Source organism: Colius striatus, chromosome Z (assembly GCF_028858725.1).
Source record: "Colius striatus isolate bColStr4 chromosome Z, bColStr4.1.hap1, whole genome shotgun sequence".
NCBI classification, from domain to species: Eukaryota; Metazoa; Chordata; class Aves; order Coliiformes; family Coliidae; genus Colius; species Colius striatus.
This window is the reverse complement of record NC_084790.1, coordinates 15308234-15380322: the sequence shown is the minus strand read 5'-3', so window position 1 is coordinate 15380322 and position 72089 is coordinate 15308234.

Sequence of the window (72089 nt, the reverse complement as noted above, 5' to 3'; positions counted from 1 at the left end):
ACTGTCTCTCAAATAAGTAAGTATTTACTCAGGTTCACTGACTTTATGAGAAACAGTGATCTGCATGAAAGTTAAAACAGGGTGCAGAAAACAACTGGGAAATACTGTGAGACAAATTGCTTGGCATCCTTGAGCAGCAGGAAAGATATGCAGATATCCTAAGACTCTAAAGTCTCAAAAGTGTCACCATTAAAAGCCTTTTAAATTAGGATTCCTTAGGGGCATTGCAATCTGCCAATCATTTTCCCAGCTGTTCCACCTTCCTGTTTATTGTTGACAAGATACAATAATACAACATCTGGTTTCTGATGGAATGGGCTACTGAGTAACTTCCATGATGGGAGAGTCATTATAGGCTTCCTACATTGAGACATGACATCAGTCTAAAGTCTAACCCTTGGGAAAAATCCCCACAGAACTTCCCTGCACTGTGACAAGTCCTCTGTCGTGGGCCTAGACTGTCCAGCATAAGTGGCCTTCGTCTAGAAGAGCTGATGACCTCAGCTTGATCTGTACTCTGCTGTCACCAGCAGCCAGAGCTGTCTTTCTGTGCTCTGAGCACTGAGGGAGCTACTTTGCTGGAGGCTATGGACATAAAATATGAGCAGCGTTTTTCTCCTTGGGCTTGGGCAGCTCTAGGCTTCTTATGCTTAAAAATGAACTCTAAGGGACTCACCAGTTATTGAGAGTGGCTGATATCTGGCTAGGGCATATGGATAAGGCAAGTACAAGTCAACATCCCTGACAGACACTGACTGACACCTGAGAATGACACTGGCCTTTCCCTGCCAGTGGGTAATTTTCTGTCCAGAGAGACAGGATTTTCTAATACTTGCTTTGTGTTCTCTGATCCAGACTGCTGGAATGTGGCAAGAGCCAAAATATTATTAAATTTTGTCAAGCTTTCAAAAAGTATCTCAGAAACAGAGAAGCATAATGGAAGGGGAGGGTAGGACCTCACTATTTCTGAGTAAAGGCAAGATTGACAAGCTGTTGATATGGAGATCATATCACGTTTGTTCTATTCCCATTTAATTGTAATGATGGGGTTGGAACCAATTAGTCGCTTTGGACTTTATGTCTTATGGCATATTTGGGCTGGGAAAAAGAGAAGCTCAGCTGCAGGAGAGAAACATCCATATCATATAACGTCAGCTCAGCAATAAAAACTCAGGGAGAGGAGCAGGAAGCGGGGCATGATTAATTTTTGGCCTTCCAAAGCAACTGTTATGTGCACCAAAGCCCTGCTTCTTGGGAGGTGGCTGGACATCACTGCTCATGGGAAGTAGATAGTAACAGCTTCTTTTGCTTTGTTTCGCTTCTTACAAGTGTGGCTTTGCTTTCTCCTTATTAAACTGCTTTTATCTCAACCCATGAGACTCCCGTCCTATTTTCTCTCGTCCCTGGCTTGCTGAGGAAGGGGTGATAGAGCGGCATGGTGGGCACCTGGCATCCAGCCAGGGTCAAACCACCACATACATATATCTTCAGATATTAAAGTAAGAACCACTCCAGAGAACAAATCTAGAGAGCCAATGACCAGATAGTACTCTGTCTATCAGGTGAATTTGCTCTAGTTTGTAGCAATATAGTGGTGCTAAATCAGGTAGCACCAGGATTAAATTACATTTTGTAAGGAATGAAACAGTTGTAAAGCTGGACACTGTCACTGTTCATTAGCAGAACTAAAAGCACCTTCGTTTAACTTACACAATAGCAATTACTGACTAAAATTGAAAATCTGGATTGTTCAGAGTTTTTAATGTCAAGAAAACTATTGCTTAGCAACCAGAACTTTCATTTAGAGAAAGAGAAAAGAATTAGACAAATATATAACTCCTGTCAAGGCAATTCAGCAAGCAGTGAGCAAACTTATTACTGGAGCAAGCAAATCAAGGTGCCTTTGAAAGAGGAGAAATATGATTGATTAAAGGCGTGTATGTATAGCAGTAAAGACTGAAAACCAGAGTAAAGAAGCAAATGCACCAAACAAGAACTATGTAGAGGACACTGATAACAGCGTGCATGCATACGTCAAGGTGTAACTTTAGCAAATAAGTGTAAGATAAAATACATGTTAGTGATGCAGCATTGGAAACAGGAAGAGCTGAAGCATAAAGCAATCATTGGAACACATGCTGGAGAACATCTCTCAGACACAGTCAAATGCAGACTGAAGTCAAAGTAGCAGAGAGATGTTTGCTGGATGAAGATGAGCACATCAGAATACAGATTAGTCACAGCAGCCAGCCCAGCAGTGACCAACATGCATTGTTAATAGAAAATAAAGTAGGTACAAGGTTGAAAACTCATGTCCTCAGCACAGGATGATATTACTGAGTCTAAAAGGAATTAAAAAAAAAAAAAAAGAAGAAAGCACAAACAACAATAAAAAGAGAAAGGAACTGTAGTTAAACAAAATGCTTTACTTTGGAAGTGGATGTTTACGCACAGCTCTTGAAAAATGAGCCAAATCAAGGCCGGCATGGAGATGACATAAGTTGGCATAAGTAGCGTCTTGATGTTAATGTGCAGCTAATTGAATGTTTCCCATTAAGAACATTCACAGTTTGTGAAGCAGAGGTGAATCACACACACTTCCTTTGGCCTGGACAAGTGACTCTCTGATAGATTTTTTTGTTGGTATTGATTTCTTTCCAATGATTTGTTTTGCTGTGTGCAAACATTTCCTACACAAAGCAGGAGAGAAAACAATTGGAAATGAGCTTTGTTAAAACCCCCAAGGAGAACATTTTGTCTTTGTATCAGGGAGCATACTAACCCCCCCATAATTCATAGGTGAAGCAAATAATCAGTACATATGTTTTTATCGTTTCATCTGAACTAAAATTAGCCTTTGAATTCATCTGGTGGACTTATACTGACTTTGTTTATCCTTTCAGTGTGGTCAAAAACACAGGAAATAAAATGGCTCTTCCAAAGTGGCTCCTTGCAATTGGTGGTGTGATAACCCTTTGTCAAGTCTCATAATCCTCTTGTTCATTTGAGAATGAGACTTCTTTAGCCAACTTGCTGCTTCTGTTGCTTACTGAAAGGAGATCTCATAATCAGAGTCATCAACTGCTTGATGAAGATCAAATGATTTTTTCTGTGTCAATCAGCTGTGACATATGACAGAGAAAAAGTCTCGTTTGCTCTACAGTAGCCTCAAACACAAGTTAGCCTGGGAATGTGTTGCACTACAGCATTTAAAAAAGAACCAGCTCTTGGACTTTGAACTCCAGTTGTACCTGTCTGCCATATGCAAGACATGACTTTTTTTGTTGCTTTCTTTTTTTATACTCCCCTCCTAAGATTTGACACCTCTTCCTTGCTCCTTCTTATGATGTACTTGCTTCTTTTTGCCATTTAATTCACCACACAGTCCTGCACTTGATAAAAGACCTATAGCTTGCTGTTGGCAAGGTCTATGCAAACACTTAACTGAAAATTTAGAGGCAGTAGAAATTCCACTTGCCAGATATGTCCAGCTTAGTTGCAAATGCTGTTAGGAGTGCTCTTTTACCCTTCCAGATCATGGTTTTATCCTTTATGGTGCATTTAATCTTGAAAATAAAAATACTTTTTCACTCTAAAAATTTTCTCTTTTTCCTATAATGAATAAACTTTCTACCAAGAAAGCCACAGAACAGTTCCTCAAGGTCAACCAGCTAAGGACTATCTTCAGTAAACCATGCATCTCCATGTGAGTGCAGGTATTCAGGGAACACTTAGATATTTTTTTATTTTGCCTCCACAAATCTACAGTGAGAAAATATAATGACTGGCCACGGAACTCTGATTATTCCTACAAAATGAGTTTTGGTTGCAGGGAAGCTGTGCTTTGAAAAAGTAAATCAGATAGGTTCACTGGAGAGAGAAGACTGATGGATTTCAGAAGAGGACTGCTCTTCTCCAGCTTTTGTACCCACCTGAAAAAAACCTCAGCTTTTGTCAGTGATGCCTGCAATGCAGAGCTGCTAACAGGTTTCCAGAAATATCTTTAGCTAGGATCATTATAATCATCTTTAGGCCTTTACACTTACAAAGCTCATCCTAGGACTTGTGCTGCCTTATTCATACCACTGTTGACACAGAGAAATAAGTTTTCTGCAGAAAGTGTTAATGGAATCTAGGAGCAGAGAGCAAGTCTTTACGCATTGTAAATTCTACAACAGAGGCTACACCCACCTGCATTACTTTTCTTGCTTGAGAGAGAAAGCATCTTTAACTTCTTTTTTCTTGCATTCATGAAATCTGATCCAGCAAGTGAAGTGAAAAAGTTGGATTCCTTCCTTTCCTTCCTTCCTTCCTTCCTTCCTTCCTTCCTTCCTTCCTTCCTTCCTTCCTTCCTTCCTTCCTTCCTTCCTTCCTTCCTTCTACCCTTCCTGGGGAAGGTCAATGTATCCACCCAGACAGAGCTGGTTAGTACAGACGCTTCAGCCCAGGTGGAGTGCAGGGAGTGTTTAGACTGCTTAGAGACCTATGCTTTTAAGGTAATCACGTGTCATAGGTGCCCTCAAGTTCAAGAGTTGCAGCGCCTGGTGAAAGAGCTGCAGGAAAGTGTTAGACTGTGTAGTATTAGAGGGGCAGAGGTAGAGATAGACAGAGGCTTCCACAATCAGGTGCAAGCCTCCAGTGAATCCAATATGCCTTGGAACCTGATAACCAAAAATAGAAGGACAAAGGCTCTTCTTCAAAACGCTCCTACCAGAAAGCCAGCTACAAATAAGTATGAGGCACTGGCAACAAGGGACTTTGACAAGCAAGCTCCAGAAGTGGAAAACCCATCAAACAGGTCACCATGAGCTGCTCCACCTACAAGAGATAATGTACTCCGCAGAAATAAGCAATGGGTGCTTGTTGTTGATGACTCATTGCTATGAGGCACTGAGAGACCCATCTGTGGAGTGGATAAGAAGTTGCCAGAGGTGTGCTGTGTGCCAGGAGCCAAGGTCAGAGATATGGCTGAGAGAGTGCCACGACTTGTCAGGGATGCAGGCTACTAACCACTACTCCTGTTCCATGTGGGGATGAATGATGTAATGAAAAACAGTATCTCCAGAATCAAAAAGGATTTTATAGCCTTGGGGGAGCAAGTAAAAGGTAGGAGGCCTCACATTATTTTCTCCTCCATCCTGTTCACTAGAGATAAAGGGAGAGTCTTTATTTCAGCTAAGTGTACTCCTGGCTGAGAGGCTGGTGTCGGCGTGCACATTTTGGATTCTATGACAACAGATCCTTCCTTGGGAACTACAGCTTGATAGGACAGGATGGGATTAATCTGTCCCATAAGGGCACTAGAATATTTGGGAATAGGCTAGAAAACTTAATAAAGAGGTCTTTAAACTAAGGGACTTGAGGGGTGAGGGAGAAGCAGCATAGAACAAGCTGTCCCTTCCAGCTGGGAAACAGGGCAGGAAAGGGAATGCAATGATAAGTGCCCTTCATCTGCACACTGGACTGAGATATGGAAGGCTGACCACCCGAAGGGAGAGCCAAACTGGGGAGGAACCTCCTGCATCCATCCAGGGAAACCTGTGTGTTTGAGTAAGCCCCTGCTTTGCCTCTACATCAATGCACCAATGTGGGTGCGGATGCGGGGCTACGACCTCATTGCGGTCACAGATTCATGGTGGACAGCTGCCATGACTGGAGCACAGCCATGAAGGGCTATATATTGTTCTAGAAAGACAGGCTAATAAGGCGTGGAGGTGGAGTTGCTCTCTATGTGAGGGAGCAATTAATGTGTACCAAACTGTGCCTGGGTGGGTATGAGGAGCGAGTAGAGTGCTGATGGGTGAAAATTAATGGGCAGGTGATATTACTGCAGGAGTTTGCTACAGGCCACCTGATCAAGAGGAGGAAGTGGATGAGGCCTTCAATAAACAGCTGAGAGCTGCCTCATGATCACAATCCCTGGCTCACATGGAGGACTTCAACCTCCCTGATAGTTGTTGGGAAAGCCACACAGCCAAGCACACACAGTCCAGGAGGTTCCTACAGATTGTTGACAACTTCCTGTGGCAGGTGATCAAGGAACCAACAAGGAGGGGTGTGCTGCTGGACCTGGTGCTGACAAATAAGGAGAGTCTCGATGGGGATGTGAAGGTTGGCTGCAGCAACCACGAGATGGTAGAGTTCAAGATCCTGTGTGGAAGAGGCAGGACACCAAGTAGGATCGTGATCCTGGATTTCAGGTGAGCCGACTTTGACCTCTTCAAAGACCTGCTTGAACGGGATAAGATTCTAGAAGGTAGAACTGCCCATGAGAGCTGGTCAATCTTCAAGCACCATCTCCTCCAAGCCCAGGATCAGTGTGTCCCAATGTGCAAGAAAGGAGGAAAAGGAGGTAGGAGGCCTCCATGGATGAGCAAGGATCTGCTGGGTCATCTCAGCAGAGGACTTGCTCTGGGTGGATGAGGAGGAGTTTAAAGACTTGTTACACAAACTTAAGGCTCATAAGTCAATGGGTCCTGATGGGATGTATCCTATAGTGCTGAGGGAGCTGTCTGATGTGATTGCTAAGCCTCTCTCCATCATTTTTGAACAATCATGGAATACAGGCGAGGTGCCTGAGGATTGGAGGAAGGCCAATGTCACTCTAGTCTGCCAAAAGGGCCAGAAGGATGACCCAGGAAGCTACAGGCTGGTCAGCCTCACCTCCATCCCTGGAGAGGTGATGGAACACATTCTGAATGTTGTCACTAAACATATGAAGGAAAAGACGGTTGTCAGGGGGAGTCAACATGGCTGCACCAAGGGGAAATCCTGTTTGACCAACCTGATAGACTTCTATGAGTGCATAACTGGCCGGCTAGATGAGGGGAGAGCAGTGGATGTCAACTACCTTGACTTCAGCAAGGCTTTTGACACTGTCTCCCATAACATCATCAGAAAGCTCAGGCAGTGTGGCTTGGATGAGTGGACAGTGAGGTGGATCAAGAGCTGGCTGAATGACAGAGCCCAGAGGGTGGTGACCAATGGCTGAGAAACGACTTGGAGGCCTGTGTCCAGTGGAGTTCCAAAGGAATGGGTTCTGGGGCCAGTCTTGTTTGATATCTTCAACAACGACCTGGATGAGGGGACAGAGTGTACCCTCAGCAAGTTGGCTGATGCCACCAAACTGGGAGGACTGGCTGATTCCCCAGAGGCTGTGCTGCCATTCAGCGGGATCTCGACTGGCTCGAGAGTTGGGCAGAGAGAAACCTCATGAGGTTCAACAAGGACAAGTGCAGAGTTCTGCACCTGGGAAGGAACAACCCCATGCACCAGTACAGGCTGCGGACTGAGCTGCTGGAGAGCAGCTCTGCAGAGAGACACTCGGGATTCCTGATTAATAATAAACTAAGCATGAGCCAACAATGTGCCCTCGTGGCCAAGAAGGCCAATGGCATCCTGGGATGCATCAAGAAGAGTGTGGCCAGCAGGTTGAGGGAGGTTCTGCTCCCCCTCTCCTCTGCCCTGGTGAGGCCTCATCTGTAGTGCTGTGTCCAATTCTGGGCTCCTCAGCTCAACAGGGACAGGGAAGTGTTGGAGAGAGTCCAGTGCAGGGCCATCAAGATGATCAGGGGACTGGAGCATTTTCCATATGAGGAAAGGTTGTGGGAACAGGGACTGTTTAGCCTAGAAAAGAGGAGATTGAGGGGGAAATCTTATTAATATTTACAAATATTTATATGTTGGGTGTCAGGAGGTTGTGACATCCCTTGTTTCGATGGACAAGGGGAAATTGGAAGAAGCTGAAACATAAAAGGTTCCATTTAAACATAAGAAACAACTATTTCACTGTGAGAGTGACAGAGCCCTGGCACAGGCTGCCCAGGGAGGGTGTGGAGTCTCCTTCCTTGGAGGTCTTCAAGATCTGCCTGGATGTGTTCCTGTGCAACCTGACTAGGTGAACTTGCTTCTGTACGGGGGTTGGACTAGATGATCTCTAAAAGTCCCTTCCAATCCCTACCATTCTATGACTCTATGATTCCTTCCTTCATTCTGCCCTTCCACCCTCCCTTCCCTCCATTTGCCCTTCCTTTCTCCCTTCCTTCCTTCTGCCCTACCTTCTGCCTTTCCCTCCTTGTCCTGCAAAATTAGTCACTGACAGTGCTACATCCTTATTCCAAAGGAAATGGAAGGAAAACAAATCCCTTTGTGGATAGCCCTAGTGGAAAAGCAGATTTACATCATTTATGCTCTTATGACGTTATCATGCTTATCTGTTGCGTGAGCTCTGGGTGCAGTGCCTCTGTTAATCTTCTGGTCAGCTTTGCTTCAGCAGCAGTGTTTCATTAACCTTTCTGATGTCATTCTGTCTGACCTCTCATTGTAAGGATCACTGTGCAGATTGTTAACATTCTGCTTTTGCAAGTAGAAAACGTTATATGAACGCCCAGGACTTGGTAATGGGAACAGCATGCTAATGTTAATTACAGGCATTTGTGAGGCATATAATGACAACTTTCTCTGCATGTACTGGCTTCCTTTGCTAATATTAGACAAATCTGGTTTTTAATACAGTGTCTTCACTCAACATTGAAGTATGACATTCCTCACTGAAATGCGTGGTCAACTTGTCATATAATTTATTCAGTAGGTTTTACAACATTTTCAGTTACATTATGAATCCATTATGAATAATTGCTTTTATGTGGCCAGCTTTCTTTACACAGAATAACTTGCTGCTAGGGAAAGTGAGGTTTGACAGTTAAGCCTTAAAAGCAGAAGGTATTGTTTTAAATCGTACCAATTAAAAAAAACCTTTGAATTTATTTTGTAAGACTACTGTAGCTACAGCCTATGTGCTTGATTGTGCCTAACTATGCTTTACAGAAGAACATGTTCTAGCCAAAAAAGTGGTGTTTTTCCTTCTGCAGAACAGGTGACAATTTTTGTATCAGTCAATTTGATTCAAAGGAAAATATTATTTTTCATACAGATATTGAAGGATATTTTTAATTGGGAATCTGACCTTAATAACTGCAGCAGAATAAAGTATCTGTGGAAGAATAGCCACAACTGTCAGCAGTGTCATGATCCAGGCCATAACAAATGATCTAAGGTGACAGAGAAACTATATAGGCAGCTTTATTTCTCTCGCTCACTCTTTTCTCCTATCTTCCCTTTTCCCTGAGAAAAGTGATCTAAATTGATAAGATAGAGATCATTATGATGATTTAGAGGACTGCCAAAACAAACTGCCTTTTAGCTTTAAAATGAAACATTTTCAGGTTGGTGATTCATTATCATCTTTGTGGAATTTGTTACTCTGTGGTTCAATGGTTGTCCCTACTTTTAACTATGTGTGCAAATCAATGGTCTTTAACAATCCTAAATTACCTATGAGTGCAATAACAATGAGCTGATGCCACATCTTTGTGATTCTGTCTTTGTGGCTGAAGATGAGACTGAGATGATCACACTTGATTGCTCCCCACCAAGAGAAATCAAAATTACACCCTTGATACTACTTACTCCTTCCCAAAACAGAATGATCTACTTCTCATGATGCTTATCTTGCCATCACTTTCCCAGCCATCCTGCATTCATGGCAGCATTCTTCATGTTAGGTAGCATGTCCTGTGAATTTTGAGGCCTTTGAAACTTATTTTCTATTCTTATATTTCAGATTTTATGATTGAGTTCCTGTTTACATTTTTTCTCATTCAACCTAACTAGTGGCCTAAGTTCTAATTAAAGCATTTAATAAACAGTTGTCTTTGTTTGCTCCTTTGATAATCAAATTGCCTGCATATTTAAAATGTTTATATCACATCATGGTGTTACAAATGTCCTTATACTGTTATTTCTTACACTGTTTAATATGGTGTTATGGCATCCTTTCTTTTTTTTTTTTTTGTTTGGTTTATGGCCAGCTTACATATACAAGATGTGGATTGAAACTTATTGAGTGCCATAGGCCTCAGATTCCACTTCATGTTCCTTTGGTAGACTGCTCTGCATAAAGAATGAGGACTGCATGAAGAATGATGACTGCTCTGAAATACTTTGAACAGAACTGAAAATGGTGAGAAATCAGCAAAGGAGAAAAGAAGAGTCAGAAGATATTGACACGTTTTCCTTCTAGTCCTTTCATTTTACAGTAATATCAGTTCAAATATTCATTGTTTATTATCACAATCTATAAAATAATGAGATCAGATAAAAAAAAAGAGATTTAACAGCTGGTGCAGAGCAGGGGTGAGAGGAGAAGGTCTTTATCTGCATTCCATGTTCTTTACTTTTGCATCAAATATCATGCTTTCCTCTGCATATCCTAGCACTGATCTTGATTATTTATTAAAATGAAAGCAGAGATTCTAGAGAGACTCATATGATATCTGAAAGCCAGGATTAGAGAAAATCAGTGTTACATTGAGAGACTAGTAGTCAACAGTCAGCCCCACTATTTTTCATCCAATGACATAAAAAGGTCGAAGGATGATAGAGTGTAGCAGTACATAAACCTACTATTTCACTTAACCACAGATAGTGGAAACTTCAGGCTGTTTTAATAAGATACTTCAGCTATATTTCAGGTATCTTGAGCATTTCAAGACTACTAGCTCAAATATGTTCTTTTCTGGTGTAAAGCTAAATTCGTGCTTTCTGGTGCTTATGCACTGACCAAGTACACTGCCATGAAATTGTCTTTAACTACAACCATCTATCTCTCAGTTTGCCCTCATGTAAGAAACAGTGTAAAACAAAAGTACATGCACTTATGTATATACACATCACATGCACATTAAATGCTGTACAGTTGCATAGCAGTGGGCAGCAGCCCTTTCTGTCATTTGCTTTTAGTTCTGCTGTTAATTCTAGGAGCTATCTTTGCTAAAGATGGATCTTTGCTAACCAATAGTTACTTTTTTTGCTAACAATGTGTCTGTTTCCATTAGCAGCTGTGGAACCCTTGAAGTTTGTTTGTATTTGCTGGCTTCCTGCTGCTAGAGGATGCTTTATCCAGCTTCTCTGTTTACTGGTGTATTCTTGCTGCTGCTGGCCCTGCTGACATGATAAGGTCTGATTACTTTTATCATGGAGAAACTGTGAAATCTATTCCAGTGTCTTCATTTGGTCTCGATGCATCTCTTCATTTTCCTTGTTGAGAAATTAAGCCTATCACTATACAGCTGCTTCTTTTCACCATTATATTGTTCCCCACAAAGTTGTTCTTTTCAGTTTCTCATGAGTTTGTGTCACCTTGTAGAGATTCCTCCCAGAATTAATCTAATTCTGACTCCTTATTTTACTCTTCTCTGCCCTGCATGGTGGTATGACCATCCCACAAGCACAGTGCTTAGGCTCACAGCAGAGTTCTAAATATAGAAAGAAAAACATCAACAGTGTATGAATTTTTTATACCAAATTACTGTTTAATATAATGTAATAATCTCCCATCTGTCTGGTTCTCAAGACCTCCTCTAATGGTTCTATTTTCATTCCTTTGTTGTGATAAATTCATGTTACCATCCAAACCAATATTACTTCACAAGTTATTATTCAATAACTCATATACCTTTCCTTTTCTTAGGTCTGGAAAGGATATTAAATTGCTAATTACCTTCTACTGTAGTATTGGAAAGCATTTTCTCACAAATATCAATCTCTTCATGGGAAGAGAGGAAACTAATGATATAATTATAATCTCACCTTATTTTTTTATATCAAATCAGAATGATACCTATTTACTACTTTCAGGCATCCCCTTTCCTCCGAGAAAACTCTGTCATGCAATTTTATTGAACTTCCTCTATGCTTACCAGGATTGTGGCTTCCAAATCACTCAGTGTTTTTGTTCCCAGTTGCTTGCACAAATTATAAGGAATGTCCTCTACCAATGTTGAGGTAAAATATTAACTTCCACGGTTCAACTGAGGTGGCTTGTTATTTTCTTTATTTGGCATCTTACTTCCTCCACTTGGAAGTAGTTATAGGACCCTTTTTAAAAATTTAGTTTTAAAAAAGAAAAATACCGTTTTTTCCTTGTCTGGGGCATAACACTGTGTAAGGCTGAATGATAAACATGTACCTCTCAGGAAACTTGTTATTTTACTTGCACTTCATTGTATTTCCCAAAATGTATAGTAGAAGATGATGGGGTTTGTACCCTGCTTGATAGGGACCCAGAGGAAAATGGAGTATTTAGCAGATGGAGCTCCTCTGCATTCATGATTTCCATGGCACAAAGCAAGTCTTCAGGGTTACCACCTTTGAAATGCAAACACCTTCTGAAATGCAAATGAGCAACCACTCAAAGGCTGAGCAACTCTTGCATGACCCAACAGCAGACACTTATTTCAGTTTTGAATTGAATCTGTCAAATATACTTTACCTAGCAAACAAAGTGTGATTTAAACATAATTTTGCATATATTAAAAAGCCAACTTGGCATAGCAGGATTATCTTGTTTAACTGGGGGTCTTTCTCATGGGAGCTCTATTAAGCATGTTCTTGTCTTATTTGATGCATCATGTGGCTACTTTACAGTGCCTTGGGCCTCAGAGCTCAGGAAGCTGGGCCATCCTTCACAAGTGTCTGTAGCATTTTCACCACCCCAATTATTAGGTGGCACTCTTTATATTTCCGTAATTTATGAACTGTTTAATCGACTCTGTGCTCATATAAATGCTTGTTATGGATCTCTACACGCTGTTCAAAAGATTACTAGTCGTAATTGCTCTGGGAAGCTATATGTCAGCAAGTTCCCTAAGAAGTGACTTACCTGACCTTTTAATTTAATAGGAAGGAGAAAGAGCAATAATGTAACATGGAGAGTACCTACAAGTCCACACATCCATCTTTGCCTCCATGTATGTGTCTTTAGATCCTGTGTTTAGTTAAACATGTTGATGAACATCTCTAAGGCACATTCCAGTCACAAAGACCACGTTGTGTGATTTATTAGCTATGGCTTATGTGAAGTGAGGGCTTTTTAAAACATTTTAACCCTCACTACTGCATGAGATAGGAGTTCAAAACGGTTCATTAAAATGCCCAGAGCTAACTTCTTATTCAAATGAACATATAAGACATAAAATAATTTGTGTGAACAGTTACTGTAACTGCCTTCCTGAACTCATGAAATTACAAAAACACACTCTGAAGAAGATCAGCAATGGCAAAAAACAGGTGCAGATTGGAAACAGAAAGCAACATGAAATCCTTGTTGTTTACAGCTATGTTTTTTCCCCATATATTCAAAGCTTATTTTAATTTTTTTGGTAGTTCCGTGACAAATACTGGAAGAAGTGCACACAGACAATATAAATTAAAAGAACCCCACAATTAAAATTCTATTGGCTTTGTTTGAATGTATGAAATAAAAAGGTGCCACATTTTTTGGTGATATTTGTGCACAAACGTTTCTCTTCTCCTTTCACTTCTGCTGTGATCAAAAAGAAATTCCCTTTTGTACTTTTGTGGGCAGACTTTGAGAAGAGTTCACTGCTTTGTTACACACTCATAGAGATACTATTCAGGTCAAGTGGACAGCAAATACAAAATAAAGGTTTTGCTCCTTGCATAGCAGTTGGACTTGTCACTTGTCCATACTCTCCCCTTTCCCCTCTCTACCTCAGTTTCTCTATGAATAAACAAAAGTAGTTGTCCTGTTCGAGAGTATCTCCAAATCTGTTGGAAAGGCACACTGATTTTATTATATATTCTGAATACTCGCATACGGGCACAAAGATTCTATTTTCTTAAAAAAAAAAAATTAAAGGTCTTGTTTCCAACAGGTTAAGGCTTACTCTGTTATTTCTGGAAGTTAATAGGGTTTTAAGAATCTTTTAACACTTGAATGCTTTTATGAAAATTCATTTTTGAAAACTGCATCTATCTGCATGTCCTCATTAAGGTAGTTTGTAGTTCAGCTCTGGCAGTACGTGACCAAGAGATGAAGTTTTACCCACGACCATATCTGGTTCTACCATAACTGCTATCTTTATGATACTACTTATCTGTGAGACTTCTTTTTCTCCTTTCTATGACTTTAAGCCCCTTTTGAAAATGAAACAGTATGGTTTAGTTGAAGATGTGCTAATAAGGTTCCTCTTGAATGATACTCTTTTTAAGTGGATGTTTGCATCTTTCAACAAAAAGATGAAGTTCAGGTATAAAGAGAAAAGAATGTCTGTGGATGCTAGCTCAGTAGTGGAATATTCTTGGACAGATAGAGTGACTTACATGTTTTACATGTATTCATACAGTGATATCACAATAGATACCTTTGGGAACAAACAAACAAAAATCTCTTCTTGTATCAGTCTGTTTAGATGTAAAGTAAAATCAACAATTTCTAAAGCCTTAGTAAAATGTTTTTAAGGTAATGGAGCTAAAATTTGGGTTTGCATTAATTTCCATACATTCATTGTCAGTTTCATTGCCTCTGAAGATCATTGACTATGCAGATAATTGAGATGTGCACAAAGCAGGATCATGACCCTGCATTTCAGGCGAGCTCACTTTGGCCTCTTCAAAGACCTGCTTGGACGGATGTCATGGGATATGATTCTAGAAGACAGAAGTGCCAATGAGAGCTGGTCAATCTTCAAGCACCACTTCTTCCAAGCCCAGGATCAGTGTGTCCCAATGTGCAAGAAAGGAGGAAAAGGAGGTAGGAGGCCTCCATGGATGAACAAGGATTTGCTGGAACATCTCAGGCACAAAGCAGCCATCTATGAGAGCTGGAAACAGGGGCTGGCTTCTTGTGAAGAGTGTACGAAATTTGCCAGAGCAGAAAAAGGTGCAACTAGGAAGGCTAGAGCCCTTCTAGAATTAAATTTAGCCAGGAAAGTTAAGGAAAGAAGTAATTTGTTTTTCAAGTACATTGTCAGTAAAAGGAAGACGAGGGGCAACACAGGCCCGTTACTAAACACAGAGAGTGCCCTGGTGACCGAGGATGCAGAGAAGACCGAAGGCTTTTTTCAAAACAATCTAGGGTATTGTAACAAATGAAGTAAAACAACAACAACATTTATGTGAAAAATGGAAAGAAATCCAGAAACGCTGCTATTTCCTCAAACCTGCCTTTTATAATTCTCTGAGAAGAAATGCTGCATTTTGTAAGATGGATATCACCTGTCTGAATGTGGGACATGTTTATAGAACAAAAATATTTATTTTCCAGAAGAAATTGAATAATTTCCTTGTTGTCTAAATCTAACAGAATAATATATTTTTCTTTCTCAATTTATGTTTCCAGATAACCATGAATACTTTAATAAGAGAAACTCACTATGTATAAGGTTCTTCCCCTATAACATTGTGGTTTTATTGGTAGCAATGAAAGAAAAATAAGTCCAGAGGAGTTCTGCATTCACTCAATATGGAAAAATAAGACCGGAGATGTGTATTACTCTTTAACTCAGATAACTCTTCAGTTCCCATTGTTTCTCTACCTTTTGTTTCTTAGAATGTTAACCAGGAAGCATATGTACAAATGCAGCAATGAATGGGAAGGATCTTGCCAAACACACACACATTTTCAGTCAGTTTATCTTTTCTTTTATCCACTTTCTTTTTCCTAAACAAGAATGTTATTAACGTTGTTGTTGCTGTTGCTATTATTTTGTTTCCAATTACTGTAACATGTATCTGGGCACACTTAGGTAAAAGATTCAACACCTACAAAATTTCTGTATTTGTCATTTTATCTTTAAAATTTGTGCTGCTTGGAAATTATTTAACTGAATTCTTCTTTAACTGTCTCTGTAACAATTTTTGGAGGCGAAACCCTTGTAGCAAATAATTTCATGTCCAGCTGTCTTATTGCAGTTTCATCAGCTTAAGTGAGGTTCAGTAGCAGCTAAAGGTGACAAAGTGTGAATCCAAATGCAAGGCACAAGATAGTCTCTGAATGCAGAAAGTTAAGATGCCTTTTGATGAAACGAAGTAAAATGTAACATTTGTGCTGTTTTTGTTGATACAGAGTGTCTTTGCCAACAGTTTGAGTAGAGGACAGTCTTAAGCTAGAAATAGTAGGAGAGGGAGTGATTCCATAAAGAACTTGTAAGGAATTTAAGGGTAGGATGTACCAGTCAGGTGTCCAGAGTGATGGGAATAGAAAAGACATAGAATCAACAAAACAGAGCTGAAGTGAAATCCCTTCAAGATTAGCAACTTAAAGAAGGAGATGCATGGAGAAAGTCTTATGGAGAAGTCTCTCAAACTTCTTTTAGAGAAATGCATGTTTAGGTATCTGTCTGAAATGCCCCTGCTCAAATGCATCCAGTATGATGAGAAATCTTTGTACGGTTACAGGGCCTTGGCCTCACTGAGATCATAGGGACATAGGATAAAAGCTCACATGACTGCAGGCATGTGATGGAGGGATATAAGATTCTTAGAACAGTCTGGAAGGAGAGAGAGTGACCCTCTATATGGGAGAGCGGATGAACCAAATGGAGGTCTGCCTTGGGATGGGTCAGGAGTCAGGTGAGACCTTTTAGGTGAAGGTTATTTGGCACACCAACATAAATGCTGTTGTAGACCTCTTGATCAGCTAGAAGTAGTACACAGGATCTTCAAATAACTGTAAGAAGACTCGTGTTCACAGGCCCTGGTCCTCATGAGGAATTTAAAAAAACCCATATATCCGATGGAAGGACTATGCAGCAGGGCTCGAGCAAAAATATTGACATTTGAAGTCTGATTTGTCTATTTAATAGAAAATATACCCCAACAGGAACAATGTGGTTAAAAACCATTACAAGGGAAACTTGGAATATAGCTCTTTTCTCTGATGCTTTCCTTTGCCTTCAAGTACTCCGTACAACACTGATATCCATGGGTGTGATGTGAAGTGGGGAAACTGTGAGGAAGGAGTTGTGATAAGTTATGAGCACCTAGGTTCCTCACTGTGATTCAATGATGGGGATTCCTTTCTTAGTCTTGGGTCTACTGGCTTTAATTTTATCGGTTTCTTAGAAAAATCCGGTTACACTTTTTTTCGGTTGTTTTGTTGGTTGGTTTTTATCTTTTTTTTTTTTTTTTTGGTTGTTTTAGGTCTTTCTGTTTATCTTTGTTTACTACAAAACTAGTTTCACCTGAAAAATATGAGACTATACCTCTCTGCTGAGGGATATAGTGATCTATGATTAAACACTGGGCTTCCTGGCTCTGTTTCTGCACTTTGCCATGGAAACTTTTAGGCTACAATCATGGACAGTTCAGTCCACACAAAATGACTTCTTAGGCATCCAGAAGGTCTCTGGTTGTAATGCAAGAGATGGAGGGTACAGAAGAGGTGGGCATGGGGTGGAATGAAAGGAGGTGCTTGTGTTAGTAGATAAAAGCACATGGTGTAAACAATTAGTTGGAATAAAGCATCATCCATAATGAGTATGGAGTTATCTTGTCCCCTCAGCAGGGGTGTGCTGAGTGATCCATGTGCCAGCCAGGTGATGTTGCCAGTAGTGGCAACATAAAACAAATAATAACTAAATCAAACCTAGTTCACAGTTAGCTGACTGCTTGACAACTGCTGTCTCAGCTAAAAAAGCTAAAACAGCTCAGGTCAAGACCTGAGGAGTTCTGAGATCCTGTCCTAGAGGTACAAACCTTAGTCATGCCAAAACTGATGTTTGCTGGACTGTAACACGAGAGGTATCTTTACCTGCAATTTTGCATGTAAAACCAAGCAGACATATGGAAGTAACTCAATCTGAGTAGGAAGGTACATACTTTATGAGTTCTGGGTCAAACATCATAGGGGAAATAATAGATTTTACAGTTTAGTTTTTAAGCCAGAAATAGATTTAAAAATTAACAGGATGGAAAGAATCACAGAATCAAATAATCATTAATGGTTGGAAAAGACCTTTAAGATCTTCAACTCCAACCACTCACCTCACACTGTCAAGCCTACCACTAAACTAAACCGTATCCCTCAATACTTCATCTATGCATCCTTTGAATATCTCCTAGGCTGGTGATTCCACCACCTTCCTGGGAAGAACGTTCCAATTCTTAATAACCCTTCTGGTGAAAAAGTTTTTCCTAATGTCCAATCTAAACCTCCCTTGTTGCAAGTTTGACTCTTTTCCTCGTGTTCTATCATTCAGTACTGTAGAGAAGAGATCGACTCCACCTCACTACAACTCCCATTCCTGTAGTTGAAGAGTGATCACATCTCCTCTCAGCCTTCTCTTCTCTAGGTTAAACAACCCCAGCTCCCTCAGCTGCACCTATGAAGACCTATTCTCTAGACCACCAGCTTTGTTGCCCATCTCTGCATACACTCTGGCACCTCAATGTCCTTCTTGTAGTGAGGAGTCCAGAACTGGACACAATATTTGAGGTGCAACTGACTAATTTTGAGCTCACTAAGGTAAGTCATATAGTAAGTATCACAGGAGATTCCCTACCCACTGGTCTCTTATGAAGCTTTTGTTCTGCTTCTTCTAGGATGCCATGTGACTAACGTAACTCCTGGTAGCTGGCCATCATGGGAATAGTGCGGAGTCCTCCAACTTTAATCTGGAAAAAGAACTCTTAAGAGGGCATCTGGTGTAACACAGAGAGATATGCAAATCTAGTCATATCTCCATTTATCCCATCAAAAGGAAATCAGTTTCTAAGAGTTGCAATGTATGTAATCTTATTCCTCACCAATGATTACATTAACAGTTTTGTGTGGTTCTGCCTTCTGCACTACAAACATTGCTAAGCCCTGTTTTCAGTGATAAGAAATCAATTTAAAACTTACTGGAGTTCTATTTACAGATGGAAGAGTAAAGCCAAGTCTACCAGTTAAAGGTGGACATTTACTACTGAGAAACAAGACCCATGTCTGTGTACAATTGCTTACGTCAACTGAGGGTTTATCAGTCAATTAAACAGAATTACTGAGACAAGCCACTATAGTCACTCATAGCTGACCTCCACAAAATATCAACAGCTGAACTGCACTCTTTGTTTGAGGAGTCTAATGTAACACCGATGAAAAACAAAGCAAATGTATCTGTTTCTTAGAATTAATGAATGTTTCTCTTATCTGATTTCTACATGAACCTACCAATAGCTCCTCCACAAATGCCATTCAATAGTTTGTTATTTAGACAATTTGTACTGTATTATATAAACAAGATTTAATTAGGTGTAAATAGATCTTGATGTTTGGAGTTAGTAGCAAGAATCTTATATGGTAAGAGTTTGGTCAATGAGCAGGAGTTAAAGATATACTCTCTCTTAAAGGATATGCAACATCATGTGTGTCCTGTGGGATCTGTGCAGAGTCTCAGTTAAGTTTGTGCTGTCAAGAAAATGTCCTCACTTCAGACGTGTTTCCATGTGATGTAATTTTAATTTTTATTAAAAAATTGACTCTGAATCTGATACAGATGCTTAAACAAGCAGAGGATTTTTTTTTCTCATTCTGTTCAAAAGTTGTATTGTGTGGGAGTTGGTTAATGATATGACCAGTTTCAAGCATTGACAAATATATTTTCCAATCAGTTATTCCAAAAATCCCTTTGCAATTTTGTCCCTATAAGGAAGATTGATAAGATCAGCACCCAGTTCTCTTCGAGAAAGCCCTCTTTCCAAAGTGATGTAGGTGTGGAAATAAAGTGCAGGGAAGACACATGTGTGCTATGAATTAAATAACTGTGTGCAAGAAGCAGCAGGATTTATTGCTTAAAAACTTTCTACATAGTAAGCAGAAGTCAGAAGACACTTATACTGGAAGAAGTTATGTAGGAAACTTAGTCAAGTCTGTCTTTTATTTGCTTTATGATGAACCTGAAATTCTAGTGACAGAAATTATGTATTAGTGCAGGATGTAGGCATGGATCCTCCCAGAAGTGTACAGTTATTTGCTTCACTACCTAATGCATTTAGAGAAGTAGGATACTTCTATCACCAACCATTGCATTACAGTATATCCTTTTAGCAAAAACATTCGTAAGGGTGTGACTGGGGGACCCTTCTCTCCTCTGCTATACCCATCTGTAACATTTGTCAGCTCCCAAGTCTTTATGCAAGGGTGTCATATGGCTAATGCTGTTTTAAATGCAGTTTCTCACATCTAATACAATGATATGAGACTGTCATTATAGAAACAATTTGCAAGAGGATTATTCCTAGGGTTTAAAACCTTGAAGTAACCAAATAAAATAGCAAACTTCAAACAACAATAAATGAGTGCTGAAGTTTGACAGGAAGAAGTCCGATCATAATAAAACTGAGCAGGGAAGAACATTGCTAATGTAAAGTTGTGAGCTGGTGTGCCTACCTCTAGGGAATCATTGTGAGGCTCATGTATAAATTAGTGTGGTACAGTGGAATAAAAGAGTAGGAACAACAGTTAATGGAATTCAGTATATACTTGGCATCTGGTTTTTGATGAATTACTTAGTTTTGAGTATATGGCTGAAATTAACTATAGCATTATTTGGGAGTGTTAACATAAGCATATTACTCTTCTGAGTAGTGCTGTCCAGGAGAGTTTCATTGACATCATTTGTCTCATGAAAATGTTCCATTTCACAAGCTTCTCAGCTTCAGTGTGGATATAATGGTTGCTCAGAATCCGCTGCTGGATCTCGGCCCCTCCTGAGTAAGATCCGTCAAACGACCAGAGTGGAACATTCATTTCTCTGTGATAGACTGAATTATTTATTAACACAGAATGTGTTGGATCTAACAGAAGAGTTTGTGGTTATGGCTCAGTTCTGGAGATACTGGTCTGAGATGTGAGACCATACTGAAATGACTGCTTCTTAATCACTTTGACAGTCCCCTCTCTTAGGCATGAAAAAAAAACCACAACAGACAAACCATACAGAAACTGACATATTTCAATGGATTTTTTTTCCTCCAAACAGGTTTATACAAGCCATTTTCATTACCAAGCTGACAGAAAGATAAAAATCCTAATGAGACAAAGAGGAAGTGGAAATCCTTTTTCAAACATGGAAGACAAAGTTCTTTCTCTCTCATTTAACTCTGGACAGAGAACAGATAATCTAGGATTATAAAAAGGTGAGATCTGGAACATTCTCTTGACCTTTGGAGAACAAAATTAAAGGGTTTCTTCATTACTATTTTTGGCTAGAGTCAGTGTGTACTTGTGAACTCTTAATCACCCAATGTAAAGTTGGCAGAGAGAACTATTAAAGGACTTTGGATGTTTTGGGGAATAATGTAAAGGGAGATATAAACCTCCCCCCCCCCCCTTTTTTTTCCTGTTTAAATAAAAAAATAAAGAAGAAGCCTTGAAAGCTTATTGTGCTTAAATATAAATAGTTTATTATATCTGTTAAATTGAACATGATGGCCTGAGGTTTGTGGGTTCAAACAAGATACCTCCATCTTTTCTTTGTGATTATTTATTGTGGACCAGTGGGATTCATTTCGAATTCTATTGCAACTACTAAGAAAATCTGTGTTGTTACACATAGGAATCAACTGCAATTATTAATTAAGAAATGCAAACTAAAGGCATGATAGTCATCTCTATCATGAGTTTGAAGATTACTCTTGTGGAAGGCTACAAGAGGCAACAAAGATGTCTCAAAACCTGTACAACAATGTGGAATTATCATCAGATTTAACACTGTTGCCATATGGTTCATCCTACTGATATTTTAGGTGGCTTTCAGTGTGGTTGTGATATGGCCTAGAAAAATAGATTTGTCTTCACAGGCCGCTGTAAACAGAAAGACATCATAGGCAGTTTTTAACCTCTTTTTCTCTCACTCATGTTTCTCTGCCCCTTGTAAATTCCTCCAGAGGAGATGAGCGGTAGCTAAGGATCTAACCATTGATCAGCCAGACTCAAAAAGTTGGCCCTTTTTTCAAGAATTTCTGAATTATGCTATTTCAACACTTGCAGTTTCTGTCACTCTTCTCAGTGACTCTGTACAGCTTCCATGTGTTTTCTGTTAGCTGCTGTTTTACAGGCTAGAGCAGGCTGTGTTTCAGTGAAATAGATATCACATACCAAAATGTGTGTATAAAGGTAATGACTGAATGCAAGCCTTAGGTACTTTTGCCCTGCATCAGAATGTTATGAAACAAATCAGATCTCTGAGGAACAGAGGTTTAAGTTCTCTACAATGAGTTGTGAAGAGGTACTGTTATTTGTGAGCACGGGGTCTTATAAAAACGTATAATACCTAAACTCTTGAAAGTCATCTTTAAAAATAAACTTGAATATTCAAACTAAGATATGACACAACTACAGAAAATAGTTTACTTCCAAAGAGGCTTGTACTAGTACCAAAAACTGAGGTCAGATTTTCTGAAGTAGAGCACAACAGCCAAGGTGTAGAACTCAGGATAAAAGAAGAAATAAGGAATGAGAAGAAATCTGTAGATTTGTGCCCAGACTTAATCCAGACAACAGTACAATGTTTTAGTAACTTGAGCTAACCACAGCACCATGAGTAGTACAAGTTGAAATATTTTCACACCAGTCTACCAGCCAATATATCTAACTTGGCTTTAAAAAGTGATTTTGTTGGTTATGAATGGAGGCTTGGCACTTACAAATTCAGAACATCCCTAGAAAGTCAATATTGGAAGAGTTCTGGAGCCGACTTGGAAATTCTATGTGTAGCTGCTGGTTAGCAGTGCATCTTATTGCTCTACTTTCTGTAATGGTGGCACTGTTCTATGGCCTGTTTATCTTGTAAGTGGTTACTACACTCATTTTTAGAAAGAAAAAGTCATTTCATTTTTGTTGGCTACCTTTCAGTCAATAAGTGGTTGTTACACACATCAATACCTTTTAGTTTTACTTCAAGAAACATTTTTCCAAAGCTATATAAAGATTGACTGTAAATTAAAGAAGGTAGACAAAATGAATTAGAACATATAATTCAACTTCCAAAGGAGGAGGTGTGCCCGGCCTCACCTCTGGGGCTGGAGGATGCTGCAAGGCCGGCTTTGCGGGGGGGGGGCAGGAAACCGGAGGGTTTCTGACCTCTGCCCAGCAACCACAGGGAGCGCCGGCTTGGACCTGGCAACCTCCCACACAGTAACTTTACTTGATTCCTCTGTCCACCTGTTGTCTACTGAAGTTACTGGCCCTTTACCACCACAGACCCAAGCATTATTAATAGGGAGGTCGTTTGCTACCTTGTCAGGTCTTTTTGTATTGCCAGGAGTAATTGATTCGGATAGTGAATCGGAAATTAAAATCATGGCTTGGACTCCGTTTCCACCTTGTACCATACCAAAAGATAGTAAAATAGCACAATTGATTTTAATCCCTAAAGTAATTAGCCTCCAGTCTGATGGCCAGCCGAAACAAAGACAGGGAGCTTTTGGCTCTACAGGAGTGCCTGAGATTTTATGGGTCCAATCTATCACCCAGAAGCGCCCCATGTGCCGCTGTACTTTAGTTCGCGGGGATCACCGAGTGGTTTTAAGTGGAATCATTGATACAGGGGCAGATGTTACAGTTATTTCCCAAGCTAAGTGGCCCCCACAATGGCCACTGGCAAATGTTTCTCAGGCGCTGGCTGGGATAGGGGGCTATGGAACTAGCCGACAAAGCTCTGATTTGATTCAGATTCAGGATTCGAATGGTCAAACAGCTTCTGTTAAACCATTTGTTTTACCTGTCCCTATGGTTTTATGGGGACGCGACGTGTTATCTCAATGGGGAATGTTTATTCAAACTACTCAAAAGCCTTTTTAGGTGGGGCCATTGCAGGGCGTGAAGCCCTAAAATTAACTTGGAAAATCGATTCTCCTGTTTGGGTCGATCAATGGCCCCTGCCTATAGAAAAACTTCACGCCCTCCAAGAATTAGTTGCAGAGCAGCTCTCTGAGGGACATATTGTTCCCTCTACAAGTCCCTGGAATTCGCCAATTTTTGTTATCCGAAAACAGACTGGCAAGTGGCGCTTGCTCCATGACTTGAGAAAAATTAATGATGCTATGGAGGACATGGGAGCCCTACAACCTGGGCTACCATCACCAACCATGATTCCTCGTGATTGGCATTTAACTGTCATTGATCTTAAAGATTGTTTTTTTAATATCCCATTGCATCCAGACGATGCCCCTAAATTTGCCTTTTCAGTCCCTAGCATCAATATGCAAGCCCCTTTGCAGAGATACCACTGGGTTGTGCTGCCACAAGGAATGAAAAACAGCCCCACAATATGTCAATGGTTTGTAGCTAAAATACTTAGCCCCGTTAGGGTTGCAGCACCTAAAGTGTTGATATATCATTACATGGATGACATTCTAGTGGCAGCTCAGCGCCAAGAAGTCATGGAGGAAGCCGTAGCCCTTGTCACGGCTGCTGTAAAATCAGCAGACCTTTGTATCGCACCAGAAAAAGTACAGAGATTACCGCCTTGGAAATATCTAGGATGGTGTATTAGAGCTCAGACTATTGTTCCACAACCTTTACAAATACGTGCTAATGTAAGAAATTTGCATGACATACAAAAGCTGTTGGGAACAATTAACTGGGTGCGGCCTTTACTTGGTATCACAAATACAGATCTAAGTCCATTATTTCAAATGCTTAAAGGGGATACAGACCTATGCGCCCCACGGAGCCTTGACAATGCGGCTATGAGTGCGTTACAAAAGGTTGCCACAGCAATTACCAGCAGACAAGCGCAGCGGTATGCACCTGAGTTGCCTTTTCAACTCATCATTTTAAACCCTGTGCGGCAACCTCATGCGTTGATTTTTCAGTGGGACAACCAGAAACCGGACCCTTTGTTAATTATTGAGTGGATTTTTCTACCCAACCAAGCTACAAAAACTATTTCGACACAGCATGAAATGTTTGCATCCCTTGTCATCAAGGCTCGACAGAGACTGTTGACTTTGGCAGGAACAGATTTTACCCTTATTTGTTTACCAGTAACAGCAGTTTATTTGCAATGGTTATTGCAACAATCGGATGCTTTGGGGACAGCTTTAGTCAACTATACAGGTCAACTTACTTCGCATCCACCTTCTCATAAACTGTTACACGCTGATTTTCACCTATTGCCGATGCCAAAAAGAAGTGATCAGCCTCTGCAGGCCTTTACTGTTTTTACAGATGGATCGGGAAAAACCCACAAGTCTGTCATTCTTTGGTGGGATGATAAGTCTGGACGTTGGGACTCTGATGTAGAAACTGTACAGGGCTCTCCTCAAATAACAGAATTGTCGGCTGTGGTTCGTGTCTTTCGGAAATGGTCTATTCCTCTCAATGTAATTTAGTAGTTTGTGTATTGTTAGTAATAATTCCATGTATTTTGTAGTGCTTGAAAAAATCTATAGCTGTTTCTGTCAATAAGATTCTTTTTGTATAACAGCAAGACCTGGTAAAAACTTCTAGTGCAGAGGAGCTAGTGAGACGAGATGTTCTTGAGCTAGTCGGACGCAAACCTTGGGAAGTAGATGATGCTTAAAAACAAAAAGGGGGAGATGTAGGTTATGTAAAGATAGGAGTTATTTGAGTTTATGGAATGTTAGTAATTATATAGATATATATTGTAAGTAATAAAGTTAGCTTTGGCCTTTAGGTTTGTTGTGTCTATGGAAAAGCACTGAGGACAGTGGAAAATTACAACATGCAGAAGTAAGCACAAAAGTACAGGAATTTGTGGTTACAGATAAGAACATTCTGTTTAGTAACAGGATCTTAGGACCCTGTTAGGTAAACTTTGAAACTTATCTAGTCTTGTGACACAACAATCTCTTGGCAGAATCGTATGTTTTTTATTAGCCTATTAGGAGCTCAGCTTTTGTAATTGTACCAATTAGCAAGTGACATGTTGGCCTTAAGAATATATAAATATGTTGCCTGTATTCAATAAAGTGGACACTTTGCTTGTATCAAGTTGCGTCTCCGTCTCTCCATCGCGGCAGAGGTGTTCTTCATATTGAGTTGGAATGCCAGTCTTGTGCTCAATTTAGAAAAAAACACCTGTTTTTCTTTGGATTCAGGGTCTATGTTTGGATTTAGACTGTTAATTTAAGTTAATTTAAGTTAATTTAAGTTAATTTAAGTTAGACTGTTAATTTAAGTTTAATGTTAATTATTTGTTGGAAAACAAGTAAAATGTCATTGCACTTTGCATATATTTCTTAGATACTTTGGTCACAGAATGGGAAAGAGAATCTTGTTATTCTTCTTTCTTACATGTGTGCTCTTAACCAGCAAAGGAACATTTACATTTCAAGCTTTACTCTCAAGTAGCTAAAAATATATATAGGGAGTAAAATTGCTTCAACCAAAATAAATCATATCTGCAACAGCAACAAACTTATTTGCAGTCTCCATCTTCTGAGTCAAGTGGATTCAAAACAAAGGTTTTGAAACATGTTCACTAACACTTAAGTGGACACTTTAGTCTCTGGACTGTAAAAGGTGTAGGAGGAGAGACTACAAAGTCCCTTAAACAAAAAAGCAAAAAGTCACAGTAACTGTCCTGAAAACGATCATTAGGTTTGGGATAAACAGAATGCTTAACTTAGTGTGAAGTGGTTCTTTACTGAACTTTAAAACAAGAGATGTGAGTGGAGTTGACTTGGCATTCAACTTTTTCTGCCTCTTTCTCTATTGACACTTTTGTGTTTATTTTGTCTTGTTGCTGAACCAAGAAACCAATGATATGCACATCTGTAGTCCTCAGCACTTTGCGGTCCTTGGCCACAAATGAGGAAGTTTCAGAAATGATAAATGTTTCTGCTTTCCTTAAAGAAAGGATCTACCCACTGAAGCCTCAGAGGAAATTGGCTGCCTCAAGGCACTGTCACAGAATTTCTCTCCTTTTTCATCCCTGGTTCTCTAATGACCCTGTGTGAGAATGCAGTATCTGCGTGCACAGGGGTTGACTTCTCAGCAAAGGTCTGCCATCTGCGGAAACTATTTCAGAATGTGCATGCGCTTCTCATCTATGACTTTAAAATCAGTTTTTGTAAATTGCTTTGTTTGAATATCTCTATGAACTCTGCTCATGTTTAGTCCTGCTCGAATCACATAAAAACTAAAGTTCTGATACACTTGTTTGAAGCTTTAGGAGAGGAAAGATGATAAAATAGAGGTTTTCCTGTGGAGCTCTGTTGGGCTAGACAAGACATTATACTTAATGTAGGTTTCAGTGCTTACTTCTGTAAAAAATTATTGAGTTTTACTATTATACACAAATGATTCTGGGATTATAACAAATCCCATCTAATGCCAAATCAATCTTGAAGGAACTGAAGCTCATGTTGTCTCCTTGCCCTGAGATCTATTCCCCTAGTTTTTTTCCTGATAGCATGTCAATATTGTGACACTTGCTGGTTTGACTCAATGTCGTTGTGAGTTTTTTTACTTTTGTCTTCAAAGTTTATAAAACTTTTCAATCTACAAGAATACCTAGAAAGTGTAACAGCACAGATGGACTTGTACCTGCAATTTAAGTGTTACAAGAAGCTCCTTGGAGGTTGTCTGTTGCCAACTCTATGTGCCATGTTTTCTGCTGATTTCTGAGACAGTTGTGTTTTTCTGAGATGTGAGTCTGGAGTACTCATGGCATTTATATGCATTCTAATGGGGCTGGATGGTCAAATGTGTTAGTTCTAACATTCTTTATATGGGTACTGCAGATTCACAAATACATAGCTTGTCAGACTCAGATCTACTGTTTCATGTTTTTCTCCTCCTGTAGACATCAGACATACAGCATTCAACTACCTTTGAATATGCACTCTTCTGTCTTATACAAGCAGCTTAAAGCAAAACACTTTTTTTCATTTATGAAATCTGTGAGGCTGCCCCAATATTATTGACTATTTGAAAAGTAACCCTGGCTGTTATCTGCATTTAAAAGATAAGGACCTCATTATGTTAACAACTGTACAAAAATAAGAGAGATTTTTAGTGTTAGGGCCTATCTTTTAGAAGAGGAAAGGGAAAAAACAAAACAAAGTCAGAGGGAAGGACATTAGAGAGTATCACTAAGCTTCAGATAGCCATAACTAGATGGCTCTGTGTCAGGCAAAGCAGACTCATCAAGGGGAGTTTAACTTCATTTATTGTCAGTTAACATAAATGTTGAGTAACTGATTCAGACACTGAGAAGACAAGATAAAATGTTTAAACACCGATTTGTCTTTCCAAGGCTTAATTTCACCCCAGACACCCTGGGCATCCCACGTCTGTTCCCCACTCCCATCATTTTCACTGCAGATTATACTCAACCTTTTAGCTTATATTGAAGGAAAGAAAGGTATAATTCTTCCTAGGGTATTTTAGTACATAGAGATAAATAGGTAAGAAAGAGTACAAGCTGTTTTCTCCAAATCTTTGTTACTGGAACAAATAGAGACTCTAGTGATATTTGATAAAACAGTGCACTCCAGTAAGTAAACTCTGCAAATGCACATTTCTGAAGCACAGTCAGTGCTTCTTGGCATTAGCTCAGGCCTATTATGTGCTTCTGTAAGATCAGAATGCAGAATTACTGTTATTGTAAAAAAGCCCCATTATTTAAGAATTAGACAACTTTATTGGAGTTGACCCATCATTCTTCTTTGACAAAATTGTTCTGATGATAGTATGTAAAAGATTACTTTTCCTTTTCCCTTTCCTTTTTCATTTTTCCTTTTGCCTTTTTCCTTTTCTAGCAGATAGGATAGAAAATTCAATGAGATCTATTTATCTATGCAACCTGATCTATGTGAACCTGCTTCTGTAGGGGGATTGAACTACATGATCTCTAAAGGTCCCTTCAAACCCCTACCATTCCAAGATTCTATGATTTTACGTAACCTAGAATACATAGTTGTTGTCTCAGAGTGAGATTCAGGTCTTAATTATGTCCAACATTAAAAGAAAGGTGAGAACACCACTGAGAAATCAAGGAGTATAAATCATCTTGGCATGGTAAAGCAGTGGTCTTTGGTTGCTGGGCACTTACTATGGCTTCCAAATTCTCAGCTTTCTGCATCATAGTCTGATTTTACTTATGAACCTGGTGGAAAGAAATAACTATTCTCACATAAATAGTAAAAAAAAGGGAAAGTGTTTGCTTAGGTGATTTGATTTTTTGGTAGTAAATCTTTGTATAACTCTGGAGGAACAAGGAAAAAGATAATAGTTCTATAAGACCACTTGAAAGAAGTAGGGAAAAAAAATGGGTGACCTGTTGAACTACATTCTTTTCCTCTGTCCTGAAATCTATGCAACAAATCTCAGACAAAGTTCAAACTTGAAATCACTGTCATTATGGGTTGCTTAATTTCTTTTAATCTGTTTGATTCTTTGGCATCAATACCTTGATGCAGTATTCCAAACTCTCGTTTAGACTGAAGTTTTTGCTGGTTTTGCTGTTTGCTTTTGTAATTTATAGCTTTAAAGTATAGCGTTTTCTGTTCTGTCCAACTCAGTTATTTTCTCTGTGATGGTAAAATTTCTCTTTGTGGGTATTATCTCTTTTGAAAGCTTTACTGTTACGTCAGATGTTACGTGAACTAACCACACGTTTCACTGGGAATCCAGCACAGGCAAGCATGTCTCCATCAGGGTAGGTGTCTTTAAAGAATTACTGATGATGCAGTGTGTTTAAAGCCACCTTGTGGAATGTCTGATTTCCGAATATATCTTCTTCCAAACTGCCTGAAAATTAAATGATTTACACCAACAACGTAATAACATTCTAATATTTCGAATATTATATAATATTCTAATATTAGCTATAATCTGAACATAAACCCACCTTGTATGTACAGATTTATTAACTTGTTTACAAAGAAACATTTTTGTTTAGAACAGAAATCCTCAGTAAATAGAGTGGAAATATTATTACTCACTTGATGCCACTTCAGGGAAAGCAGAAAATATCTCACAAAATGTATTAGTTCCATCATTCATACACAAAAATTATTTCTATGTTCTGCAATAGCTATAATAGCAGAATATTGGCTTAGTGATCAATTTCTCATTTATTTGATATTTACATTGTTTGAAACAATTACTTCATATGCCATGTGTTCTCAAGTTTCAGAAGCTTTGCTCCTTTCTGTTTTCATCACTTTTGTTACCCTTTCATTGTTGTGAGAAGCCTTGTACCCACTGTCCGTTGGACTTGCTATGACAGATGGGTAAACTTCTGTGTTAGGCTAGTACAGTGTTATAACTGTTATTGTTTTCTGTTTCTGATTGTACTGGGTTTATGTGGGAAAGTTTTGATAGTGGGATGGCTACAGGGGTGGCACAGAAGTGTGTGAGGAGTCTTCTCACTGAGAAGGAAGCAGCACTAGAGACTATCTGTGGTGAACTAGTGAACTAATCCTCAACTCTTGTTTTTTTTGCCTCTGATAGTAAATATTGGGTTGATCTTGACCTATGAGCTTATCATTACATTTTTTCTTTCCTGGCCAGCTTAGGAGATAGAATCATAGAGCAGATTTGGTGGGCACTTGGCATCCAGCCAAGGTCAACCCACCACCCTAATAAAACATCTTGTCTTCAGATGTTCAAATTCATTATGAATGGGTCCTGAGAAATTAACACTGCACCACTGATTACTTTGCTGTTCCCAAATCATCCATAACCCCTCTGTCTGCTTTAGAAAAGAAACCCCGTTGAGCAAATATGCTTTTGAAAACATTCTGCCTAAATCCCTAACAATATCATTGACCATAATATATTGCAAAGAAATATGCACATCCTCAGGACACTTTGGAGGTGAAAAGATTGCAGTATGCTACTGTCACAGTAGAAAAAACCCAGAAATTTTACAAATGATAAAGCAAGAGTAAAGAGTGTCAGAAGTATGATGGCAAGAGATGTCTTGTTTTGATGGTTAAGGATGCATTAATCACTTAAAGAAGGACCATTCTGCCATTCTGCAGCACCCACTCACAACTGATAAAGAAGGGCAGGTTTTCCGTACAGAGATAAGACAACTAGGTAAAGTATGGCATCACGGTCCCTGAAAAGGGGCCAGATTCATGCAACCGCATCCAAAATTGAGCAGCTTGGGCAGCCACTGAGTGTGGCACAAGCTGCTGTGAAGGCAATTTACTTCCACCAAAACAGCACCACTCTGTTAGCACTGCTCTAACTGGAATAAAAAGAATCCAATGAACTCTTGTGTCTCTGTATCATACAAACAAAGAATCATAGAATCATAAAGTCGTCATAGAATGGTAGGGGTTGAAAGGGACCTTTAGAGATCATCTAGTCCAACCGCCCTGCAGAAGCAGGTTCACCTAGATCAGGTCGCATAAGAACTTGTCCAGGTGGGTCTTGAAGACATCCAAGGAAGGAGACACCACAATCACTCTGAGCAGCCTGTGCCAGGGCTCCATCATCCTCACAGTGAAATAGGGTTTTTTTATGTTTAAGTGGAACCTGTGTTCCAGCTTCATCCCATTACCTCTTATCCTGTTGCTAGCTACTATAGAAGAAAGGGATGTCCCAAACTCCTGACACCCACCCTTTAGATATTTATAAATGTTAATAAGATCACACCTCAATCTCCTCTTCTCGAGACTAAACAGCCCCAATTCCTGCAGCCCTTCAACATATGAAAGACGTTCCAGTCCCCTGACCATCAGCTAATAAATGCTGGCGGTTTGACTTCAATAGGTTTGTATGAATCAAGTGATCAATATCAGTGAATTTGCTCTACGACCTAAATAAAAATACTTCATTCTCTGATAAATGCACGGGAAGTTTCAAGAACGTCATCACCGCTCCCTTGATTGCGTTTTCTTCCTTCCTTTAGTGGTCGTTCTACAATAAAGATTTCATAGTGTGCTCAGGTTACGTGTGATTAAAACACTAGTGTATTTCATGTACCCTTTCCAGTATCAGAGTAAAAACACTGGACAGCAGAAGACTTGTTGAAATCAAGACTCTTATTTCCAAATGTGCTGAAAACTTGGAGGGAATTAGAACTTCCCAATATGAGCAGATAAGGCTTAGCACTTTTGAAACAGCACTCGTAATGTTCAATATCTGACTAACGTGCTCCCGGGCTGCAAATAACCACTGGAAAGCAACATGGGCACACAAACACATATTTTAGAGGCATTTACAAGCAGAAACCACTACACAGTGGCTGAGCCATACAAGGGCAGAAGGTCAAGGTGTATAACGTTATCCCTCATTGCTTTTCTCTTCTCCTTTTTACTCCTTCCTCCTATTTCTTTGTTTTCCTTCTTTTTTTTTTCTCTATTTCTTTTTTTCTTTTCTTTTTTTTTTTTTTTGGTTTCATATGATATGCTGTTACCATGTTAATGGATGTCACAGAAGAGCCTTTTAATAACTATTTGAACAATCTGCAGCCACCTCCTCCTTATGTGCATTATAAATACTGCTCCTCCTACTTCATATTGTTTGGGATTAGTATTTTAAGAATAGGTTGCATTTTTCAAATGCTGGGCTTTATATAAGACAATTGCATCACTGGTGTACACCAAGTTATGGTAGAAAAAGAAAGTGTTTGTGTATTTTATAGAATATGATAGACAATCTTTACAGAGATAGAAACATAGGACTCTATAAACATGGCAATTCTCCATATACATGCCCTCTTGTTGTTGTTTGGGTTTTTTTTTAGGAAGGTGGAGAAATCCTGAGTTATTAAGGATCAATTATTCCTTCTTTCCAAAGTCCAACTTCTTTTTTTCTGTTACTTTTTGTGCATTCACAAGGATTAGTCAAGTTGAACCACATTTGGATAAAGTATATAGGGGTGAAAAAGTACTGAATTTTGTGAGATGCTAATTTTCTATTTTTCTTAGACTATTTAACATGACTTTGAACACTGACATTTGCACTGATTAGACGGTACTGAAATATCTGTAAGTCACTTTTCATTTCTACCTGGTAACAGCAGACAGTTGCAGTAAACCAGATCTGAAGTCGTGGCATTTATTTGGCATTGGTGAACGCTATCCCCGCTTTTAACTTTGTCCAACAACTCTGCCAATTTTGTCCAACAAATTTGTGGAACTCTGTCCTTGTGATACTGCTGGAGCCTGGGCTATAATGATCATTATGGAGTTAGACAAAGAGAAAGTTAGCAGTTCATCTTTGAATGGCCTTCGGCAGCAGAAAAAGAGAAAAAATGCCTATGTGACAGCAAGCTTGAGAAAGGACGAAACTGAAACTACAGACTGTAACAGAGACAAGGTCAAAGCAAGAAGACAGGATAGGGCATTAAACTAAGCAGTGTTAGAAGATAGAATAGAGCATTCAATTAAGCATTGTGGGATTTTATGTATGTGACTAAGAAATTGTAACATACGTAGCTAACAGTATAAAGTTAAGTAAAATGTAAGGTAATCATAACCATAGTCTAGTGTGAGAGAAAACTAACTGAAGGCCAAATAGATGGGGTGATATTCTAAACACTGTAAGGTTGATGTTTTAAGTACAAGGATGGTGTTTTAACACAATGAGGTTGGTGTCTAAGTTGTTACAAAAAATGAAACTTTGAGGCCTTATGCATAGCGCGTGATCCTTAGTATTAACTAATTGTCATGAATTGTAGCACGTATACAGCATTTGGAAAAAGTATATAAGTGATGATTATGTGACAATAAATTTGGAGTCGATGCAGGTCATATTGGTGTCTGGTCACTCCCATCTTGCATAATGAAGAACTCCACCTGCATGATACTAACAAGTATTTGATTTTATCAGTGGCACACATGGCGGAGGCAAGACTTGTTTCTTTGAGACTGTGTGGTTGATTGAGGTAATCCAGGGGTTGCTGGAGCACAGGGAGTGGAGGAGAAGAGAGGAGAGCTGCTAGGACCAGGCAGCTCTCGCGATGAGGGTGGTCTTGCCGGGAGGCAGAGCCACAGCAACCATGGGGGATTTAATCATTCCCCAAGGAGCATAAGCAACCAGGAGTGCGGTGAACAGGGAGTGTCACTGCACCCAGATGTGGCACGGTAATTTGCGCAGCAGTTTGCACAGGCTGGGCAACCAGGGATGACAGGCAGGGAACCCACAGCCCATATAGAGAAACAGAAGTCAAAGAAGTGCCCTGCTTCAATCTAGCAAGATGGTGAGCACTTGCCTGAAGGCTAAAGCCAAGGCTCAGGTGGACAAAACCCAGGTGAAGGTCAATGCATTCACCCAGACAGAGCCGGTTAGTACAGACACAGCCCAGGTGGTGTATAGGGAGTGTTTAGGACGCTTAGAGACCTATGCTTCTGAGGTAACGATGTGTCATAGGTGCCCTCAAGTTCAAGAGCTGCAGCGTCTGGTGAAAGAGCTGCAGGAAAGTGTTAGTAGACTGTGCAGTATTAGAGAGGCAGAAGCAGAGATAGAGGCTTCCACAATCAGGTGCAAGCCTCCAGTGAATCCAATATGCCTTGGACCCTAGTAACCAAAAAAAAAAAAAAGACAAAGGATCATCTTCAAAGCCCTCCTACCAGAAAGCCAACTACAAATAAGTATGAGGCACTGGCAACAAGGGACTTTGACAAGCAAGCTCCAGAAGTGGAAAATCCATCAAATAATGCACCACCAGCTGCTCCACCTGCAACAGGTAATGGACATCACAGAAATAAGTGATGAGAGACCCATCTGTGGAGCAGGTAGGGAGTCAAGAGAGGTGTGCTGCCTGCCTGGGGCCAAGATCAGGGATGTGGCTGAGAGACTGCCATGGCTAGTCAGGTATGCAGGCTAATACTCCTTATTTGTGCTACATTTAGGTATGAATGATGTCATGGGATATGACATCTCCAGGATCCAGAAGGATTTTAAAACCTTGGGGAACAAGTAAAAGGTAGGAGGGCTCAGGTTATTTCCTCTTTCATCCTGTTCACTAGAGATAAAGGGGGAGTCTGCAATGGAAAAATCAGCCAAGTGAACTCCTGGCTGAGAGGCTGGTGCTGGCGGGAAGGCTTTGGGTTCTTTGACAATGGATCCTTCCTTGGGGACTACAGATTGATAGGATGGGATGGGATTCATCTCTCCCGTAAGGACACTGGAATATTTGCGAGTAGACTAGCAAATTTAATAAAGATGTCTTTAAACTAAGGGATTTGGAGGGTGGAGGGAGAAGCACCATAGAACAAGCTCTCCCTTCTAGGTGGGAAACAGGGCAGGACAGGGAATGCAATGATAAGTGCCCTTCATCTGCACACTGTGCTGAGATGCAAAAGGCTGACCACCCTGAGGGAGAGTCAAACCGGGGAGGAACCTCCTGCATCTGTCCAGGGAAACCTGTGTGTTTGAGTAAGACCCTGCTCTGCCTCTACATCAATGCACACAGCCTGGGGAATAAGCAGGAGGAACTGGAGAGGTGGGTACAATGCGGGGCTACGACCTCATTGCAGTCACAGAGACGTGGTGGGACAGCTTCCATGACTGGAGCACAGCCATGGAGGGCTATAGATTGTTCAGGAAAGACAGGCTGACAAGGTGTGGAGGTGGAGTTGCTCTCTATGTGAGGGAGAAATTAATGTGTACTGAACTGTGCCTGGGTGGGGATAAGTAGTGGGTGGAGTGCTTATGGGTGAATTTAATGGGCAGGGCAAGGCAGGTGATATTGTTGTAGGAGTTTGCTACAGGCCACCTGATTAGGAGGAGGATGTGGATGAGGCCTTCTATGAACAGCTGAGAGCTGCCTCACAATCACAGTCCCTGGTCCTCGTGGGGGACTTCAACCACCCTGATATTTGCTGGGATAGCCACACAGCCAAGCACACATAGTCCAGGAGGTTCCTACAGATTGTTGATATCTTCCTGTCACAGGTGATTGAGGAACCAACGAGGAGTGTGCTGCTGGAGCTGGTACTGACAAATAAGAAGGGTCTGGAGAGCGATGTGAAGGTTGGAGGCAATCTTGGCTGCAGCGACCACAAGATGGTAGAGTTCAAGATCCTGTGTGGAACAGGCAGGCCACAAAGCAGGACCGTGACCGTGGATTTCAGGCGAGCCAACTTTGACCTCGTAAAAGACCTTCTTGGATGGATCTCATGGGATAAGATTGTAGAAGAATCTAGAACTCAAGCAGAAAGCAGACTTCTATGAGAGGTGGAAACATAGGAGTATAGTATCATAGGAACATTGCCAGGGCATGCAGGGGTGCAACTAGGAAGGCTAGAGCCTTTCTAGAATTAAATGTAGCCAGGGATGTTAAGGACAGCAATAAGGCATTTTTCAAGTACATCAGCAACAGAAGGATGGCCAGGGGGTAATGTGGGCCCGCTGCTAAATGCTGAGGGTGCCCAGGTGACCAAGGATGCAAAGAAGGCCAAAGTACTGAATGCCTTCTTTGCTTCAGTCTTTATGGCCAAGGCTGAGCCTCAGGAAGCCCAGTCTAGCAAGGATAACAGGATGGCCTGGACAGCAGAGGACTGGCCCTGGGTGGAGGAGGAAGAGGTTAAAGACTTGTTGGCCAAGCTTAAGGCTCATAAGTCAAAGGGTCCTGATGAGATGCATCCTAGAGTGCTGAGAGAGCTGGCTGATGTGATTGCTAAGCCTCTCTCCATCATTTTTGTACAATCAAGGAGGACAGGTGAGGTGCCTGAGGACTGGAGAAAGGCCAATGTCACACCAGTCTTCAAAAAGGGCAGGAAGGACGACCCAGGAAACTACAGTCCAGTCAACCTCACCTCCATCCTTGCAAATGTGATTGAATAACTTATCCTGAATGTTGTCACTAAATATATGAAGGAAAACATGGTTATCAGGGGAAGTTAACACAGATTCACCAAGGAGAAATCCTGTTTAACCAACCCAATAACCTTCTATGAGTGGATAACCACCTGACTAGATGAAGGGAGAGCAGCAGATGTCATCTACCTTGACTTCAGCAAGGCTTTTGACACTGTCTCCCATAACATCCTCATCAGAAAGCTCAGGCAGTGTGGCTTGGATGAGTCAGTGAGTTGGATCAAGAGCTGGCTGAATAACAGAGCCCAGAGGGTGGTGATCAATGGCCCAGAATTGAGTTGGAGGCCTGTGGCCAGTGGAGTTCCATAGGGATGGGTTCTGGGGCCAATCTTGTTCAAGATCTTCATTTGTGACCTGGATGAGGGGACAGAGTGTACCCTCAGCAAGTTCCCTGATGACACCAAACTGGGAGGACTGATTGATTCCCCAGAGGGCTGTGCTGCCATTCAGCGGGATCTCGACCAGCTTGAGAGTTGGGCAGAGAGAAACTTTATGATGGTCAACAAGGTGCAGAGGGTGCAGAGTCCTGCATCTGGGAAGGAATAACATGCACCAGTACAGGCTGTGGATTTACCTGCTGGAGAGCAGCTCTGCAGAGAGAGACCTGGAAGTCCTGATTGATAATAAACTAACCATGAGCCAGCAATGTGCCCTCGTGGCCAAGAAGGGATGCATCAAGGAGAGTGTGGGCAGCAGGTCAAGGGAAGTTCTTCTCCCCTCTATTCTGCCCTGGTGAGGCCTCATCTGGAGTCCTGTGTCCAGTTCTGGGCTCCTCAGCTCAAGAGGAACAGAGAACTTCTGGAGAGAGTCCAGCACAGGGCCACCAAGATAATCAGGGGACTGGAACATCTTTCATATGAGGAAAGGCTGCAGGAACTGTGGCTGTTTAGTCTGGACGAGACTGAGGGGAGATCTTATTAACATTTATAAATATCTAAAGGATGGGTGTCAGGAGATTGAGACATCCCTGTTTTCTATTGTATCTAGGAACAGGGCAAGGGGTAATGGGATGAAGCTGGAACACAAAAAGTTCAATTTAAATATAAGAAAAAAACTATTTCACTGTGAGGGTGACGGAACAGTGGCACAGGCTGCCCAGAGGGGTTGTGGAGTCTCCTTCATTAAAGGTCTTCAAGACCCGGCTGGACATGTTCCTATGCAACCTGATTTAGATGGACCTGCTTCTGCAGGGGTGTTGGACTAGATGATCTCTAAAGGTCCCTTCCAACCCCTACTATTCTGTGATTCTATGACATTTCACTTAGACCAGTCCTTTAGAGACTACTTCAAAACCAAGAGTACTGTATGTTTAAATGAGGGTACTTGTTAAATGATATAGGTTGCTGTTTGTATAAATCTAGGCATTCAGGCAGTGAAGTCAATCTAAAGCCTTTCAGGTACTACTGCAATGAGCACAGTGGTTCACAGCACTTCAGCTCAGTTTTTCAGAATGCAACAGCTGCAGAGCATTCAATTTCTCTCAGGGGGGTCTGGTGTTAAAGTTAAAACTAAATTGAAAGGAATGTGGTTGGATGTATGTGAATATTGTTATTATTTAAGAACTTTTCATGCTCCCAATAATAGACAACAACATCGACATTTACATAACTGTAATACAGTAAATTAATTGAGCAAGCAAAACACCTTTAGGGTTGCTTGGGGAAGGATTACTGGCACTTTAAAACACAGTGCTTACAAAAAGCTTTATAAATTCAAGCAAGAACATGGGTTGGTTTGATTATAGAAAAAACTACCGAATACTTTAATTTCTCACTAGATTCTGTACTCTTAATAACTGATTTTTTTAAAAAAGTGAGATATTACAGATTTTTTTCCTAATGATTGACATTTCTCTACCATGTCTTTCTTACAATGTCCAGAGCTGGTGAAAGTTTGGGAAAAAAAATTAAAAATGTATGTGCAACATTTCTGATTTTAGGCCTATGCTCCTCAGTTGCAGACCTGCAGTCTTCTTAATGATTCTGTAGAGCAAAAATGTATGTGTTTAGATCATTGATCAACATATATTTTACTTGATAATGAAGAAACAGGAAAAATACTTTTGGCTCTGAATTCCCACATGTGGAATGAAAAGACACGAAATTTGTACATCTGAACGAACAAAAAATACTTCAGATTTAAGATCAAGTTTTCTTCCATTTCAACAAAGTTTGATACCATGTCATATCAGATTTGAAATCTCTTGAGGAGAGTCTCTTCATTATTATCTGTTCTAGGTCTTTTCTAAGGCAGTCATATGCAGTGGTCTCTTGGATAAGAGTTAAAAATCATAGGCAGCCTGAAAATGCAGAGCTCACTTCCACTACAAGTTGATCATTAGTAGCAGAAAGAAACCCATTATTTTCCAAGTAAAAAATGAAAATGTTCACATATACTTTACAATTTTATCATCATCTTGCTTTTCTGAAATTTATTTATCCAATTACCACCTAGAGATGAAGGTGCCATGGAGCCAACAGCTCCTCTTCTCGAAAGAAAAGACATTCATACATTAACACTAAGAATTTCTGTGCCAGGCAGATAGAGAAGTATCAGTTTACACAATTTTGGCTGGTTTACCCATTCCTTGTTCCAACTCTCATTTTACATTTTGTTAACACAGCAATGACTTCTATTACTCTTGCAACAAGCTGAAGCAAAGCAAAATCTTAGTATCTGTAGCTAGACTCTGTCGTAGTTTAGGCCCATCAGGGAACAAAGACCACGATTAGCCTTGAGTACCTAAGAGGCTGAGAATTGCTCACAGGCAGGGAGAGCTTAATTGCCACTTAAGGTTCAGGACAAAACAGACCAAACTACTCGGTTTGGGGAAGAAAACAGAAAATAATTTAATGCAACATCAACTAAAACATAACCCACAAACATAACCAAAATGAAACAACACAGAGTAATACAACAATGAAGAGTCCAACCAGCCTTTTTAAGAACACCTTCTTGCCACACCTCCCCTCTTCCCAGGCTCAGAGCCTTGTTCCCGGGGTTTTTACCCTGTCCCCCCCCCAAACGGTTCAGGGGGGCAGGCAGTGGGGGTTTCAGTTAGTCTGTTCCCAATAGCTTCTGCGGTTTGTCCCTCCTCAGGACGGGTGAACTCCACACCAGTCCTCCCTGCAAGTCCGTGGGGTAACTCACACGCATGGCAGCCCTGCACGGGCTGCTCCAACGCGCATTTATCCCAAAGGCTGCAGCTCCTCTCTGCCTCTCGTGTGGGGCTGCTCTGCGGCCCGCAGGCTCTCCAGCACGGCCTGCGCCATGGCCGTCTCCCCACACAGACCCTCGCCCATCCAGGCTCACTCACATAGAGCTGCTGGTAACTCTCAGTCCTGCCATGGATCTCCATGGGTTGCAGGGGCACAGCTTGCATTCTCACCTCGGCTTGCAGAGGAATCTCTGGTCTATTGCTTCTCCTTCCTTCCTCCTTCTCTGGCTGAAGGGTCCGCGTGATTGCCTCCATCTTGTATCACTCTTACACTTCCTGCCTCGCATTTCAAATTCCCGTCCCCTAAATAGTGATGGCAGAGGCGCCAGATTGGCCCAGCCGGGCCGGAGGTGGGTCTGAACCCAGGAGCCGGGGGAGAGTCCGAAAACTCTTTACCGGGTCTTCACTGCAACCCGCTCCCCCTGTTACTAAGCCAAAAGCTGCTCCTTGCTAAATCAGAACAGACTCACATACTTTCATTAGACAATATAAAACTTTCCTTTAAGTATCAGGAGACTGAATATTTAAAAGGAAGAAAAGGTCATATGATTCACTTACAAATGCATAATCCAAATCAGGAAAAATTAACAGGTTGCGGTGAAGCTCTTTTTATGGTTTTCTTCAAGCTCCCTGATGCTGAGGGAGAGTCTCATACTTACCTTTACTTTCTCACATAAATATTTCCAATGTTCATACTTCCTCAAGAACTTCATACTAGAAATAACTGTGGCCATGTAAGACTATTGCACTGCTCAGATATTCTCTGTAGGACAAAATGGAAACAAAATTGAGTTTGGATCAACAAATACATAAATATAGATCCTGCTAGAAAGAAGTAATAAAAATTCTTAAAAAAACAATCACGTGGAATTTCTGCAGAAGTGAAAGCAAAGAAATATATGAGAAAAAAACTTGTGCTTTCCATGGGTGTTTCAGAACTAACTAATGCTTACAATACCCCTGAAAATGGCCAATCAATACTACCCTTATACAGGAAAAATATATTTGTCTGAGTCTTTCTCAAATGACTCTGAGATGCCAGTGGAAATGAAATTCTTAAGATCGACTTAGAAATCTTCCGCATGGAAGAAAAAAGCAGCAAGAACATTGTGAGTCTCTTGTTCAATATTCATGTAATTATCAAAAGAATGGAATATGATTCTGCTAGATTTATCCCTTCTAAAAGACGTCTACAGATATTCCCAGATAATCAGATATCTGGAAAAACACAAAAAGGTTGTGTGCATATTTCTTACCATTAACCATGGTTGTAGTGACAACAAAGTTTCAGAATGAAGAAATCAACCAACGTATCTCTCCATGAGAATGAAAGAAGAGATTATAGTCAAAGAATAAAAATTGATTTACAGAGGGAAAGATAACAGTGAAAGGTGTTGATATTATTCCATATTTTGGTTAGGGAATAACTGAAAAATCCATGACAGATTGGAACAATTAAGAAGACCATCATACATGTTCAGCATTGTTCAAAACAGGTTTCTAAAAAATGCCTAAAAGAGATACATCAAAATGTCATTGTCAACATTTTTGGATGTGGCTGCAGGAATCTGGCCCCTTTTCAGGGACTGTGATGCCATACTGCATCTAGTCATGTTGTCTCTGTACAGAAAACCTGCACTTCTATATCAGTCGTGAGTGGGTGCTGCAGAGTGGCTCATGGAAGTAGGCTCTCAGCCCAGCCCTTCCCACCTCACAAGGAGCTGGAGGATGCTAAGCTCTGTAGCTGAGGGAAGCCTGTATACCTCCAGGGCTTAGAAGTGCCCAATGCTTTCCTTGGCCTGAGCAGGAACTGGCACATGTACACTCTTTGCTCATGTCTCCCTCTAGCTCTTCTGGTAGAAAACATGCCAGTATCTTCCTCCTGGGCCTGGCAAGGATAGCAGCTCAATCCTGGTCATTACCCTTGGTCCTTTGTCAAGGGTTAACAAGGGCCAAACCTTGCAGGCTAGGTACTAACAGGATTGTTGCAGATAAACAATTATTTTAGTTAACAACTTATCATCATAATAAGAAATTGAGTATTTGTTAAACACTTGTTAATCACTAGTAATAGTTGAATCAATTAGCTAAGCACTTGCAAATAACTCAAATACCTATTGATTAAGTAAGTATTCACTTCAATAACATAAGGATCAAACTGCAGGAGTTACATACCACATCTGACAGCGACCTGTTGCCTTAGCTAGGAGACCCTGGTAAATGCATTTGTTAGGTTACCTTAGCTATTACCTTAACCACAAGAACCTGGTATATATATTCGCTAGGTTACCTTGGCTGTTACCTTAATTGTTATTGAAACAAAGGGACTGATATCTTTTTTTTGACCAATCTCTGTGACTTTGGACAGCAGTCCCTTTGGCTACTTGTAGTGGTTTTGTGTGGGCCAAGTTTTGGTAGCGGGGTTGGCTTCTTTAAAGAAAGAACTGCTAGAAGCTTCCCCTGTGTCTGACAGAGCCAAAGCCGCTCAATTCTGAGATGGACGCACTGCTGACCTAGGCCAAGCCAATGAGTCATTGTCAGGGTTTTTGTGGAGCCAGCTTTTTGCTTGATACAGGGGAAGGGGGCTGCAGTGCTGGTCCCAGGAAGCAGCTCTCAAAACATCCCCTGCTTCTGAGGTGGACCCACCTCCAGCCCAGCTGGGCCAATCTGGCACGTCTGCCGTTGTTATTTAGGAAGGGAAATCTGAAGCAGAAGAAGGGAAATCTGAACCGGAAGAAGGGGTGTAGGAGTGGTACAAGATGCAGGTGGCCACGCAGACCCTACAGTCAGTGAAGGGGAAAGGAATGAGGAGCACCGGATTGGAGACCCCTCTACAACCCACGGCGAGAACACAGGCTGTGTCCCTGCAACTGATGGAGGCTGTGGTGGTTTAGCCCTGGCTGGGTGCCAGGTGCCCACCAAGTCTTAATATCCCCCCCCTCCCCCTCCTAAAATGGACAGGGGAGAGAGAAATATAATGAGCCGTTTGTGTGTCAACATAAGGACAGGGAGATCACTCAGCAATTTGTGTCACGGGCAAAACAGACTCAACTTGGGGAGAAACGGTTTGATTTATTAAACGACCATCAGAACAGAACAGGGAAAATGAGACAGCCTCTTGGAGGGCTGGGAAGAGTTTTTGGGGCTGGGATCCCTCCTCCTTGTGGGTCACCAGGGCCTCCCCCTGTGGGAGAAGTCTCTGGCCTGGCTGGGAGGGGAGGAGATGTGGCTGCAGCGATGAGATGAGGGATGTGCAGGGTTGTTGGAGAAGGCCGGGCTGGAGTCTGAAGTCCCCCAGTGGGAGCCGGTACTGCTGGAGCTGACGCATCTGCAGGAGGCCAAAGGGCCGTCCTAATTCCTCCTACCAGTGTGGGAGGACAGCAGTCTCTGGGCCTCCTCCCTGCACTGGTCCGCAATCATAGTGATGATGTTCTGGACCAGCGGTGCCGTATGTCTCCCAAGCCACTCCTGCAGCCCCTCCATCATCACATCCTCATCAGGACCACGAGTGCAGAGGATGTTCAGAACGCAGCTCTCTGCTTCTTTTGCCAGCCACCACCGGTTCTCATATATTGCCTGCAGCTGCTGGCGCAGCCAGAGCAGCACAGGATCCAGGAGATTGGGGCATCTTTGGAAAAGTTCAGCCCAGATGTCGGGCATGAGACCACCCACAGCCTCTGGCTCAGCTCCATGTGCCGTCCTATGTGAAGAATATAGGAAGGCCACCACAGGGCCATCGGTGGTGTTCGCAAGACGTCTTGCCCGCCAGATGGCATCTGCCTCTTCTTCGGAGGTTACGATGACAAACTCTACGTAGTCATCTTCTGCCCGCACAGAAAGCCTGATAGACTCTAGTGGACTTCTGCAAAGAGGGCACTCTGCTCTCCTCTCTGCCCAGTACACGATGAAACTCGGGCAGAACTGGTGGTGACAGGGCATCGCGTAAGCGACGTCACGTTCAGTGTCGCGGCAGATGGAGCATTTGCTCTCAGTTTGTGTGTCCACGTCTCTTCTCCCACCTGTCTCAGCACGCACAAAGAACGAGAAGATGTCCCCCATCACTGGCACTGTCGAAGGGTGCCTCACACTGCAAAAGGGAGAGAGGCCCCGGTCACTCGCTGTCCCAGGGAGCACAGGATGGGGCAGGGCCGGAGAGGGTAAGGCAGGGCAGGAAGAAGTGCCCCGGCCCCTGGAGAAGGACGGCCTCCTGGCTCCCTGGGGCCCCACCGCCCCAGCCCCACGGCCACCCTGGGGGACGCTTCCCTGCCCAGCTCACCTCCGCTGCTGCAAGCGTGCCCCGCGCTGCCCGGCTGCCTGAACCGGGCAGGGCCGGGGAAACTCAGGCAACGGCTCCGGGACGAGCACCGAGAGCACTGGCAGAAGCCTCAGCCGACACTCCAGACCTCGCAGGAGGCCAGGCACGAGCCAGACTGGGACAGGCCCTGCCGGCACCCCGGTTTAAGCAGCCAGGGTCGTGAGGTCACAATCCCTCACGCGCTGATGTCACGGGCTGCTGCTGGGCGTCGCCACCCTCCAGCACCCAGTGACGTTACCACGGGCCTCCCTTCCTCACAGGCCTGCCTGAAGCTGGAAGACCATCATACATGTTCAGGGTGGTTCAAAACAGATTTCTAAATAATGGCTAAAGGAAATACATCAAAATGTCATTATAAAGAAATAATCATCTTTGAGATGGTGACTCTTGGCTGAGATCTGGTAAGTGTCGTAGTTTGGCCTAGTTAGCATTTTCAGTTGCTACAAAGGAAAGAAGGCTGTCAGCGGTAATGTTTGCAAAGAGAAAGGTGAAGCAGTAAGCCAAGAGAAAACATTATCTTGATTAGTGTCACACGTGTAACTAAACTACTTCTGGCTTCCTTAACCAAAAAAAAAAAAAAAAGAAAAGAAAAAAAGAAATAGAGAAAAAAAAAAAGAAGGAAAACCAAGAAATAGGAGGAAGGAGTAAAAAGGAGAAGAGAAAAGCAATGAGGGATAACGTTATACATATAGAGATAGAGATGATATCTTTTTTTTGACCAATCATTGTGATTTTGGACAGCAGTCTTCCGGAGGTATGGCCTGCAATGGCTGGATGGCAGGAGCAGTTCCAGCCCCTTAGCCTGGAAATCCCAGGGGGCTGCAGGGCCGCTCCTGTCCCTTTGGCTACTTGTAGTGGTTTTGTGTGGGCCAAGTTTTGGTAGCGGGGTTGGCTTCTTTAAAGAAAGAACTGCTAGAAGCTTCCCCTGTGTCTGACAGAGCCAAAGCCGCTCAATTCTGAGATGGACGCACTGCTGACCTAGGCCAAGCCAATGAGTCATTTGTGGAGCCAGCTTTTTGCTTGATACAGGGGAAGGGGGCTGCAGTGCTGGTCCCAGGAAGCAGCTCTCAAAACATCCCCTGCTTCTGAGGTGGACCCACCTCCAGCCCAGCTGGGCCAATCTGGCACGTCTGCCGTTGTTATTTAGGAAGGGAAATCTGAAGCAGAAGAAGGGAAATCTGAACCGGAAGAAGGGGTGTAGGAGTGGTACAAGATGCAGGTGGCCACGCAGACCCTACAGTCAGTGAAGGGGAAAGGAATGAGGAGCACCGGATTGGAGACCCCTCTACAACCCACGGCGAGAACACAGGCTGTGTCCCTGCAACTGATGGAGGCTGTGGTGGTTTAGCCCTGGCTGGGTGCCAGGTGCCCACCAAGTCTTAATATCCCCCCCCTCCCCCTCCTAAAATGGACAGGGGAGAGAGAAATATAATGAGCCGTTTGTGTGTCAACATAAGGACAGGGAGATCACTCAGCAATTTGTGTCACGGGCAAAACAGACTCAACTTGGGGAGAAACGGTTTGATTTATTAAACGACCATCAGAACAGAACAGGGAAAATGAGACAGCCTCTTGGAGGGCTGGGAAGAGTTTTTGGGGCTGGGATCCCTCCTCCTTGTGGGTCACCAGGGCCTCCCCCTGTGGGAGAAGTCTCTGGCCTGGCTGGGAGGGGAGGAGATGTGGCTGCAGCGATGAGATGAGGGATGTGCAGGGTTGTTGGAGAAGGCCGGGCTGGAGTCTGAAGTCCCCCAGTGGGAGCCGGTACTGCTGGAGCTGACGCATCTGCAGGAGGCCAAAGGGCCGTCCTAATTCCTCCTACCAGTGTGGGAGGACAGCAGTCTCTGGGCCTCCTCCCTGCACTGGTCCGCAATCATAGTGATGATGTTCTGGACCAGCGGTGCCGTATGTCTCCCAAGCCACTCCTGCAGCCCCTCCATCATCACATCCTCATCAGGACCACGAGTGCAGAGGATGTTCAGAACGCAGCTCTCTGCTTCTTTTGCCAGCCACCACCGGTTCTCATATATTGCCTGCAGCTGCTGGCGCAGCCAGAGCAGCACAGGATCCAGGAGATTGGGGCATCTTTGGAAAAGTTCAGCCCAGATGTCGGGCATGAGACCACCCACAGCCTCTGGCTCAGCTCCATGTGCCGTCCTATGTGAAGAATATAGGAAGGCCACCACAGGGCCATCGGTGGTGTTCGCAAGACGTCTTGCCCGCCAGATGGCATCTGCCTCTTCTTCGGAGGTTACGATGACAAACTCTACGTAGTCATCTTCTGCCCGCACAGAAAGCCTGATAGACTCTAGTGGACTTCTGCAAAGAGGGCACTCTGCTCTCCTCTCTGCCCAGTACACGATGAAACTCGGGCAGAACTGGTGGTGACAGGGCATCGCGTAAGCGACGTCACGTTCAGTGTCGCGGCAGATGGAGCATTTGCTCTCAGTTTGTGTGTCCACGTCTCTTCTCCCACCTGTCTCAGCACGCACAAAGAACGAGAAGATGTCCCCCATCACTGGCACTGTCGAAGGGTGCCTCACACTGCAAAAGGGAGAGAGGCCCCGGTCACTCGCTGTCCCAGGGAGCACAGGATGGGGCAGGGCCGGAGAGGGTAAGGCAGGGCAGGAAGAAGTGCCCCGGCCCCTGGAGAAGGACGGCCTCCTGGCTCCCTGGGGCCCCACCGCCCCAGCCCCACGGCCACCCTGGGGGACGCTTCCCTGCCCAGCTCACCTCCGCTGCTGCAAGCGTGCCCCGCGCTGCCCGGCTGCCTGAACCGGGCAGGGCCGGGGAAACTCAGGCAACGGCTCCGGGACGAGCACCGAGAGCACTGGCAGAAGCCTCAGCCGACACTCCAGACCTCGCAGGAGGCCAGGCACGAGCCAGACTGGGACAGGCCCTGCCGACACCCCGGTTTAAGCAGCCAGGGCCGTGAGGTCACAATCCCTCACGCGCTGATGTCACGGGCTGCTGCTGGGCGTCGCCACCCTCCAGCACCCAGTGACGTTACCACGGGCCTCCCTTCCTCACAGGCCTGCCTGAAGCTGGAAGACCATCATACATGTTCAGGGTGGTTCAAAACAGATTTCTAAATAATGGCTAAAGGAAATACATCAAAATGTCATTATAAAGAAATAATCATCTTTGAGATGGTGACTCTTGGCTGAGATCTGGTAAGTGTCGTAGTTTGGCCTAGTTAGCATTTTCAGTTGCTACAAAGGAAAGAAGGCTGTCAGCGGTAATGTTTGCAAAGAGAAAGGTGAAGCAGTAAGCCAAGAGAAAACATTATCTTGATTAATGTCACACGTGTAACTAAACTACTTCTGGCTTCCTTAACCAAAAAAAAAAAAAAAAGAAAAGAAAAAAAGAAATAGAGAAAAAAAAAAAGAAGGAAAACCAAGAAATAGGAGGAAGGAGTAAAAAGGAGAAGAGAAAAGCAATGAGGGATAACGTTATACATATAGAGATAGAGATGATATCTTTTTTTTGACCAATCATTGTGATTTTGGACAGCAGTCTTCCGGAGGTATGGCCTGCAATGGCTGGATGGCAGGAGCAGTTCCAGCCCCTTAGCCTGGAAATCCCAGGGGGCTGCAGGGCCGCTCCTGTCCCTTTGGCTACTTGTAGTGGTTTTGTGTGGGCCAAGTTTTGGTAGCGGGGTTGGCTTCTTTAAAGAAAGAACTGCTAGAAGCTTCCCCTGTGTCTGACAGAGCCAAAGCCGCTCAATTCTGAGATGGACGCACTGCTGACCTAGGCCAAGCCAATGAGTCATTTGTGGAGCCAGCTTTTTGCTTGATACAGGGGAAGGGGGCTGCAGTGCTGGTCCCAGGAAGCAGCTCTCAAAACATCCCCTGCTTCTGAGGTGGACCCACCTCCAGCCCAGCTGGGCCAATCTGGCACGTCTGCCGTTGTTATTTAGGAAGGGAAATCTGAAGCAGAAGAAGGGAAATCTGAACCGGAAGAAGGGGTGTAGGAGTGGTACAAGATGCAGGTGGCCACGCAGACCCTACAGTCAGTGAAGGGGAAAGGAATGAGGAGCACCGGATTGGAGACCCCTCTACAACCCACGGCGAGAACACAGGCTGTGTCCCTGCAACTGATGGAGGCTGTGGTGGTTTAGCCCTGGCTGGGTGCCAGGTGCCCACCAAGTCTTAATATCCCCCCCCTCCCCCTCCTAAAATGGACAGGGGAGAGAGAAATATAATGAGCCGTTTGTGTGTCAACATAAGGACAGGGAGATCACTCAGCAATTTGTGTCACGGGCAAAACAGACTCAACTTGGGGAGAAACGGTTTGATTTATTAAACGACCATCAGAACAGAACAGGGAAAATGAGACAGCCTCTTGGAGGGCTGGGAAGAGTTTTTGGGGCTGGGATCCCTCCTCCTTGTGGGTCACCAGGGCCTCCCCCTGTGGGAGAAGTCTCTGGCCTGGCTGGGAGGGGAGGAGATGTGGCTGCAGCGATGAGATGAGGGATGTGCAGGGTTGTTGGAGAAGGCCGGGCTGGAGTCTGAAGTCCCCCAGTGGGAGCCGGTACTGCTGGAGCTGACGCATCTGCAGGAGGCCAAAGGGCCGTCCTAATTCCTCCTACCAGTGTGGGAGGACAGCAGTCTCTGGGCCTCCTCCCTGCACTGGTCCGCAATCATACTGATGATGTTCTGGACCAGCGGTGCCGTATGTCTCCCAAGCCACTCCTGCAGCCCCTCCATCATCACATCCTCATCAGGACCACGAGTGCAGAGGATGTTCAGAACGCAGCTCTCTGCTTCTTTTGCCAGCCACCACCGGTTCTCATATATTGCCTGCAGCTGCTGGCGCAGCCAGAGCAGCACAGGATCCAGGAGATTGGGGCATCTTTGGAAAAGTTCAGCCCAGATGTCGGGCATGAGACCACCCACAGCCTCTGGCTCAGCTCCATGTGCCGTCCTATGTGAAGAATATAGGAAGGCCACCACAGGGCCATCAGTGGTGTTCGCAAGACGTCTTGCCCGCCAGATGGCATCTGCCTCTTCTTCGGAGGTTACGATGACAAACTCTACGTAGTCATCTTCTGCCCGCACAGAAAGCCTGATAGACTCTAGTGGACTTCTGCAAAGAGGGCACTCTGCTCTCCTCTCTGCCCAGTACACGATGAAACTCGGGCAGAACTGGTGGTGACAGGGCATCGCGTAAGCGACGTCACGTTCAGTGTCGCGGCAGATGGAGCATTTGCTCTCAGTTTGTGTGTCCACGTCTCTTCTCCCACCTGTCTCAGCACGCACAAAGAACGAGAAGATGTCCCCCATCACTGGCACTGTCGAAGGGTGCCTCACACTGCAAAAGGGAGAGAGGCCCCGGTCACTCGCTGTCCCAGGGAGCACAGGATGGGGCAGGGCCGGAGAGGGTAAGGCAGGGCAGGAAGAAGTGCCCCGGCCCCTGGAGAAGGACGGCCTCCTGGCTCCCTGGGGCCCCACCGCCCCAGCCCCACGGCCACCCTGGGGGACGCTTCCCTGCCCAGCTCACCTCCGCTGCTGCAAGCGTGCCCCGCGCTGCCCGGCTGCCTGAACCGGGCAGGGCCGGGGAAACTCAGGCAACGGCTCCGGGACGAGCACCGAGAGCACTGGCAGAAGCCTCAGCCGACACTCCAGACCTCGCAGGAGGCCAGGCACGAGCCAGACTGGGACAGGCCCTGCCGGCACCCCGGTTTAAGCAGCCAGGGCCGTGAGGTCACAATCCCTCACGCGCTGATGTCACGGGCTGCTGCTGGGCGTCGCCACCCTCCAGCACCCAGTGACGTTACCACGGGCCCCCCTTCCTCACAGGCCTGCCTGAAGCTGGAAGACCATCATACATGTTCAGGGTGGTTCAAAACAGATTTCTAAATAATGGCTAAAGGAAATACATCAAAATGTGATTATAAAGAAATAATCTTCTTTGAGATGGTGACTCTTGGCTGAGATCTGGTAAGTGTCGTAGTTTGGCCTAGTTAGCATTTTCAGTTGCTACAAAGGAAAGAAGGCTGTCAGCGGTAATGTTTGCAAAGAGAAAGGTGAAGCAGTAAGCCAAGAGAAAACATTATCTTGATTAATGTCACACGTGTAACTAAACTACTTCTGGCTTCCTTAACCAAAAAAAAAAAAAAAAGAAAAGAAAAAAAGAAATAGAGAAAAAAAAAAAGAAGGAAAACCAAGAAATAGGAGGAAGGAGTAAAAAGGAGAAGAGAAAAGCAATGAGGGATAACGTTATACATATAGAGATAGAGATGATATCTTTTTTTTGACCAATCATTGTGATTTTGGACAGCAGTCTTCCGGAGGTATGGCCTGCAATGGCTGGATGGCAGGAGCAGTTCCAGCCCCTTAGCCTGGAAATCCCAGGGGGCTGCAGGGCCGCTCCTGTCCCTTTGGCTACTTGTAGTGGTTTTGTGTGGGCCAAGTTTTGGTAGCGGGGTTGGCTTCTTTAAAGAAAGAACTGCTAGAAGCTTCCCCTGTGTCTGACAGAGCCAAAGCCGCTCAATTCTGAGATGGACGCACTGCTGACCTAGGCCAAGCCAATGAGTCATTTGTGGAGCCAGCTTTTTGCTTGATACAGGGGAAGGGGGCTGCAGTGCTGGTCCCAGGAAGCAGCTCTCAAAACATCCCCTGCTTCTGAGGTGGACCCACCTCCAGCCCAGCTGGGCCAATCTGGCACGTCTGCCGTTGTTATTTAGGAAGGGAAATCTGAAGCAGAAGAAGGGAAATCTGAACCGGAAGAAGGGGTGTAGGAGTGGTACAAGATGCAGGTGGCCACGCAGACCCTACAGTCAGTGAAGGGGAAAGGAATGAGGAGCACCGGATTGGAGACCCCTCTACAACCCACGGCGAGAACACAGGCTGTGTCCCTGCAACTGATGGAGGCTGTGGTGGTTTAGCCCTGGCTGGGTGCCAGGTGCCCACCAAGTCTTAATATCCCCCCCCTCCCCCTCCTAAAATGGACAGGGGAGAGAGAAATATAATGAGCCGTTTGTGTGTCAACATAAGGACAGGGAGATCACTCAGCAATTTGTGTCACGGGCAAAACAGACTCAACTTGGGGAGAAACGGTTTGATTTATTAAACGACCATCAGAACAGAACAGGGAAAATGAGACAGCCTCTTGGAGGGCTGGGAAGAGTTTTTGGGGCTGGGATCCCTCCTCCTTGTGGGTCACCAGGGCCTCCCCCTGTGGGAGAAGTCTCTGGCCTGGCTGGGAGGGGAGGAGATGTGGCTGCAGCGATGAGATGAGGGATGTGCAGGGTTGTTGGAGAAGGCCGGGCTGGAGTCTGAAGTCCCCCAGTGGGAGCCGGTACTGCTGGAGCTGACGCATCTGCAGGAGGCCAAAGGGCCGTCCTAATTCCTCCTACCAGTGTGGGAGGACAGCAGTCTCTGGGCCTCCTCCCTGCACTGGTCCGCAATCATAGTGATGATGTTCTGGACCAGCGGTGCCGTATGTCTCCCAAGCCACTCCTGCAGCCCCTCCATCATCACATCCTCATCAGGACCACGAGTGCAGAGGATGTTCAGAACGCAGCTCTCTGCTTCTTTTGCCAGCCACCACCGGTTCTCATATATTGCCTGCAGCTGCTGGCGCAGCCAGAGCAGCACAGGATCCAGGAGATTGGGGCATCTTTGGAAAAGTTCAGCCCAGATGTCGGGCATGAGACCACCCACAGCCTCTGGCTCAGCTCCATGTGCCGTCCTATGTGAAGAATATAGGAAGGCCACCACAGGGCCATCGGTGGTGTTCGCAAGACGTCTTGCCCGCCAGATGGCATCTGCCTCTTCTTCGGAGGTTACGATGACAAACTCTACGTAGTCATCTTCTGCCCGCACAGAAAGCCTGATAGACTCTAGTGGACTTCTGCAAAGAGGGCACTCTGCTCTCCTCTCTGCCCAGTACACGATGAAACTCGGGCAGAACTGGTGGTGACAGGGCATCGCGTAAGCGACGTCACGTTCAGTGTCGCGGCAGATGGAGCATTTGCTCTCAGTTTGTGTGTCCACGTCTCTTCTCCCACCTGTCTCAGCACGCACAAAGAACGAGAAGATGTCCCCCATCACTGGCACTGTCGAAGGGTGCCTCACACTGCAAAAGGGAGAGAGGCCCCGGTCACTCGCTGTCCCAGGGAGCACAGGATGGGGCAGGGCCGGAGAGGGTAAGGCAGGGCAGGAAGAAGTGCCCCGGCCCCTGGAGAAGGACGGCCTCCTGGCTCCCTGGGGCCCCACCGCCCCAGCCCCACGGCCACCCTGGGGGACGCTTCCCTGCCCAGCTCACCTCCGCTGCTGCAAGCGTGCCCCGCGCTGCCCGGCTGCCTGAACCGGGCAGGGCCGGGGAAACTCAGGCAACGGCTCCGGGACGAGCACCGAGAGCACTGGCAGAAGCCTCAGCCGACACTCCAGACCTCGCAGGAGGCCAGGCACGAGCCAGACTGGGACAGGCCCTGCCGGCACCCCGGTTTAAGCAGCCAGGGCCGTGAGGTCACAATCCCTCACGCGCTGATGTCACGGGCTGCTGCTGGGCGTCGCCACCCTCCAGCACCCAGTGACGTTACCACGGGCCCCCCTTCCTCACAGGCCTGCCTGAAGCTGGAAGACCATCATACATGTTCAGGGTGGTTCAAAACAGATTTCTAAATAATGGCTAAAGGAAATACATCAAAATGTGATTATAAAGAAATAATCTTCTTTGAGATGGTGACTCTTGGCTGAGATCTGGTAAGTGTCGTAGTTTGGCCTAGTTAGCATTTTCAGTTGCTACAAAGGAAAGAAGGCTGTCAGCGGTAATGTTTGCAAAGAGAAAGGTGAAGCAGTAAGCCAAGAGAAAACATTATCTTGATTAATGTCACACGTGTAACTAAACTACTTCTGGCTTCCTTAACCAAAAAAAAAAAAAAAAGAAAAGAAAAAAAGAAATAGAGAAAAAAAAAAAGAAGGAAAACCAAGAAATAGGAGGAAGGAGTAAAAAGGAGAAGAGAAAAGCAATGAGGGATAACGTTATACATATAGAGATAGAGATGATATCTTTTTTTTGACCAATCATTGTGATTTTGGACAGCAGTCTTCCGGAGGTATGGCCTGCAATGGCTGGATGGCAGGAGCAGTTCCAGCCCCTTAGCCTGGAAATCCCAGGGGGCTGCAGGGCCGCTCCTGTCCCTTTGGCTACTTGTAGTGGTTTTGTGTGGGCCAAGTTTTGGTAGCGGGGTTGGCTTCTTTAAAGAAAGAACTGCTAGAAGCTTCCCCTGTGTCTGACAGAGCCAAAGCCGCTCAATTCTGAGATGGACGCACTGCTGACCTAGGCCAAGCCAATGAGTCATTGTCAGGGTTTTTGTGGAGCCAGCTTTTTGCTTGATACAGGGGAAGGGGGCTGCAGTGCTGGTCCCAGGAAGCAGCTCTCAAAACATCCCCTGCTTCTGAGGTGGACCCACCTCCAGCCCAGCTGGGCCAATCTGGCACGTCTGCCGTTGTTATTTAGGAAGGGAAATCTGATGCAGAAGAAGGGAAATCTGAACCAGAAGAAGGGGTGTAGGAGTGGTACAAGATGCAGGTGGCCACGCAGACCCTACAGTCAGTGAAGGGGAAAGGAATGAGGAGCACCGGATTGGAGACCCCTCTACAACCCACGGCGAGAACACAGGCTGTGTCCCTGCAACTGATGGAGGCTGTGGTGGTTTAGCCCTGGCTGGGTGCCAGGTGCCCACCAAGTCTTAATATCCCCCCCCTCCCCCTCCTAAAATGGACAGGGGAGAGAGAAATATAATGAGCCGTTTGTGTGTCAACATAAGGACAGGGAGATCACTCAGCAATTTGTGTCACGGGCAAAACAGACTCAACTTGGGGAGAAACGGTTTGATTTATTAAACGACCATCAGAACAGAACAGGGAAAATGAGACAGCCTCTTGGAGGGCTGGGAAGAGTTTTTGGGGCTGGGATCCCTCCTCCTTGTGGGTCACCAGGGCCTCCCCCTGTGGGAGAAGTCTCTGGCCTGGCTGGGAGGGGAGGAGATGTGGCTGCAGCGATGAGATGAGGGATGTGCAGGGTTGTTGGAGAAGGCCGGGCTGGAGTCTGAAGTCCCCCAGTGGGAGCCGGTACTGCTGGAGCTGACGCATCTGCAGGAGGCCAAAGGGCCGTCCTAATTCCTCCTACCAGTGTGGGAGGACAGCAGTCTCTGGGCCTCCTCCCTGCACTGGTCCGCAATCATAGTGATGATGTTCTGGACCAGCGGTGCCGTATGTCTCCCAAGCCACTCCTGCAGCCCCTCCATCATCACATCCTCATCAGGACCACGAGTGCAGAGGATGTTCAGAACGCAGCTCTCTGCTTCTTTTGCCAGCCACCACCGGTTCTCATATATTGCCTGCAGCTGCTGGCGCAGCCAGAGCAGCACAGGATCCAGGAGATTGGGGCATCTTTGGAAAAGTTCAGCCCAGATGTCGGGCATGAGACCACCCACAGCCTCTGGCTCAGCTCCATGTGCCGTCCTATGTGAAGAATATAGGAAGGCCACCACAGGGCCATCGGTGGTGTTCGCAAGACGTCTTGCCCGCCAGATGGCATCTGCCTCTTCTTCGGAGGTTACGATGACAAACTCTACGTAGTCATCTTCTGCCCGCACAGAAAGCCTGATAGACTCTAGTGGACTTCTGCAAAGAGGGCACTCTGCTCTCCTCTCTGCCCAGTACACGATGAAACTCGGGCAGAACTGGTGGTGACAGGGCATCGCGTAAGCGACGTCACGTTCAGTGTCGCGGCAGATGGAGCATTTGCTCTCAGTTTGTGTGTCCACGTCTCTTCTCCCACCTGTCTCAGCACGCACAAAGAACGAGAAGATGTCCCCCATCACTGGCACTGTCGAAGGGTGCCTCACACTGCAAAAGGGAGAGAGGCCCCGGTCACTCGCTGTCCCAGGGAGCACAGGATGGGGCAGGGCCGGAGAGGGTAAGGCAGGGCAGGAAGAAGTGCCCCGGCCCCTGGAGAAGGACGGCCTCCTGGCTCCCTGGGGCCCCACCGCCCCAGCCCCACGGCCACCCTGGGGGACGCTTCCCTGCCCAGCTCACCTCCGCTGCTGCAAGCGTGCCCCACGCTGCCCGGCTGCCTGAACCGGGCAGGGCCGGGGAAACTCAGGCAACGGCTCCGGGACGAGCACCGAGAGCACTGGCAGAAGCCTCAGCCGACACTCCAGACCTCGCAGGAGGCCAGGCACGAGCCAGACTGGGACAGGCCCTGCCGGCACCCCGGTTTAAGCAGCCAGGGCCGTGAGGTCACAATCCCTCACGCGCTGATGTCACGGGCTGCTGCCGGGCGTCGCCACCCTCCAGCACCCAGTGACGTTACCACGGGCCCCCCTTCCTCACAGGCCTGCCTGAAGCTGGAAGACCATCATACATGTTCAGGGTGGTTCAAAACAGATTTCTAAATAATGGCTAAAGGAAATACATCAAAATGTCATTATAAAGAAATAATCATCTTTGAGATGGTGACTCTTGGCTGAGATCTGGTAAGTGTCGTAGTTTGGCCTAGTTAGCATTTTCAGTTGCTACAAAGGAAAGAAGGCTGTCAGCGGTAATGTTTGCAAAGAGAAAGGTGAAGCAGTAAGCCAAGAGAAAACATTATCTTGATTAATGTCACACGTGTAACTAAACTACTTCTGGCTTCCTTAACCAAAAAAAAAAAAAAAAGAAAAGAAAAAAAGAAATAGAGAAAAAAAAAAAGAAGGAAAACCAAGAAATAGGAGGAAGGAGTAAAAAGGAGAAGAGAAAAGCAATGAGGGATAACGTTATACATATAGAGATAGAGATGATATCTTTTTTTTGACCAATCATTGTGATTTTGGACAGCAGTCTTCCGGAGGTATGGCCTGCAATGGCTGGATGGCAGGAGCAGTTCCAGCCCCTTAGCCTGGAAATCCCAGGGGGCTGCAGGGCCGCTCCTGTCCCTTTGGCTACTTGTAGTGGTTTTGTGTGGGCCAAGTTTTGGTAGCGGGGTTGGCTTCTTTAAAGAAAGAACTGCTAGAAGCTTCCCCTGTGTCTGACAGAGCCAAAGCCGCTCAATTCTGAGATGGACGCACTGCTGACCTAGGCCAAGCCAATGAGTCATTGTCAGGGTTTTTGTGGAGCCAGCTTTTTGCTTGATACAGGGGAAGGGGGCTGCAGTGCTGGTCCCAGGAAGCAGCTCTCAAAACATCCCCTGCTTCTGAGGTGGACCCACCTCCAGCCCAGCTGGGCCAATCTGGCACGTCTGCCGTTGTTATTTAGGAAGGGAAATCTGAAGCAGAAGAAGGGAAATCTGAACCGGAAGAAGGGGTGTAGGAGTGGTACAAGATGCAGGTGGCCACGCAGACCCTACAGTCAGTGAAGGGGAAAGGAATGAGGAGCACCGGATTGGAGACCCCTCTACAACCCACGGCGAGAACACAGGCTGTGTCCCTGCAACTGATGGAGGCTGTGGTGGTTTAGCCCTGGCTGGGTGCCAGGTGCCCACCAAGTCTTAATATCCCCCCCCTCCCCCTCCTAAAATGGACAGGGGAGAGAGAAATATAATGAGCCGTTTGTGTGTCAACATAAGGACAGGGAGATCACTCAGCAATTTGTGTCACGGGCAAAACAGACTCAACTTGGGGAGAAACGGTTTGATTTATTAAACGACCATCAGAACAGAACAGGGAAAATGAGACAGCCTCTTGGAGGGCTGGGAAGAGTTTTTGGGACTGGGATCCCTCCTCTTTGTGGGTCACCAGGGCCTCCCCCTGTGGGAGAAGTCTCTGGCCTGGCTGGGAGGGGAGGAGATGTGGCTGCAGCGATGAGATGAGGGATGTGCAGGGTTGTTGGAGAAGGCCGGGCTGGAGTCTGAAGTCCCCCAGTGGGAGCCGGTACTGCTGGAGCTGACGCATCTGCAGGAGGCCAAAGGGCCGTCCTAATTCCTCCTACCAGTGTGGGAGGACAGCAGTCTCTGGGCCTCCTCCCTGCACTGGTCCGCAATCATAGTGATGATGTTCTGGACCAGCGGTGCCGTATGTCTCCCAAGCCACTCCTGCAGCCCCTCCATCATCACATCCTCATCAGGACCACGAGTGCAGAGGATGTTCAGAACGCAGCTCTCTGCTTCTTTTGCCAGCCACCACCGGTTCTCATATATTGCCTGCAGCTGCTGGCGCAGCCAGAGCAGCACAGGATCCAGGAGATTGGGGCATCTTTGGAAAAGTTCAGCCCAGATGTCGGGCATGAGACCACCCACAGCCTCTGGCTCAGCTCCATGTGCCGTCCTATGTGAAGAATATAGGAAGGCCACCACAGGGCCATCGGTGGTGTTCGCAAGACGTCTTGCCCGCCAGATGGCATCTGCCTCTTCTTCGGAGGTTACGATGACAAACTCTACGTAGTCATCTTCTGCCCGCACAGAAAGCCTGATAGACTCTAGTGGACTTCTGCAAAGAGGGCACTCTGCTCTCCTCTCTGCCCAGTACACGATGAAACTCGGGCAGAACTGGTGGTGACAGGGCATCGCGTAAGCGACGTCACGTTCAGTGTCGCGGCAGATGGAGCATTTGCTCTCAGTTTGTGTGTCCACGTCTCTTCTCCCACCTGTCTCAGCACGCACAAAGAACGAGAAGATGTCCCCCATCACTGGCACTGTCGAAGGGTGCCTCACACTGCAAAAGGGAGAGAGGCCCCGGTCACTCGCTGTCCCAGGGAGCACAGGATGGGGCAGGGCCGGAGAGGGTAAGGCAGGGCAGGAAGAAGTGCCCCGGCCCCTGGAGAAGGACGGCCTCCTGGCTCCCTGGGGCCCCACCGCCCCAGCCCCACGGCCACCCTGGGGGACGCTTCCCTGCCCAGCTCACCTCCGCTGCTGCAAGCGTGCCCCGCGCTGCCCGGCTGCCTGAACCGGGCAGGGCCGGGGAAACTCAGGCAACGGCTCCGGGACGAGCACCGAGAGCACTGGCAGAAGCCTCAGCCGACACTCCAGACCTCGCAGGAGGCCAGGCACGAGCCAGACTGGGACAGGCCCTGCCGACACCCCGGTTTAAGCAGCCAGGGCCGTGAGGTCACAATCCCTCACGCGCTGATGTCACGGGCTGCTGCCGGGCGTCGCCACCCTCCAGCACCCAGTGACGTTACCACGGGCCCCCCTTCCTCACAGGCCTGCCTGAAGCTGGAAGACCATCATACATGTTCAGGGTGGTTCAAAACAGATTTCTAAATAATGGCTAAAGGAAATACATCAAAATGTCATTATAAAGAAATAATCATCTTTGAGATGGTGACTCTTGGCTGAGATCTGGTGTCGTAGTTTGGCCTAGTTAGCATTTTCAGTTGCTACAAAGGAAAGAAGGCTGTCAGCGGTAATGTTTGCAAAGAGAAAGGTGAAGCAGTAAGCCAAGAGAAAACATTATCTTGATTAATGTCACACGTGTAACTAAACTACTTCTGGCTTCCTTAACCAAAAAAAAAAAAAAAAGAAAAGAAAAAAAGAAATAGAGAAAAAAAAAAAGAAGGAAAACCAAGAAATAGGAGGAAGGAGTAAAAAGGAGAAGAGAAAAGCAATGAGGGATAACGTTATACATATAGAGATAGAGATGATATCTTTTTTTTGACCAATCATTGTGATTTTGGACAGCAGTCTTCCGGAGGTATGGCCTGCAATGGCTGGATGGCAGGAGCAGTTCCAGCCCCTTAGCCTGGAAATCCCAGGGGGCTGCAGGGCCGCTCCTGTCCCTTTGGCTACTTGTAGTGGTTTTGTGTGGGCCAAGTTTTGGTAGCGGGGTTGGCTTCTTTAAAGAAAGAACTGCTAGAAGCTTCCCCTGTGTCTGACAGAGCCAAAGCCGCTCAATTCTGAGATGGACGCACTGCTGACCTAGGCCAAGCCAATGAGTCATTTGTGGAGCCAGCTTTTTGCTTGATACAGGGGAAGGGGGCTGCAGTGCTGGTCCCAGGAAGCAGCTCTCAAAACATCCCCTGCTTCTGAGGTGGACCCACCTCCAGCCCAGCTGGGCCAATCTGGCACGTCTGCCGTTGTTATTTAGGAAGGGAAATCTGAAGCAGAAGAAGGGAAATCTGAACCGGAAGAAGGGGTGTAGGAGTGGTACAAGATGCAGGTGGCCACGCAGACCCTACAGTCAGTGAAGGGGAAAGGAATGAGGAGCACCGGATTGGAGACCCCTCTACAACCCACGGCGAGAACACAGGCTGTGTCCCTGCAACTGATGGAGGCTGTGGTGGTTTAGCCCTGGCTGGGTGCCAGGTGCCCACCAAGTCTTAATATCCCCCCCCTCCCCCTCCTAAAATGGACAGGGGAGAGAGAAATATAATGAGCCGTTTGTGTGTCAACATAAGGACAGGGAGATCACTCAGCAATTTGTGTCACGGGCAAAACAGACTCAACTTGGGGAGAAACGGTTTGATTTATTAAACGACCATCAGAACAGAACAGGGAAAATGAGACAGCCTCTTGGAGGGCTGGGAAGAGTTTTTGGGGCTGGGATCCCTCCTCTTTGTGGGTCACCAGGGCCTCCCCCTGTGGGAGAAGTCTCTGGCCTGGCTGGGAGGGGAGGAGATGTGGCTGCAGCGATGAGATGAGGGATGTGCAGGGTTGTTGGAGAAGGCCGGGCTGGAGTCTGAAGTCCCCCAGTGGGAGCCGGTACTGCTGGAGCTGACGCATCTGCAGGAGGCCAAAGGGCCGTCCTAATTCCTCCTACCAGTGTGGGAGGACAGCAGTCTCTGGGCCTCCTCCCTGCACTGGTCCGCAATCATAGTGATGATGTTCTGGACCAGCGGTGCCGTATGTCTCCCAAGCCACTCCTGCAGCCCCTCCATCATCACATCCTCATCAGGACCACGAGTGCAGAGGATGTTCAGAACGCAGCTCTCTGCTTCTTTTGCCAGCCACCACCGGTTCTCATATATTGCCTGCAGCTGCTGGCGCAGCCAGAGCAGCACAGGATCCAGGAGATTGGGGCATCTTTGGAAAAGTTCAGCCCAGATGTCGGGCATGAGACCACCCACAGCCTCTGGCTCAGCTCCATGTGCTGTCCTATGTGAAGAATATAGGAAGGCCACCACAGGGCCATCGGTGGTGTTCGCAAGACGTCTTGCCCGCCAGATGGCATCTGCCTCTTCTTCGGAGGTTACGATGACAAACTCTACGTAGTCATCTTCTGCCCGCACAGAAAGCCTGATAGACTCTAGTGGACTTCTGCAAAGAGGGCACTCTGCTCTCCTCTCTGCCCAGTACACGATGAAACTCGGGCAGAACTGGTGGTGACAGGGCATCGCGTAAGCGACGTCACGTTCAGTGTCGCGGCAGATGGAGCATTTGCTCTCAGTTTGTGTGTCCACGTCTCTTCTCCCACCTGTCTCAGCACGCACAAAGAACGAGAAGATGTCCCCCATCACTGGCACTGTCGAAGGGTGCCTCACACTGCAAAAGGGAGAGAGGCCCCGGTCACTCGCTGTCCCAGGGAGCACAGGATGGGGCAGGGCCGGAGAGGGTAAGGCAGGGCAGGAAGAAGTGCCCCGGCCCCTGGAGAAGGACGGCCTCCTGGCTCCCTGGGGCCCCACCGCCCCAGCCCCACGGCCACCCTGGGGGACGCTTCCCTGCCCAGCTCACCTCCGCTGCTGCAAGCGTGCCCCACGCTGCCCGGCTGCCTGAACCGGGCAGGGCCGGGGAAACTCAGGCAACGGCTCCGGGACGAGCACCGAGAGCACTGGCAGAAGCCTCAGCCGACACTCCAGACCTCGCAGGAGGCCAGGCACGAGCCAGACTGGGACAGGCCCTGCCGGCACCCCGGTTTAAGCAGCCAGGGCCGTGAGGTCACAATCCCTCACGCGCTGATGTCACGGGCTGCTGCCGGGCGTCGCCACCCTCCAGCACCCAGTGACGTTACCACGGGCCCCCCTTCCTCACAGGCCTGCCTGAAGCTGGAAGACCATCATACATGTTCAGGGTGGTTCAAAACAGATTTCTAAATAATGGCTAAAGGAAATACATCAAAATGTCATTATAAAGAAATAATCATCTTTGAGATGGTGACTCTTGGCTGAGATCTGGTGTCGTAGTTTGGCCTAGTTAGCATTTTCAGTTGCTACAAAGGAAAGAAGGCTGTCAGCGGTAATGTTTGCAAAGAGAAAGGTGAAGCAGTAAGCCAAGAGAAAACATTATCTTGATTAATGTCACACGTGTAACTAAACTACTTCTGGCTTCCTTAACCAAAAAAAAAAAAAAAAGAAAAGAAAAAAAGAAATAGAGAAAAAAAAAAAGAAGGAAAACCAAGAAATAGGAGGAAGGAGTAAAAAGGAGAAGAGAAAAGCAATGAGGGATAACGTTATACATATAGAGATAGAGATGATATCTTTTTTTTGACCAATCATTGTGATTTTGGACAGCAGTCTTCCGGAGGTATGGCCTGCAATGGCTGGATGGCAGGAGCAGTTCCAGCCCCTTAGCCTGGAAATCCCAGGGGGCTGCAGGGCCGCTCCTGTCCCTTTGGCTACTTGTAGTGGTTTTGTGTGGGCCAAGTTTTGGTAGCGGGGTTGGCTTCTTTAAAGAAAGAACTGCTAGAAGCTTCCCCTGTGTCTGACAGAGCCAAAGCCGCTCAATTCTGAGATGGACGCACTGCTGACCTAGGCCAAGCCAATGAGTCATTTGTGGAGCCAGCTTTTTGCTTGATACAGGGGAAGGGGGCTGCAGTGCTGGTCCCAGGAAGCAGCTCTCAAAACATCCCCTGCTTCTGAGGTGGACCCACCTCCAGCCCAGCTGGGCCAATCTGGCACGTCTGCCGTTGTTATTTAGGAAGGGAAATCTGAAGCAGAAGAAGGGAAATCTGAACCGGAAGAAGGGGTGTAGGAGTGGTACAAGATGCAGGTGGCCACGCAGACCCTACAGTCAGTGAAGGGGAAAGGAATGAGGAGCACCGGATTGGAGACCCCTCTACAACCCACGGCGAGAACACAGGCTGTGTCCCTGCAACTGATGGAGGCTGTGGTGGTTTAGCCCTGGCTGGGTGCCAGGTGCCCACCAAGTCTTAATATCCCCCCCCTCCCCCTCCTAAAATGGACAGGGGAGAGAGAAATATAATGAGCCGTTTGTGTGTCAACATAAGGACAGGGAGATCACTCAGCAATTTGTGTCACGGGCAAAACAGACTCAACTTGGGGAGAAACGGTTTGATTTATTAAACGACCATCAGAACAGAACAGGGAAAATGAGACAGCCTCTTGGAGGGCTGGGAAGAGTTTTTGGGGCTGGGATCCCTCCTCCTTGTGGGTCACCAGGGCCTCCCCCTGTGGGAGAAGTCTCTGGCCTGGCTGGGAGGGGAGGAGATGTGGCTGCAGCGATGAGATGAGGGATGTGCAGGGTTGTTGGAGAAGGCCGGGCTGGAGTCTGAAGTCCCCCAGTGGGAGCCGGTACTGCTGGAGCTGACGCATCTGCAGGAGGCCAAAGGGCCGTCCTAATTCCTCCTACCAGTGTGGGAGGACAGCAGTCTCTGGGCCTCCTCCCTGCACTGGTCCGCAATCATAGTGATGATGTTCTGGACCAGCGGTGCCGTATGTCTCCCAAGCCACTCCTGCAGCCCCTCCATCATCACATCCTCATCAGGACCACGAGTGCAGAGGATGTTCAGAACGCAGCTCTCTGCTTCTTTTGCCAGCCACCACCGGTTCTCATATATTGCCTGCAGCTGCTGGCGCAGCCAGAGCAGCACAGGATCCAGGAGATTGGGGCATCTTTGGAAAAGTTCAGCCCAGATGTCGGGCATGAGACCACCCACAGCCTCTGGCTCAGCTCCATGTGCCGTCCTATGTGAAGAATATAGGAAGGCCACCACAGGGCCATCGGTGGTGTTCGCAAGACGTCTTGCCCGCCAGATGGCATCTGCCTCTTCTTCGGAGGTTACGATGACAAACTCTACGTAGTCATCTTCTGCCCGCACAGAAAGCCTGATAGACTCTAGTGGACTTCTGCAAAGAGGGCACTCTGCTCTCCTCTCTGCCCAGTACACGATGAAACTCGGGCAGAACTGGTGGTGACAGGGCATCGCGTAAGCGACGTCACGTTCAGTGTCGCGGCAGATGGAGCATTTGCTCTCAGTTTGTGTGTCCACGTCTCTTCTCCCACCTGTCTCAGCACGCACAAAGAACGAGAAGATGTCCCCCATCACTGGCACTGTCGAAGGGTGCCTCACACTGCAAAAGGGAGAGAGGCCCCGGTCACTCGCTGTCCCAGGGAGCACAGGATGGGGCAGGGCCGGAGAGGGTAAGGCAGGGCAGGAAGAAGTGCCCCGGCCCCTGGAGAAGGACGGCCTCCTGGCTCCCTGGGGCCCCACCGCCCCAGCCCCACGGCCACCCTGGGGGACGCTTCCCTGCCCAGCTCACCTCCGCTGCTGCAAGTGTGCCCCACGCTGCCCGGCTGCCTGAACCGGGCAGGGCCGGGGAAACTCAGGCAACGGCTCCGGGACGAGCACCGAGAGCACTGGCAGAAGCCTCAGCCGACACTCCAGACCTCGCAGGAGGCCAGGCACGAGCCAGACTGGGACAGGCCCTGCCGACACCCCGGTTTAAGCAGCCAGGGCCGTGAGGTCACAATCCCTCACGCGCTGATGTCACGGGCTGCTGCTGGGCGTCGCCACCCTCCAGCACCCAGTGACGTTACCACGGGCCCCCCTTCCTCACAGGCCTGCCTGAAGCTGGAAGACCATCATACATGTTCAGGGTGGTTCAAAACAGATTTCTAAATAATGGCTAAAGGAAATACATCAAAATGTCATTATAAAGAAATAATCTTCTTTGAGATGGTGACTCTTGGCTGAGATCTGGTAAGTGTCGTAGTTTGGCCTAGTTAGCATTTTCAGTTGCTACAAAGGAAAGAAGGCTGTCAGCGGTAATGTTTGCAAAGAGAAAGGTGAAGCAGTAAGCCAAGAGAAAACATTATCTTGATTAATGTCACACGTGTAACTAAACTACTTCTGGCTTCCTTAACCAAAAAAAAAAAAAAAAGAAAAGAAAAAAAGAAATAGAGAAAAAAAAAAAGAAGGAAAACCAAGAAATAGGAGGAAGGAGTAAAAAGGAGAAGAGAAAAGCAATGAGGGATAACGTTATACATATAGAGATAGAGATGATATCTTTTTTTTGACCAATCATTGTGATTTTGGACAGCAGTCTTCCGGAGGTATGGCCTGCAATGGCTGGATGGCAGGAGCAGTTCCAGCCCCTTAGCCTGGAAATCCCAGGGGGCTGCAGGGCCGCTCCTGTCCCTTTGGCTACTTGTAGTGGTTTTGTGTGGGCCAAGTTTTGGTAGCGGGGTTGGCTTCTTTAAAGAAAGAACTGCTAGAAGCTTCCCCTGTGTCTGACAGAGCCAAAGCCGCTCAATTCTGAGATGGACGCACTGCTGACCTAGGCCAAGCCAATGAGTCATTTGTGGAGCCAGCTTTTTGCTTGATACAGGGGAAGGGGGCTGCAGTGCTGGTCCCAGGAAGCAGCTCTCAAAACATCCCCTGCTTCTGAGGTGGACCCACCTCCAGCCCAGCTGGGCCAATCTGGCACGTCTGCCGTTGTTATTTAGGAAGGGAAATCTGAAGCAGAAGAAGGGAAATCTGAACCGGAAGAAGGGGTGTAGGAGTGGTACAAGATGCAGGTGGCCACGCAGACCCTACAGTCAGTGAAGGGGAAAGGAATGAGGAGCACCGGATTGGAGACCCCTCTACAGCCCACGGCGAGAACACAGGCTGTGTCCCTGCAACTGATGGAGGCTGTGGTGGTTTAGCCCTGGCTGGGTGCCAGGTGCCCACCAAGTCTTAATATCCCCCCCCTCCCCCTCCTAAAATGGACAGGGGAGAGAGAAATATAATGAGCCGTTTGTGTGTCAACATAAGGACAGGGAGATCACTCAGCAATTTGTGTCACGGGCAAAACAGACTCAACTTGGGGAGAAACGGTTTGATTTATTAAACGACCATCAGAACAGAACAGGGAAAATGAGACAGCCTCTTGGAGGGCTGGGAAGAGTTTTTGGGGCTGGGATCCCTCCTCTTTGTGGGTCACCAGGGCCTCCCCCTGTGGGAGAAGTCTCTGGCCTGGCTGGGAGGGGAGGAGATGTGGCTGCAGCGATGAGATGAGGGATGTGCAGGGTTGTTGGAGAAGGCCGGGCTGGAGTCTGAAGTCCCCCAGTGGGAGCCGGTACTGCTGGAGCTGACGCATCTGCAGGAGGCCAAAGGGCCGTCCTAATTCCTCCTACCAGTGTGGGAGGACAGCAGTATCTGGGCCTCCTCCCTGCACTGGTCCGCAATCATAGTGATGATGTTCTGGACCAGCGGTGCCGTATGTCTCCCAAGCCACTCCTGCAGCCCCTCCATCATCACATCCTCATCAGGACCACGAGTGCAGAGGATGTTCAGAACGCAGCTCTCTGCTTCTTTTGCCAGCCACCACCGGTTCTCATATATTGCCTGCAGCTGCTGGCGCAGCCAGAGCAGCACAGGATCCAGGAGATTGGGGCATCTTTGGAAAAGTTCAGCCCAGATGTCGGGCATGAGACCACCCACAGCCTCTGGCTCAGCTCCATGTGCCGTCCTATGTGAAGAATATAGGAAGGCCACCACAGGGCCATCGGTGGTGTTCGCAAGACGTCTTGCCCGCCAGATGGCATCTGCCTCTTCTTCGGAGGTTACGATGACAAACTCTACGTAGTCATCTTCTGCCCGCACAGAAAGCCTGATAGACTCTAGTGGACTTCTGCAAAGAGGGCACTCTGCTCTCCTCTCTGCCCAGTACACGATGAAACTCGGGCAGAACTGGTGGTGACAGGGCATCGCGTAAGCGACGTCACGTTCAGTGTCGCGGCAGATGGAGCATTTGCTCTCAGTTTGTGTGTCCACGTCTCTTCTCCCACCTGTCTCAGCACGCACAAAGAACGAGAAGATGTCCCCCATCACTGGCACTGTCGAAGGGTGCCTCACACTGCAAAAGGGAGAGAGGCCCCGGTCACTCGCTGTCCCAGGGAGCACAGGATGGGGCAGGGCCGGAGAGGGTAAGGCAGGGCAGGAAGAAGTGCCCCGGCCCCTGGAGAAGGACGGCCTCCTGGCTCCCTGGGGCCCCACCGCCCCAGCCCCACGGCCACCCTGGGGGACGCTTCCCTGCCCAGCTCACCTCCGCTGCTGCAAGCGTGCCCCACGCTGCCCGGCTGCCTGAACCGGGCAGGGCCGGGGAAACTCAGGCAACGGCTCCGGGACGAGCACCGAGAGCACTGGCAGAAGCCTCAGCCGACACTCCAGACCTCGCAGGAGGCCAGGCACGAGCCAGACTGGGACAGGCCCTGCCGACACCCCGGTTTAAGCAGCCAGGGCCGTGAGGTCACAATCCCTCACGCGCTGATGTCACGGGCTGCTGCTGGGCGTCGCCACCCTCCAGCACCCAGTGACGTTACCACGGGCCCCCCTTCCTCACAGGCCTGCCTGAAGCTGGAAGACCATCATACATGTTCAGGGTGGTTCAAAACAGATTTCTAAATAATGGCTAAAGGAAATACATCAAAATGTCATTATAAAGAAATAATCTTCTTTGAGATGGTGACTCTTGGCTGAGATCTGGTAAGTGTCGTAGTTTGGCCTAGTTAGCATTTTCAGTTGCTACAAAGGAAAGAAGGCTGTCAGCGGTAATGTTTGCAAAGAGAAAGGTGAAGCAGTAAGCCAAGAGAAAACATTATCTTGATTAATGTCACACGTGTAACTAAACTACTTCTGGCTTCCTTAACCAAAAAAAAAAAAAAAAGAAAAGAAAAAAAGAAATAGAGAAAAAAAAAAAGAAGGAAAACCAAGAAATAGGAGGAAGGAGTAAAAAGGAGAAGAGAAAAGCAATGAGGGATAACGTTATACATATAGAGATAGAGATGATATCTTTTTTTTGACCAATCATTGTGATTTTGGACAGCAGTCTTCCGGAGGTATGGCCTGCAATGGCTGGATGGCAGGAGCAGTTCCAGCCCCTTAGCCTGGAAATCCCAGGGGGCTGCAGGGCCGCTCCTGTCCCTTTGGCTACTTGTAGTGGTTTTGTGTGGGCCAAGTTTTGGTAGCGGGGTTGGCTTCTTTAAAGAAAGAACTGCTAGAAGCTTCCCCTGTGTCTGACAGAGCCAAAGCCGCTCAATTCTGAGATGGACGCACTGCTGACCTAGGCCAAGCCAATGAGTCATTTGTGGAGCCAGCTTTTTGCTTGATACAGGGGAAGGGGGCTGCAGTGCTGGTCCCAGGAAGCAGCTCTCAAAACATCCCCTGCTTCTGAGGTGGACCCACCTCCAGCCCAGCTGGGCCAATCTGGCACGTCTGCCGTTGTTATTTAGGAAGGGAAATCTGAAGCAGAAGAAGGGAAATCTGAACCGGAAGAAGGGGTGTAGGAGTGGTACAAGATGCAGGTGGCCACGCAGACCCTACAGTCAGTGAAGGGGAAAGGAATGAGGAGCACCGGATTGGAGACCCCTCTACAGCCCACGGCGAGAACACAGGCTGTGTCCCTGCAACTGATGGAGGCTGTGGTGGTTTAGCCCTGGCTGGGTGCCAGGTGCCCACCAAGTCTTAATATCCCCCCCCTCCCCCTCCTAAAATGGACAGGGGAGAGAGAAATATAATGAGCCGTTTGTGTGTCAACATAAGGACAGGGAGATCACTCAGCAATTTGTGTCACGGGCAAAACAGACTCAACTTGGGGAGAAACGGTTTGATTTATTAAACGACCATCAGAACAGAACAGGGAAAATGAGACAGCCTCTTGGAGGGCTGGGAAGAGTTTTTGGGGCTGGGATCCCTCCTCTTTGTGGGTCACCAGGGCCTCCCCCTGTGGGAGAAGTCTCTGGCCTGGCTGGGAGGGGAGGAGATGTGGCTGCAGCGATGAGATGAGGGATGTGCAGGGTTGTTGGAGAAGGCCGGGCTGGAGTCTGAAGTCCCCCAGTGGGAGCCGGTACTGCTGGAGCTGACGCATCTGCAGGAGGCCAAAGGGCCGTCCTAATTCCTCCTACCAGTGTGGGAGGACAGCAGTATCTGGGCCTCCTCCCTGCACTGGTCCGCAATCATAGTGATGATGTTCTGGACCAGCGGTGCCGTATGTCTCCCAAGCCACTCCTGCAGCCCCTCCATCATCACATCCTCATCAGGACCACGAGTGCAGAGGATGTTCAGAACGCAGCTCTCTGCTTCTTTTGCCAGCCACCACCGGTTCTCATATATTGCCTGCAGCTGCTGGCGCAGCCAGAGCAGCACAGGATCCAGGAGATTGGGGCATCTTTGGAAAAGTTCAGCCCAGATGTCGGGCATGAGACCACCCACAGCCTCTGGCTCAGCTCCATGTGCCGTCCTATGTGAAGAATATAGGAAGGCCACCACAGGGCCATCGGTGGTGTTCGCAAGACGTCTTGCCCGCCAGATGGCATCTGCCTCTTCTTCGGAGGTTACGATGACAAACTCTACGTAGTCATCTTCTGCCCGCACAGAAAGCCTGATAGACTCTAGTGGACTTCTGCAAAGAGGGCACTCTGCTCTCCTCTCTGCCCAGTACACGATGAAACTCGGGCAGAACTGGTGGTGACAGGGCATCGCGTAAGCGACGTCACGTTCAGTGTCGCGGCAGATGGAGCATTTGCTCTCAGTTTGTGTGTCCACGTCTCTTCTCCCACCTGTCTCAGCACGCACAAAGAACGAGAAGATGTCCCCCATCACTGGCACTGTCGAAGGGTGCCTCACACTGCAAAAGGGAGAGAGGCCCCGGTCACTCGCTGTCCCAGGGAGCACAGGATGGGGCAGGGCCGGAGAGGGTAAGGCAGGGCAGGAAGAAGTGCCCCGGCCCCTGGAGAAGGACAGCCTCCTGGCTCCCTGGGGCCCCACCGCCCCAGCCCCACGGCCACCCTGGGGGACGCTTCCCTGCCCAGCTCACCTCCGCTGCTGCAAGCGTGCCCCGCGCTGCCCGGCTGCCTGAACCGGGCAGGGCCGGGGAAACTCAGGCAACGGCTCCGGGACGAGCACCGAGAGCACTGGCAGAAGCCTCAGCCGACACTCCAGACCTCGCAGGAGGCCAGGCACGAGCCAGACTGGGACAGGCCCTGCCGGCACCCCGGTTTAAGCAGCCAGGGCCGTGAGGTCACAATCCCTCACGCGCTGATGTCACGGGCTGCTGCCGGGCGTCGCCACCCTCCAGCACCCAGTGACGTTACCACGGGCCCCCCTTCCTCACAGGCCTGCCTGAAGCTGGAAGACCATCATACATGTTCAGGGTGGTTCAAAACAGATTTCTAAATAATGGCTAAAGGAAATACATCAAAATGTCATTATAAAGAAATAATCATCTTTGAGATGGTGACTCTTGGCTGAGATCTGGTGTCGTAGTTTGGCCTAGTTAGCATTTTCAGTTGCTACAAAGGAAAGAAGGCTGTCAGCGGTAATGTTTGCAAAGAGAAAGGTGAAGCAGTAAGCCAAGAGAAAACATTATCTTGATTAATGTCACACGTGTAACTAAACTACTTCTGGCTTCCTTAACCAAAAAAAAAAAAAAAAGAAAAGAAAAAAAGAAATAGAGAAAAAAAAAAAGAAGGAAAACCAAGAAATAGGAGGAAGGAGTAAAAAGGAGAAGAGAAAAGCAATGAGGGATAACGTTATACATATAGAGATAGAGATGATATCTTTTTTTTGACCAATCATTGTGATTTTGGACAGCAGTCTTCCGGAGGTATGGCCTGCAATGGCTGGATGGCAGGAGCAGTTCCAGCCCCTTAGCCTGGAAATCCCAGGGGGCTGCAGGGCCGCTCCTGTCCCTTTGGCTACTTGTAGTGGTTTTGTGTGGGCCAAGTTTTGGTAGCGGGGTTGGCTTCTTTAAAGAAAGAACTGCTAGAAGCTTCCCCTGTGTCTGACAGAGCCAAAGCCGCTCAATTCTGAGATGGACGCACTGCTGACCTAGGCCAAGCCAATGAGTCATTTGTGGAGCCAGCTTTTTGCTTGATACAGGGGAAGGGGGCTGCAGTGCTGGTCCCAGGAAGCAGCTCTCAAAACATCCCCTGCTTCTGAGGTGGACCCACCTCCAGCCCAGCTGGGCCAATCTGGCACGTCTGCCGTTGTTATTTAGGAAGGGAAATCTGAAGCAGAAGAAGGGAAATCTGAACCGGAAGAAGGGGTGTAGGAGTGGTACAAGATGCAGGTGGCCACGCAGACCCTACAGTCAGTGAAGGGGAAAGGAATGAGGAGCACCGGATTGGAGACCCCTCTACAACCCACGGCGAGAACACAGGCTGTGTCCCTGCAACTGATGGAGGCTGTGGTGGTTTAGCCCTGGCTGGGTGCCAGGTGCCCACCAAGTCTTAATATCCCCCCCCTTCCCCTCCTAAAATGGACAGGGGAGAGAGAAATATAATGAGCCGTTTGTGTGTCAACATAAGGACAGGGAGATCACTCAGCAATTTGTGTCACGGGCAAAACAGACTCAACTTGGGGAGAAACGGTTTGATTTATTAAACGACCATCAGAACAGAACAGGGAAAATGAGACAGCCTCTTGGAGGGCTGGGAAGAGTTTTTGGGGCTGGGATCCCTCCTCCTTGTGGGTCACCAGGGCCTCCCCCTGTGGGAGAAGTCTCTGGCCTGGCTGGGAGGGGAGGAGATGTGGCTGCAGCGATGAGATGAGGGATGTGCAGGGTTGTTGGAGAAGGCCGGGCTGGAGTCTGAAGTCCCCCAGTGGGAGCCGGTACTGCTGGAGCTGACGCATCTGCAGGAGGCCAAAGGGCCGTCCTAATTCCTCCTACCAGTGTGGGAGGACAGCAGTCTCTGGGCCTCCTCCCTGCACTGGTCCGCAATCATAGTGATGATGTTCTGGACCAGCGGTGCCGTATGTCTCCCAAGCCACTCCTGCAGCCCCTCCATCATCACATCCTCATCAGGACCACGAGTGCAGAGGATGTTCAGAACGCAGCTCTCTGCTTCTTTTGCCAGCCACCACCGGTTCTCATATATTGCCTGCAGCTGCTGGCGCAGCCAGAGCAGCACAGGATCCAGGAGATTGGGGCATCTTTGGAAAAGTTCAGCCCAGATGTCGGGCATGAGACCACCCACAGCCTCTGGCTCAGCTCCATGTGCCGTCCTATGTGAAGAATATAGGAAGGCCACCACAGGGCCATCGGTGGTGTTCGCAAGACGTCTTGCCCGCCAGATGGCATCTGCCTCTTCTTCGGAGGTTACGATGACAAACTCTACGTAGTCATCTTCTGCCCGCACAGAAAGCCTGATAGACTCTAGTGGACTTCTGCAAAGAGGGCACTCTGCTCTCCTCTCTGCCCAGTACACGATGAAACTCGGGCAGAACTGGTGGTGACAGGGCATCGCGTAAGCGACGTCACGTTCAGTGTCGCGGCAGATGGAGCATTTGCTCTCAGTTTGTGTGTCCACGTCTCTTCTCCCACCTGTCTCAGCACGCACAAAGAACGAGAAGATGTCCCCCATCACTGGCACTGTCGAAGGGTGCCTCACACTGCAAAAGGGAGAGAGGCCCCGGTCACTCGCTGTCCCAGGGAGCACAGGATGGGGCAGGGCCGGAGAGGGTAAGGCAGGGCAGGAAGAAGTGCCCCGGCCCCTGGAGAAGGACGGCCTCCTGGCTCCCTGGGGCCCCACCGCCCCAGCCCCACGGCCACCCTGGGGGACGCTTCCCTGCCCAGCTCACCTCCGCTGCTGCAAGCGTGCCCCACGCTGCCCGGCTGCCTGAACCGGGCAGGGCCGGGGAAACTCAGGCAACGGCTCCGGGACGAGCACCGAGAGCACTGGCAGAAGCCTCAGCCGACACTCCAGACCTCGCAGGAGGCCAGGCACGAGCCAGACTGGGACAGGCCCTGCCGACACCCCGGTTTAAGCAGCCAGGGCCGTGAGGTCACAATCCCTCACGCGCTGATGTCACGGGCTGCTGCTGGGCGTCGCCACCCTCCAGCACCCAGTGACGTTACCACGGGCCCCCCTTCCTC